Source organism: Lolium perenne, chromosome 7 (genome assembly GCF_019359855.2).
Source record: "Lolium perenne isolate Kyuss_39 chromosome 7, Kyuss_2.0, whole genome shotgun sequence".
NCBI classification, from domain to species: Eukaryota; Viridiplantae; Streptophyta; class Magnoliopsida; order Poales; family Poaceae; genus Lolium; species Lolium perenne.
The window spans coordinates 304,087,215-304,159,303 of record NC_067250.2 but is presented as its reverse complement, the minus strand read 5'-3'; the positions used below and the strand labels follow the sequence as shown (position 1 = coordinate 304,159,303).

Here is a 72,089-nt window from a genome sequence, read left to right as displayed (position 1 = left end):
CTACAGAACAATGCCCTTTGGTCTAAAAAATGCGGGAGCAACATATCAGAGGATGATGCAGAAGTGTTTGGCGACACAGATTGGGAAAAACGTGCAAGTATACATCGATGATGTCGTCATAACGTCAAAAAAGGGGGCGACGCTGATCGAGGATCTCAAGGAAACTTTTGACAACCTCGACAAATTCTGCCTCAAGCTGAACCCGACGAAGTGTTCTTTTGGCGTCCCAGCAGGAGAACTTCTGGGGTTCTTAGTTTCAGCAAGAGGGATTGAAGCAAATCCCGACAAAATACAAGCTATAGTAACAATGAGAAAGCCAACAAAGTTGAAAGAGATACAGCAGCTAACTGGGCGAGTCGCAGCTTTGAGCAGATTCGTCGCCAGGCTGGGAGAAAAAGCGTTACCATTTTACGCTCTGATAAAACAAGGAGATAAATTCCAGTGGAACGAAGAGGCCGACAGAGCTTTCGAGGATTTGAAGCGCACAATTTCGACACCACCAATTTTGGTGGCGCCGAAGGAAAAGGAACCTCTCCTGCTGTATATTACAGCCACCCCTCAAGTGGTTAGTACGGTGCTAGTCGTTGAAAGAGAAGAAGAAGGAAAAATCCATGGAGTACAGAGGCCAGTATATTTTGTTAGCGAAGTTTTATCACCCTCAAAACAAAGGTACCCTCAGTACCAAAAGCTAGCATATGGAGTGTTCACAACGGCACGAAAATTGCGCCATTATTTTTCGGCACACCCGATCATAGTGGTCAATGAAGCTCCCTTGTCAAATATACTAAACAATCCAGAAGCTACGGGTCGTGTCTCCCTTTGGGGAATCGAACTTTCCCCTCGGGACATCACGTATGAAAAAAGAAAAGCAATCAAGTCGCAAGTTCTGCCAGACTTCATCGCAGAGTGGATGGAGCTGCAAAACACAGGACCCCCAGACTTGTCGAGAACATGGACTATGAACTTTGATGGGTCCAAGAGACTTGAAGGAGCTGGCGCAGGAGTAGTACTTATATCACCTGAAGGCGACAAGTTAAAATACGTCCTTCGGATGACGTTCCCTAACGCATCCAATAACGAAGCAGAATATGAAGCTCTCATACATGGGATGAAGATGGCGAAAGCTTGCGGTGCAACTCGACTAAAAATTTTCGGCGATTCACAATTGGTGGCTCAGCAAGTTATGAACCAATGTGACGCAGTCAATGATAGCATGATGGCATACAAGGAAGTGTACAACGAGCTCGAGAAGTTGTTCGATGGATGCGAAGTAAATCATATTAGTAGATTGAGCAACGACGAAGCTGACGTTCTTGCAAACATCGGGTCGCAATGCCTTGCAGTTCCGCCGGGTGTATTTTGGGAAGAGATAACAGAGAGATCTACTAAATCGACAAAATCAAAAAAGAAGGAGAAGAAACCCTCGGGGGCTACCAAGGAAGAGCAAGAAGAAGAAGAAGATCAGGACCTGGTCATGATGATACAGATACTATGGATGCAGACGTACATATCATAGATCCTCAGGAAAGAAATACCCGACGATCTAGTTGAGGCAAGGCGAGTAATTCGACGCTCCAAAGCTTTCACGGTGGTCAAAGGAGAATTGTACAAACGAAGTATTTCAGGCGTCCTGCAAAGGTGTGTCACACCCGAAGAAGGAAGAATAATTCTGAAGGATGTACACGAAGGAATATGTGGCCACCACGCAAGTAGTCGAGCTATTGCAGCCAAGGTTTTTCGGGCAGGATTCTACTGGTTGATAGCAATCGAGGACGCCAAGGAAATAGTAAGAACGTGCGACGCGTGTCAAAGGTTCGCCGCAAAACCTCACTCTCCAGCAGCAGAACTAACACCAATACCATTGTCGTGGCCTTTTGCCCAATGGGGACTTGATATGGTGGGCAAGTTACACAAATCCTGGCCAGGAGGAAAGGAGTACATGCTAGTAGCTGTCGACAAATTTACAAAGTGGATAGAAGCAAAGCCGATAAATTCACCAGACGGAGCATCCGCAGTAAAATTCATAAAAGGCCTCGTTTTTAGATTTGGAGTGCCCCACAGCATCGTCACAGACAATGGCAGTAACTTCACATCCCACGAATTCAAAGATTATTGCAAAGAAGTGGGTATCAAATTGCACTTTGCGTCAGTTGCACATCCTCAAACCAATGGGCAAGTCGAGAAAGCCAATGGCATCATCTGCAATGGCATCAAGAAACGCCTGTTAGGACCACTGGAAAAAGCTCGACATACCTGGCCAGAAGAACTACCAAGTGTGTTGTGGAGCATCCGAACAACACCAAATACGGTGACACAGGAGACCCCGTTTTTCCTGGTCCATGGAGCAGAGGCAGTACTACCAATAGAAATAGAGCACGACTCCCCCAGAGTCACAGAGTATAATGAAGAAACTTCCAAGATAGCATTGGAAGACGATGTCGACGCACTCGATGAAGCTCGAGACGAAGTACTATCAAGGGTAACCAAATACCAACAGGACTTGAAGAATTACCACAGTCGACGTTTACGGCCAAGATCTTTTCAGGTGGGAGACCTAGTTCTTCGGCTCACGCAAAAAAGTCATGAAAAACTCGAGCCACCATGGCTTGGCCCTTACATTGTCACGGAAGTAATCGGAGGAGGAGCATACAGGATAAAGGACAAGAAGACAGGGGTGGAGGAGCAAAACCCTTGGAACGTGGCGCAACTCAGGCGGTTCTACGCCTAGAGTCGAAATATAGTCCTTGTAAAACTTCAATGTACTGAAACGCCCACGAGTTTTCAGACGCACTCTTTTCCTTTTTCGGGGCACCGAGTGGGGCCGGGAAAGGTTTTTAATGAGGCAGACTCGTGGTGCTGCAATATAATAAAGATAGCGTCAATATAACTTTTCTTCATCGACACGTTCAAAAGTCTCCGACCCGACGAATTTCAATATAGTTCCTCGAAAAAAGAAAAAACTTCGCCTTGGTATCAAAATACCTCGCGAGTCAATAAAGATACAAAATAGTACTCAACAAAAAGCCCGGAGGCTGAGTCTCGGCAAAACTACATATTAAATAAACGCCTTGGTTCAAAACCTCGCGACACACAAATACAGAAAACAGCCACCGAAACACTCGGGGGCTATACAAATATAGAAATCTGATGATTGCTTCACAATATAATCACAATCATGGGTTACAAAGAAGAGTTATTTACCAAAGGAAAATAATCAGTCATGATTCAATATGTTATCAAGGGTAATTCTGTTTTCTTCAGGAGCAGCGCCAAGAAAATCAGCATAATGACCATCTGCAAAAAAGTCGGCATCCATCCGAAGAAGGTCTTCAATCATTTCTTTGGCTATAGGCGAAACCTTTGTGTTAATTCGGTCAACACCAATTCTTCGGCGCCTTACTTTCTCATGAACTTTCGCAACAACTTGAGTCAAGTCAAGATTTGAGTGGCAGATCTGAAGCATGATAAGAGCAAATCTGGCGCCAGCCACCAGTTGAGCTCTGACAAAATCATGGATCTTGTGGGCATCCTTAAACTTCTCCATTAACTCGGGAAGGGTTTTTGGTTGAACGTTCCGAGGAAACATGGAGTTATAAACCATAGACAGAGTCCTGGTACAGAAGACAAGGAAGTCGCGGGTTTGAGAGGTGCGATCCTGAAATCTTACAACCTGGCGGGTCCTCTCGGGGGTAGCCCAAAACAGAGAACCATGGTCAAGGGAAAGGTTAACAAGGAGGTTCGTCCTAGTATTTACCCTCTCTTCTTCGGCAACAGCATCAGTAAAGGAACCTATTAAAACAACGGAGCAGAAAACTTTAAGAGACGCATCATGAAGACGGAAGATATCGGAGGATGAAACAAGCATACCCGACATATCCGCACTGGCTTCATTCATTAACTCGAGCATGAAATTTTCTCGAGTAGTCGCCTTTTCAGCCTCGGAAGCAGTGATTTCCCTAGCAGCCACGGCTTCATGAGCTTGTTGAAGTGCAATTTTTTCGACTTCAGATGACTTACGAGATTTTTCCATCAGCACAAGCGCTTGTTTCTTCATGGATTGAAGTTGCTGTCGCAGTTCTTGCAATTCTTCTGACGAATGTTTGTCTGAAGAACCTTCGAGAGGGTTATCAGCGATTGGCATTTTCTTCGAGAAGGAAGAAGCGGGAGAGGCATCGGCAGTGCAAGGATTGGTCGAATAGTTGTCAAATATTAACTGGAAAAGAAAGCGCCAGGATCAATGATAGAGCCAGAGGAAATTTCATTACTTTCTAGAAACATTTACATAGGCATTACAAAAGAAGTTTCTCCTATAGAACTACCATGGTGATTGTCGCCACAGCTAAATTTGGCGACAAGGGCAAAAGAAGCAGAGAATGAAAAAACAAAGAGGCATGCAACTAGACCTCCGGCCTCGATGAACTAGGAGTCGAAGCTGGTTTGATCCCAAGATAGGCCAGGATTTTCTTCGTGTTGGGCTTGGCTGCCTTAATCAACGACCTCCATCTTGACTGTTCTATCTGATTGGTGTCGCCAACTTTCATCCAATCAACAGATTGTTGGCTGTCAGCGACCAAGGCAACAGTACTCTCGACAGCAATTTTCATGTTTTCTTGGCGCATCTTCAGTCCAAGGTCCTCCGATGAATTGAAGCTCTTGGCAAGGGTAAGGAAAGTCGGGGGCTCCTCTTTCTTCGGGAAGAAGTAGGGGAACAGCGCCGACAGTCCCGCACTAGCATTCGCCACGCCTTCACGAATTTCGGCTCCATGAAGCTCCAGATAAGAAAGTGCGTCAAGAAGAGGATCATTGTCAGGATTTTCCAAGTCAAACTCTTGGTTTGTTTGGTCTGCCGCATGAAACAAAATGTTGGTCAAAAACAAGAAACAGCGAGTAGCACAAAAATAGAAGAAATCAATAATATTACTTTGAGTGCGTCGACTTTGTGATTTCAGACGCTTGAGGATCCCCTGCTCACGATCAGCCTGTGCAGCCTTGTGCTCGTTTAAAGCAGATTCAGCATCCTCAAGTCTTTTTCGAGATCCTCGACACGAGCAATCTTCGTTTTGGCTTCATCAGCCTCTGCTTTGGCCTCACTAGCAACAAGTTCGGCTTTCTTGCGTGCCGCTTCACTTTGCTTCAGTTGCTGAACAAGTGTGTCGGCACGTTTGTTGGCCTCTGCAAGTTTCTCTGTCGAAGTAAAAAAGAAAAAAGAAAGGTAAAAAAGGATGCGACAAAGGACAGGAGCAAGAAGTCAAAAACAAAGACAGCAAAAAAGGTATTACCTTCAGCTCTGTTGGCATACTCACGGTACCCAATAAATTGGGATCCGATGCGAATAAGCTCTTTGATCATGGGCTGTCAAAGAAGAACAAAGAAAGAGAAATATCGGTATGAAAAACGAGTGGAGGCGTGAAAAATCAAAACAAAGGAAATATAGATATCGACAAACTTACATCATCCAAGAGCAGGGTCGACGAGCTGCCCGGTTGAGGAGCAGGTTCAAGAATTGTTTCAATCCTTGTCCTTTTTGGTGAAGGAGCAAGGGGGCTTGCTGGCGGAGTTGCGGTGACGACGTTTAGTTGAGGAGGCGAGGTTTCTTCTCCTTCAACTAGCGTGTCTGAGGCAAGTACAGTATGTGACGTGCTTGTTCGAGGAGCCACGCCAACAGTCGGTACTTCTTCCTCGTCATCACTGATGGTTGAAAATCAACAGCATAAAAAGCAAGACAAGATACACATTTCGAGTACAGAAATAACGAGAAAAGTAACAAGGACTTACGAGCTGACGAGGGATCCAAGATAAGGATCGTAAGCTGCCTTCTGATGTGAAGGATCAACTTCTTCGGCTTTGGAAGTGCCGGAATCTTCGACATCATTCCTTTTCCTTTTGCTTTTCGGGGAGACAGCGGGAGGAGGCGATTGTGCCGACGAAGTACCTTCGGAATTACCCGCAGATCTTCGTGAATCCACGGGTTCGTTCACAAAGGATGGAGCTTCCTGATTGTCATCCACGACAATGGCCCTTTCTTCGACTTCTCCATCCTCAGGAAGAGGAGGAAGGGAAGCCATAGTAGGATGGTTCTACAGGAAAATAGCGACAAAAGAAAAATTAGAGAAATATCAATACAATGAGATGCAGGGAAAGTACGGAACAAGATAAAAATTCGAGAAGACAAAATACCTCGGGGAGAGGATTGGCGGAGCTGTATGGTTCCATGCGGCAAGAGGAGGGAATAGGATCCTTCTTGTTCAGCGAGGAAATTCTTCGAATCAGCTTCTCCAAGTCCTTTACAGAAAGATCATTGGAGAGCCTGTTGGCGTCATTTGCACCAGCATATGTCCAAAGGGGATTTTTGCGGGCCTGAAGAGGCTGCACTCTAATCCTAAGGAAGTAGGCGGTGATTTGAACACCAGACAGTTCTTTGCCTCGAGTATTTTGAAGCTGATGAATACGAGACATAAGTGCTTCTGTCGACGTTTTCTCTTCTTCGGAAGCTTCAGCATCCCAGGAGCGGCGGCGCTGAATTTTCGCACTTCCGTCAAAAGGGGCTATGTTGTGCTCAACAGAATTGGCACTTTCTTCGTGTATGTAGAGCCACCTTTTGCGCCACCCTTGGATAGAATCAGGAAATTTGACGTCGAAGTAATCAACGTTAGAACGAACACAGATAACAACGCCGCCTATGTTATAGGATGGCGTCCTCTTTCTTCATCAGGCCTAGCCTCTTCAGCAGGTTGACGTCTTGGTTGGAGATTTTAGATCTCTCCCACTCAAGGTCTTCAGCGGCCATCTTGGACTCTGGAGTACTGTGGCGAGTAAGTCGCGTGCGCGGTGGCATCAATGGCACTGGAAAAGCAACGTTCGTGCGTACGGAAGACCAAAGAGAGTTGGGCGCAGGGGAAGTTTTTGCAAAGAGGAACAGATGGGCGGCGCAAGCGATGGACTGAACGGAGGTTGAAGAAAGGTTTATATAGGGATCGGGCGAAGCAATGCACCGTTGGATAGAGAAATCGTGTGGTGCAAAAAAGATCTTCTAGATAAAAGGGCAAAAAGGTATTTTTATTGAGATGGAATAAAACAGGCGTTACCGTACGTGCGCCAGGAAAAGCGGAGGACGTGTGTCCCCCACTTGCACGACGTGTCAACGTGGTGGAAACAATGGACCCACAAGGCAGAAAAATCACGACTATTAACAGAGAGGAAGTAAATTTAACTAAGGGAAGCATGTCGACAAGAAAAATAAAAGAAGATTGGCGACAGGAGAAGTTATTAAATACTTCGGGAGCCTTTGATCAAATACAAGTTTTTGCCCAAATGCTCGGGGGCTACTTCGACAAAAGTAAAATTTCGCGTATGGCAATATAGAAATTGTGGGAGCCTACAACCAAGCACAAGTCCTTGGCTGTAGCCTCGGGGGCTACTCCCATCGGGAACGCTGTTCGCGTGCCCGAGAGATGAAAAGAAGATCATATCGAGAAATAATGACAATATAGCGACAAGGTGAACTGCAATGTTGAGCCTACAACCAAGTACAAATCCTTGGCTGTAGCCTCGGGGGCTACTCCCATCGGGAACGCTGTTCGCGTGCCCGATGAAATTAACAAAGAAAAATAGAAAAGCAAAAGAGTATATTTCGAGTTATAACTAACTCTACATATACTCCCATCGGGAGAACAATATAAGTCATCTTTGACTCGATAAAATATGCCATTCCAACAGCCGAAAAAGCACTCGACAATATATTCTCAGAACGCCAAAGTTGCGGTCAATTTCTGAATGCCGCAAATTTGCGAAGGTAAGACCCCAGATCCGTTCTGCTGGGCGTGGCATCGCCGAAGAATGCGCTCTGCTACTTTTATTCGTATCAGCAGATACGAAGAAAAATCCTAACGGACGCGTTAGGTACTCGATAAATTTTACTGGGACTCGACAGAATGGTAAGACCTTAAGCGGCGCCTGTCGAAGTTTACACCAGTATCCCAAGGTCATGTCCAGGGACGTGATCTTGAAGTAGGTTTTTGCGGATTGCCACGAGAGCAGTTAACTAGTACCTGATCCGTCAGATGAACTAGCCCCAACTACCATTATCCCTGTACAATATAGAATTTTATGTGAAGAAATATAGAAAAGTTAAAGCTGTCGATTAAAAATAAAACAGTGGAGATTTTCCCTGACTCTACGATTCAAGCAAAATCTCGGGGGCTACTGACATAGGCATCCCAAATGGGCCTGCCGAAGATAGTACCCGGGGTTTACTGAAGGCCCACTACCCGAAGAATAAGAAGATTCGGGAGCCCAAGATATATTAAGGAAAGCTAGAGTTGTAATAGGAAGTGTTATTTGTAATCTGGCGGGATGAGTTAGAAACCGTTCCGGACTCTGTAACTTGTACAGCACGAATCCCTCGGCTCCACCTCCTATATAAAGGGGGAGTCGAGGGACGAAAAGATCATCGAATCATTATTACAAACCCTAGTTTTCACAATCGTCGAGTACTTTTCGGCTGAAACCTTCGAGATCTACTTACCCTCTACTTCCAACTAAACCCTAGCCTATAATCCATAGGCATTGACAAGTTGATACCTTGTCACCTGTCCGCAAGGGCAAAACCCAATTCCCCAAAATGCCATTTGAACAGATCCAACCCACGGCCATACGAACCTCAGATGTCAATTGCGCAGGTTCGCAACTGCAATGAATCCATGGGCAGCACCATCCAAAGCCCACGCTATGGTTCCCAGCCTGAAGGTGATCCTTAACTGCCCCTTTACTGTCCGAACATAGCGCCTTGCTCTATCTTTTCGCAGCAACAGAGACGGTTCTGACTCTGTAAATGATGGCGGCTTCCTTTTCAGCAGCTCTAATAGTCTTCTACTGCAACAACTCACCGCTTTCGGAGAAGGCTATGATGCAAGGTCAGCCGATGTAACTCCAATCGGCTCCCAAAAATAGAGTGTCTACCAAATCAGCTGCCCCCCGAGCCTCAGTTAAAGCGAGAACAGTGGTGAGGATACACAGTTCAGTCCAAGGGCCCTGAACTCAGGCAAATTGAGACAGCCACCATGCAGAGGTCCTAATCATGCCTACGAGCGTAGCTGGGAAAGTGGCCAACTTAGCCAGGCCGACGGTAGACGCACCAGAGCCGATCACCCTTCTTCCTTTGAAAACCGATATTGCAGATGAAGTACCAACGGCTTAATGAGCAAAGGGCTGCCTTCTGCCAAAACTGACGTTTCTGCCAGTACTGCTGAACCGGCGCAAAGGGTTGGAAGTCCTCGAAGAGAAGGTTCAGGTACCAAAATTGGCTCATTGTTTACTCCCTCGAGGAAGCAGAAGGCATCACAGCTGAACTGAAAACCGACCTGGTCGAAATCTGTGTCTTGAACACGCAGCCGGTAGATCTTGTGTAAATGTACTAGAGTCGATGGCTGTGCATCGGCTTTGTTTCTTAGCTCTAAAGTCGATGTCTGTGCATCGGCTGTATACTATGAGAAATTTTTTTTTTTTACTGGCCGATTTTTTCTATCGGCCCCCAATATTTCACCGCACATGTATCGCACATGTTCCTCTGATTAGGTGCCCCCCGAGCCGAATCTGCCAGGTAACTGCGGATATCAGCTCTGTAGTCAGCCAAGGCACAGTATTTGAACGTCGGCCCCGTTAGGACTAATGTTGACTCTCATCAGCCGACGTAAAACCGCTGCCCATTAGATCGACGTTGAACACAGGCAGACTGTGTGGTGAGGATAATTTTGGCCGATTGCTGGAATCGGCCTCCACGAATCGCTCAATGAAGGTTTTGTAATGTTCCTTCACAGATCTTTGGGGCCGATCCCAAGGATCGGCGTCGCCACGTTTGCTCATCGGTTTGTTCTTACTGCACGGTCAGGTCGGTGGATAAGACCAGCCTAACCCCGTCCTTTGTCACGTCGATGCGCTCGCAGTCATCCAAATTTGGTACCTCGTCTAAACCTGGAGTACTAAACTCCGTCGGCAGGATGAGCACCATGTTTGTGCCAGCCGATGTTTCATCATCGGCTTTCCTTTGCTTGGGGCGCCACTCCATTTTTTGTGGTCGACCCTCTTCATCCAGGGTTCGTTGAATTTTCGCGGCCAGGTCGGGCCGCGCCTTCCCTAGCGTGTGCAGGTACAACCTTTCGGCTTCCTCCAAGCCACGCAGTCGCTGAACCCTACGCTTCTGGGAATGGCTGAGTCCATCAGGGCACCACCTTGGCCGGTGGTACCTGTCTTCTTCTTCTTCATCACCGTCTTCCAAATCCTCGGGATCTTCCACCCGAGGGGACTCAGCGTGCTTGTTCCGAGGTGGGAGAGGCCCTAGACGTTTGAATACGGACACGTTAGCTGCATCCTTCCTCTTCTGTCTACATTCTGGGCAGTTGCCGATTGTAGGCAATCGGCTCATTCCTGAATCCCAGCAGTGTCTGAAGAAGGGGCAGTCCCAGTGCCTATCCTCGTCGCCTTGCTCCCTTGACTTTTCCTTGGCGTGGCGCTCATATCTCTCCTCATCGCGATCATGCCGATGACGTCTCCTGGCGTCCCTAGCCAGACGATCTCTTTCATCATCGTCGTTGGGTCGTCGGCGTTGGTCATATTGACTCACATACTTGTTGAGGAGGTGATCAGAGAGAGGTCGCTGATATCTCACATTCCTTACTTCTCCCTCTGTGATGTAGCGCTTGCCATCGTGACGGAGCCGATCGCGTGGAGCGGCCTCCTCTGTGTCCTTGCTACGAGAGCAGCTGCCCTCGTCTCCGTCCTTGCCAGAGTGGTGTCCAGGTCCTACCATGTTGATGTTGAACGAGAATCCTGGCTGGCACCCTTCAGGGTAAGTGCACTCCACCATGTTAACGGCGGGGAAAGGGTGGGTGTCGACCTTCATGGCGTACTGGTTGAAAATTAGACGTCCTTGTTCTATCGCCATTTGGATCTGCTGACGCCACACCCTGCAGTCGTTGGTGGTATGGAAGAACGAGTTATGCCATTTGCAGTATGGTTTTCCGTTCAGCTCCTGTACCGTGGGGATTTTGAGGCCTTCGGGTAACTTCAACTGCTTCTCCTTGAGTAAGAGGTCGAAGATTTGCTCAGTTTTAGTCACGTCAAAATCAAACCCTCTGGGCGGACCTGGTGGCTTAACCCATTTGCAGGACACGGGGGTTGCCCCCCGAGTCCATTCAGCCACTGCTACCTCCTGATCTCCCGCAGAGCCTTCGTCTTCATCTGCCTCAACCAGGACTACCGCACGCTTGAATTTGTCCTGGTACAAGTCCGGGTGGCGCTGTTCATATAACGACAGTTTCTGAACCATGTGCGCCAGTGAAGGGTAGTCTGCTTGGGAGGCCATATCCTTGATTTGTGATGCAAGGCCCACCACTGCCAACTCGACTGCTTCTTTTTCAGTCACACGAGCCGAATAACATCGGTTCCTAAGATTTCTGAAGCGCTGGACGTATTCTGCCACAGTTTCCCCGCGCTTCTGACGTACTTGAGCTAGATCGGCAATGCCGGCCTCGGAAGCCTCTGAGTGATACTGCATGTGGAACTTCTCTTCCAACTGCTTCCACGTCCGGATTGAGTCTGGTGGCAGCGATGTGTACCACCCGAAAGCCGATCCTGTGAGGGACTGTGCGAAGAACCTCACACGTAGCTCATCTGCTGCTGAGATCGTGCCCAGCTGTGCCAAATATCGGCTCACATGCTCGATGGAGCTGGAACCATCTGATCCATTAAATTTGGAGAAATCAGGGAGCCGATATTTGGGTGGTAGCGGGATCAACTCGTACTCGTTGAGGTACGGCTTGGAATAGCCGATTGTCCTCCTTTTCGGCACCATGCCGAACTGGTCTCTCAGTATAGTACTGATTTGATCCGCGGTGCTGGCTGCAGGAGTCGAACTCTGAAGATTCGCCGGAGTGGCATACTTAGCCAGCCATGCTTGCTTTTCCAGCTCTGAGCCAACTGCAGGAGCTGAGCTCTGGAGGTTTGTCGGAGTGGCATACTTAGCTAGCCACGTCTGCTTCTCAAGATCTGTTGCTGAAGTTCCTCCTGCTTTTCCAGAAGTCCCTGCTGCTGCAGTCTGGTTTGTGAGTGCCCAGTTACTGCATTCTGGCACGTATGTGCACGTGTAACCGTGAGGGATCTCCTTAGGCGCCTCATACAAGAACTGGTAGTCGCTAGGGTCACCACCGATCTTGTAGACGACGTATGCCGGTGAATTCGGCACTTCTGGTGCTGCCAACGCGAATGGCAACGGTGGACGGGACTGGAGTGGCATCTCTCCTTGGAAAGTCCCGAGAGCTGGTCCTGATGGAGAGTACTGACGACTCATGATTTCCTGGATTACCCGAAGAGCGACACGCTCCAAAGTGTTCACCAGGTTCTCAGAGTGGCGGTGTAGTGAATGAGCTACCATGAAGTTAATCTCCTGACGCAGGGACCTGGTGCGTTCTTCTGACGGGGCGGACAGGTCCATCCACCTGATGCCATGTGAGCGGGTTCTGTGAAAAGAGCCGATGAGGTCGGCTTCGAGGATCGCTTTGACCTCGTCATACTTCTTCTTGAGCTCCTCGGTCAGATCCTCGTACGTGACTGGGGTGCCGTCCGCCATCTCAGATGTAGATGGCGATGTGGTTGATGTCGAAGATGGTCCCACCGGGCGTGCCAGAATGTGTTGCGGTCAGAAACCCACCGGCGAGCAGCGACGGGCAACACAGGAGAGCCGGGAGCAACTTAGGGCTGCGGCTGGCCCTGGTCCCTCCGAGCGACGGCCCGCAAAGACTCCGGCACGCACGTCCGATGCTGGTGCAAGGGCGTGCCACCTGACCTATACCTGGTCAGGAAGGTGATGGAGATGCCTCGCTTAGTTTCCTGCATGGCATACACGTAAACATTAAATACGAGCCTCGATCGGCTCTCAGGTTGTCCTGTGAATCGGCTCAAGGAGCCGATCCACCCATGATTCGCACGAGGTGTACGAATATATGGTGGTCCTGCTTGATCAAGATAAAGCTAAAACGATCTACGACGATTTAGGGTTTTCACCGCATAATCGGAACGTCCTACTCGTGATTGAGCCTCGCGGCCGCTCACGGTGATCGTAAGCCGATCCTAGACAGGGCCTAAAAACCAACACGAGGTTGATCCCCGGAACATCCTGTCTAGGGCTAGCAAACTACACCCTACGCGCCGCTGGATCCTTCAACCCTTTGTAAGGCCTAACTATGCAGATATTAAACTAATCCTTGAAGAACAAGGAGCAACCATAACGGATCGGATCTACTAAATAATGGTCAAGCGGGGTGCCGCCCCTACGCCTAAGATAGGCGTAAGGGCGGCTAGATGTCTAAGGGTTGCACAAAGATAGCATATGATACGAAGAACAATGCTAACCCTAACACATCTAAGATAACTACGTTGCTCGCCATCAAAAAGGCTTCAGTACGAGCAACGCATGAACAACGAATAAACTTGTACTGCCTAGATCGCAAGATGCGATATAGGCAGCATGATGCTTACCCGGAAGAAACCCTCGAGACAAGGGAGTTGGCGATGCGCCTAGATTGGTTTGTGGTGAACGCGATTGTTGTTTATTTCATAAACCCTAGATACATATTTATAGTCCGTAGACTTTCTAACGTGGGAATAATCCCAACCGTGCACGAGCCAAACTCTAACTAACCGACACGTATCCTACTATATTACAGATACAAGGGAAAACTAGCCCAAACTTTGCATATAAGGCCGATTCACGTATATTCTTCCATGTATATTCTTCAAGCCCATCTTGATTGCGGCCCACCTTTGACTCGGTCAAATTCTGGTGATAACAACCCTGGACCGCCGCCGCCGTAGACGGGGAAGAAGATCCCGTGAACGCCGCCGCTCGACATGGAAACAATGCGAGCTATTCCGACGTCGCCCGACCTCGCTGTTGCCACCATTCGCTTCGCCTGGACAAGGAGAACGTTGCCACGTCCTCGCCTAGCTCGACCGCTCGCCGGAAACGCCGCGCCATGGTCGACCACCTCACTGCCCCGCAACCCTTGCTCAATCCTATAAATAGAGAGTTCCCTGGAAGCAACTGAGCACACCACCTCACTCCCCACCCTTCACCACTTCGCCTCGCACCGTTAGCCACCTCGATCGTCGCCGTAGCAAGGCCAATCGCAAGCTCGGAGCCGCGGAAGCTCTGTAGCAATCGCCAGCGATCCAGGCCACCTCGAGCTCCGCCACTGCTACCAGCCGCTTCACCGTCGGCCACATCTACCTCGAGCACATTGCCAACCCTAGCTGGAGCCGCCGTAAGCTCTCCGACCCCCTACCCTCGCCGCCATACCCTCTGCTTCTCGTCGGAGAAGACGACGACTGTGCGCCGTTGGATCGTCTTCTAATCCAACGCGCCACGTCGCTCGTACCGCTTCGGCGTTTAAAACACACTGACGGGTGGCCCCCTGTTGTCAGGCAGCCCGCGCGTCTCTGGACCGTGGCTAGGCTGGCTTGGGCCGTTTTTAAACCTTTAGGCCCTGTTAGTTTTCCCGCCGGCCTGTGTAATTCAAATTCGATTTAAACAATTCCAAACATATTCAATACTGCCCAAACTTTGAAATTCAATAGATTCAAATTGGCCTAACCAAATTTAATGAACTTTATATTGTTGGAAAGCTAATGAAAATATCTACACAATGCCACTGGTCCCATGCCAAGTTTTGTTGTAGAATTAATGTGATAAAAAGATGAAGGCATGGACTTTTCCACATTCAATTAATTATTAAAAATCAACCAAAATAGATATTATGTTGATTCCAACTCTAATAGCTCACATTTGACTTACACTAATTGATTATGCAATAAAATGGTGTGGTCATTTTGCATGATCATGCCCTAGTTTAAGTAATGGATAATATGGCTAGTTTAACTAGTTGATATTGTCCAAAACTATTAAGTAATTCATATGAAGTCTTATACTTCATTTAAATCTTGTCTCACATGAATTCATGGGATGTTTGGACCCCTGGACCAAACTCTCTTATATGAATTACTTAGAGATTTAAATCATATGTAGTATTATTAAATGATATGAGGTGATCTACCTCATTTAAATCATTTTCTCAAATGATGATGATGAACATTTGACTTAGGTCAATATAAGTTCATATATGATTGTTTGAGAAATTAAATCTTAAGAAGATTTCAATGAGAGGAAATTATTTCTCAAGAACCCTATGGAAACTATCATTTACATATTAAATGCAAAGAAGTAAATTCTCCTCAAACAACACAACCCATGCACTCTAATTAGATTATTTGTGTGCATAGAATAGTTTGTGTGTTTATATGTGATACATGGAATAGCCATTAAATTAGTGAGTAATTATACTCGTATTCAAATTTAGACGCTAGCACCGGAGAGTACACCGAAGAAGAAGGTTGCTACCAAGAGGAGGAGGAGGAGAATTTTGAGAACTACCAAGGCAAGCTAATATTCTTGCAAAGTGCAAAGCCCCTTGGGGCAAGGCACCATGAATCTTACCTTTTCTTACATAAGCCTATCCCAAGTTTGTACATTACAAGTTTTTACTTGTTTTCTCAAAGAGTTACTTTTATAGTTAAATTTGGTCAAAGTAAAGAAGTTTACTAGAGTAGTAAAGTTAGTCTCCATCAAGCAAAGCAAGATAGCACCCCTCATGATGTAGAGCTAGTGCTAATGAAATAAAACTTGACTACTCTAGATGGGAACAATGTGAATTGAAATGAATTTGAAACCTTGGAATGATGAAGCATTCCATTGAATGAATTTTGAAGGTGAATATGACAAAGAGAAGATGGTGATTTTTGATAAACATGATGTTGGTTTGAATGCGATACCTTTCCAATTAGTAAGTACCCCCACAATACCTGATTATGGGTAGGGCTTAACTGGAAGTTTATGCATCTTAGTATGGGTTCCCTCTGAACACACGTCATAGGGGTTACGCTTGAGGCTGCCTCCGTTGTTGAGAAATGATGTGAAATTGAGGTGAATTGTACGGCCAAGCCACTGTGCGATTCCCGGGTTGTGATTGGTCTTCACTTTGGGAGGCCAAGCTCATGGGGAGAGGTGCTCATACTAGGATTTATAAGTGAAAGGTTATGGTTGATGATCCGCGTACTGTGTTACGATGATTCGGGGTAATCCCGACGGATGAAATCAAATGTTGTGGCACAAGTGTGCAACCTCTGCAGAGTGTAAATCTATTCGAATAGCCGCGTCCACGGTTACGGACGGTTGGAAAGGCCATACAGTTTCCGATGTCACATCTTTGAAAATGATGTTGAAAGAAGATGGTGAATTGAATTGAAATCAACACTTGAATGGTGGGAATGACACTAATGTTCCCACTTGAGTAGTTAGCACTTGAATAAGCTTTTCTCAAATACTTGTGAACTAAAATTGGCTTTATGCAAATAAACTAGAGCTTAGCAAAACATACTAGAAATGTCTAGCACTTACATTAGTATTAGTTTGCGAGTACTTGAAGTACTCACGGCTTTGTCCCTGGCTATTCAAATGGCCAGAGTATGAAGATGAACAAGGAGATGACCAGCAGGACGCCTACGACAACTAGGAGTCTTCCGACGTCAAGCGTTGGCCTGTGGACTAGAGAGTCCTTGTATCTTACGCTTCCGCTATGAACTTGCGTTATTTCGTTGATCAATAGATCAACTATTCGTGTAATATGGATCATGTGATTCCAATTTGTAAGACATTATGGTTGTAATGAATGATGATTGTGATACTTAACTATTATGCCTCGCAACAACAATATTCCTGGGATTGCGATGTATGACATAATAGGCATCCGGACTTAAAAATCCGGGTGTTGACAAGTTGGTATCAGAGCCATTGTTTGACCTTAGGAGACCTTAGTTAGAATGGGCGTTCTGAAAAACTTAACTTTGAAATCAAATGAAAGAAAGTATTTGTGAAAATTTACTTACACTCTTATCTTTGAGACTTTGCCAAAATTTGATGAATCATGTTCTATCTTATTTGAATCAACTTAAAATCTTGACATACTTTGCACTCTCTAACTTACTCATCCAATTCTCTTTCAGATGGAGCCGAATGAACCCATCAACACCAAGTTTTACCAGCTTGGGAACGGAGGGAGCTTGATCTTCGAGCACGACCTCAACGCCCTTTCGGACTTCCTCGAGCGCCCGCACCCTGAGTTCCACGGGGTTCAGCTGGACGACACGCCCGGAGGAGAGTTGCAGTGGGTGATCACTGCCGACTTGAGGGGCAAGATGGAGCCTCCCACCTCGGAGAGGATCCTCTTCTCCTTCCGCGAGAGCAACTGGCTCGACGGACTCGCACGTGGCCTTCAGGAGGCACCTGCGCGCCTCTGTGGACAGAACGTGGTGCGCATCCTCGCTTTGCGCTTCGCGCATCTTGTGAGGCGTGATGCCATGGGAGTGCCCATGGAGCTGCAGCCGCACCCGCAGCTGAGGCACCACGCTGAGCACCTGGACTTCATGCTCTACCAAACTCAGAAGGACCTCGACGCCACTCGCGCTTACGCGAACCAGACCCATGCTCACATCATCGAGCAGGGTGAGGCGATCAAGCTACTTAACAACGACCGCAAGAGCCTTCGCCAGCAGCGTGCCAAGAAGGACGCTACGATTAAGCGTCTTTGCGCGAAGATCGCGTCACTTGAGGCCACTGTCAAGGCCCAGGAGGATCAGATTCGTGAGCTGGAGGATGACGACGGAGGCATAGAGGAGATATGGGAACTTGACTATGGACACTCTTTTAAGGTCCCTTTGTTTCTGTGTAAATGGGTCAAGCTGACAAGAGGCGGGGTTCAGGCAGACAACTGTACAGAATGACAACACTGGATCTCAACAATCTTGGGTACACATAAGAATCATTCGTTCTAGCCAAAGATGTGGCTCAGGTTTTATATGTGAAAGACAAGTCTACCAAACCGAGGAAACGAAAAAAATAAGAAAATTGATAAATCAAATCATGAGCCAAAGCGCCACATAGTTCTTTCAGAAAAAAGAAACATCGTGGGAGTGCAGGATAAAACAGACATGTCTGAAGATTATAATAAGTTTTATGAAATTCCGTAGAGAACACTGACCCAAGTATCCCATAAAATAAGGAAGACGCTCCATGGTTACAGTGTATAGGAAAACCCCAACACTAGTGGGGATGTTGGTGACGTGTAATTTATTCTATGTTTTATGTAACTGTATGCAATTTATTGAACCTTTATGTCAGGAGCATGCTTCCCGAACAACCCACCAACAAGCTCCAAAACCTATATGTAACTGTATGTAATGGGAGGAGAACCGGCACCCTAAACTCTGAACCCTAATCTCTAATCTTCACCACCAGCTCTATCTTCCCCTTTTAATCTGCACCAACTCTAACAATTAACCCACCAACACTATGAAGCCATGTTAATAATTTAAATAGTTAGAATAATTATTTTGCAAAAACAATTTTTTTGGATTAACTATGAAAAAGATATGAGTTAATGCATTTTTAATTGAAAATGGAAAATTATTTAATAGTTTTAATAGTTAGAATAATTATTTTAGAAAATAGAAAATGTTTTTGGGTTACGAATCCAAATTCAAACACTTTTCATGTTGAAAGTTTTGTCAGATTCAAAAGTATGCAATACTTCTTTAAATTCATATTCAAAACACTTCTTAAATATTTAAAAGGATGATAGATAAGAAAACAAAAAATTATCTTTTCTTCCAGTTGGTTCCACCAACCAGGACTAAAGGTATTTTGCGCGCGCGAAATGTAGCGGCGGCCAAAAAATGTCTTTAGTTCCAGTTGGTGGCTCCAACCGAGACTAAAGATGGGACCTTTAATCCCGGTTGGTGGACCAACCAGAAGAAAATACCCTTTAGTCCCGGTTAAATCCACCAACCGGGACTAACGGTCCTAGCGTATAAAAGGCTATCCTCCCCATCTTCCGGTTCAAGCCACGAACCGAGACAACAGTTATCTCCGTCATTGTCGAACCCTTGCGGGATCCCTGATGAGCTCGCCGTCCATCGCCGTTAGTCTCGTTATTGAGATGCCCACGAGCTCCGCCGCCTCATTATCTTCGTCCTCGCTCTCGAGACACCCACAAGCCCCGCTACGTCGAAATCGACAAATCGGGACCGTCGTCCCTGCCTCTGGTCATCACGGTCGTCGGTGATTCCAGTCTTCCCCCGCCATCCTGTTGAGCCCTTGGTCCTCCTGGAACCTTCCTCCTTCCCTCTCTTGCCCTGGACCGCCCCCGCGCCGTGGACCGCCGCCGTCGGACGTCGTGGTCATCGTCACTCCAGTGGCCACTAAATGGTGGCACCGCCACCAAGACGCTCGCCATTCTCGAGCGCGTTCGACGCAACCTTCTACGCAGTCGCGGGAGTGCACCGCCGCTGTGAGGTCGCCGGTGTGTACCTCCGGCTTTGACCACCGGTGTTTTTTTTGTATTTCCTGTAAATAATAAAATAGAAATAGGATTATTTCTTAGAAAATTGGATTTTGTTACAAAATATAAATAGAATAGAAATATTATGTTAGGATTATTGTGAGGATTATAAATAGAATAAAAATATTTTATTAGCAATATTTTAGGATAAATAGAATAGAAATAATATGTTAGGATTACTGTTAGGATAAATAGAATAGAAATATTATGCCAGGATAAATAGAATAGAAATATTATTTTAGGATTATTGTTACAATAAATAGAATAGAGATATTATGTTAGGATTATTGTTAGGACAAATATAATAGAAATATTATGTTACGATTTTGTTAGGATAAATAGAATAGAAATATTATTTTAGGATTATTGTTAGGATAAATAGAATAGAAATATTATGTTAGGATTTTGTTAGTATAAATGGAATATAAATATTATGTTAGGATTATTGTTAGAAATAATATGTTAGCATTTTGTTAGAAATACAAATATTATGTTAGGATTTTTTATGGTAGGATTTTCTTTGAAAATAGAAAGTAGAAGTACTATTATTGTTATGCCATGATTTTGTTATAAATAGAGAATGATAAGTTAGGATTTTGATATAAATAAAAATAGAAATAGAAAACATTGTGTTAGGAGAATGATATGTTAGGGTTTTGTTCTTTGGACATTGAAATAGAAAATGCTATGTTATTATTGCTCCTTGTGTATAATAAGTTTTGCAACTAAATTATTTTATATTTATTTTGTATTAATTGAGCTATGGACAGTGGCATAGACTGTGGAGCGGAACTATTTGATATCATACACGCAGTGGAGGAGACAAAATTGGAATAGACGACTGTGGAGGAGACGACATTGGAGCAGAAAACAGCTCATAATTTTTTAAATGTTGTCGGTGAGGGAATGGAGATAGAAGCAAGAGACGACTCACATAATGTTGTACCCTCAACAAAGTACGGTGAGGTATATGAAGCCTCTGGTGATCCAGCTCAATCTAGGTGCATTTCTTGATTTCTATGTATTAACGAATGTTTCTTCTTTTAGACCTCCACATCGAGCCTATCTTCTAGAAAGAAACGAGGTGCAGCCAAAGGGATAGCCGATAATGTGCATCTTCGAATTGAATTAGTCTCTCTACTTGTTGAACCGTTGCTTACCACCGCGACCGCAAATGCATTTGTAAGTCAATGTGGAGTTATTGTTAGGGACAAGATCCTGATCACTATTCGAGAATGGAATAAGCCAGCAAAGGAAGATGTATTTAGTTTTGTACACGACAGATCCAAAGAAGACCTTTGGGAATCGCTAACATCACATTTCACCCTATCAGTCTTCAAGACTGAAGCGCTCACATAAGCCATGAGGTTGAAAGTCAAGGAGTGGGCTCTTATGAAGATGGCCACCCAATTCCAGACCTTCAAGAAAAGATTATATAAGATTATGTCAAAGAAAAAAGTTCAGAATTCGCTGGACCACTAGAGAAGCAACGGGGTCACTGGGAAGTATTTTTGAAGTACAAGGAATCATAAGAAACTAAGGATAGGTCGGCACAGAATAAGAAAAATGTTGCGAAAAAGATACTTCACCATAAGCTAGGGACATGTGGCTACAAGACTGACATTCCTAATTGGGATGGAGTTGAGGCTACCATGCGCGTTGAAGGGCAATCCAGCTATAGATGGTTGGTTCGAGAGGTTAAGAAATTTTCTACTTGCGCATGGGCCATTGTATGACCCGAAAACAGGGCATCTTATACATAATAATGAAACAATTGTTTTATCCTAAAAAAACCTTGTTGAAGCAATCAAAGAGGTTTAGGAGGGGTCGTTCCATCCCTAAAGAGAGAATGACGAGTTGACAAAGGCCCTAAAGAATAAGGAATACCCAGGACGAACACGAGGCTTTGGACCTTCTGTTCCATGGAAGACTGGGTTTTCCGGGTAAGATGACACCTATAGAATCCATTCGAGATTAAAGAAGCAATAGGCAGACCGGTTGCACAAGTTAGAAAGGGATAATTGGGAAATGTATGACATGGTAAAGGAGTTACAACATCACGTGTGTCAGCAAGGGAAAATTATTCAGCTGCAGGGAGATCCTGCGTTCGATAGTGCCGACGACCCATCTCAGCTAAAAAGCAGTGTGGCTTCCATGGGAGCTCAGCCTGATGATGCATTGATGATGTACCGATGGATCGCTACCACATGGATGATATCAGGGAGAAGACAAATTATGAGCTACATCAGCCAATGAAGAACATATCAATGAGGGTGCTGGCCGACTTTGCTTTAGCTTGTGAACATGGAGCATGCTGGGATGGCAGTGAGATTCAAGCTGGCTATGATCATGTCGGGTGGGTGAAGTTGTAAGGGTATGTGAGTCACTATAGCTTCACATCCATGGAGTTGAAGGGGAGTTGACATTAGGAGAAGTCGCGGTTGGTATCATTCTATGGCCAAAGAAACACATCGTTTTTCCATGTTGGGTTCCAAGGCCACCGTCTCCTCTGGCACCTCCAAGTCCATCGAGTCACCATCCAACGCCTCCAAGTCCACCTCTCCAGCAGCAAGATCCTGGGTTCACGAGGGACCCCAGCACGAGTCCATCTCGATCATAATACTGATGAGGAAAACACAGTGATCGTGGCTGCCCAAGTGAAAACCCATTTTGCACCGAAAAAGCCACCACCAAAGGAGGTACTAGATCCGGAAGTCATAAATAAGTGTCTGGACAACCTTGTGAGACCGCTAGGAAGTCCAACACCAGACTATGTCCGCTCTCTTATGAAGTTTGAGGCAAGGAAGCATGCGAAAAAAGTTGCCCAGCTCGGAGAACAGAATAAACAAAGTTGCCCCCGCTCAATGTGTTTTCCAATGAAGAACTAGCAATACCAATCGTTCCCCCCCCCCCCCCGCTAAACGAGGCCTCAACAGAAGATTACGAGGGATTAGCTACTAAACTTGCTATGACTATTGATGAAATGCTAAACGAGGCAGATTTTCCTAAGGCTAAACTAGCATATAAATATGCCACTGGGAAGTCTCTCGTCAGACCTGAGCAAGTCGACCATCTACCTGAAGGAGATATGCCCTAGAGGCAATAATAAAGTGGTTATTATTTATATCTTTATGTTTATGATAAATGTTTATATATCATGCTATAATTGTATTAACTGAAACATTAGTACATGTGTGATATGTAGACAAACAAAGAGTCCCTAGTATGCCTCTTAACTAGCTTGTTGATTAATGGATGATTAGTTTCATAATCATGAACATTGGATGTTATTAATAACAAGGTTATATCATTGTATGAATGATGTAATGGACACACCCAATTAAGCGTAGCATAAGATCTCGTCATTAAGTTATTTGCTATAAGCTTTCGATACATAGTTACCTAGTCCTTATGACCATGAGATCATGTAAATCACTTATACCGGAAAGGTACTTTGATTACACCAAACGCCACTGCGTAAATGGGTGGTTATAAAGGTGGGATTAAGTATCCGGAAAGTATGAGTTGAGGCATATGGATCAACAGTGGGATTTGTCCATCCCGATGACGGATAGATATACTCTGGGCCCTCTCGGTGGAATGTTGTCTAATGTCTTGCAAGCATATGAATAAGTTCATAAGAGACCACATACCACGGTACGAGTAAAGAGTACTTGTCAGGAGACGAGGTTGAACAAGGTATAGAGTGATACCAAAGATCAAACCTCGGACAAGTAAAATATCGCGTGACAAAGGGAATTGGTATCGTATGTGAATGGTTCATTCGATCACTAAAGACATCGTTGAATATGTGGGAGCCATTATGGATCTCCAGATCCCGCTATTGGTTATTGGTCGGAGTGAGTACTCAACCATGTCCGCATAGTTCACGAACCGTAGGGTGACACACTTAAAGTTGGATGTTGAAATGGTAGAACTTGAATATGGAATGGAATTCGAATATTTGTTCGGAGTCCCGGATGAGATCCCGGACATCACGAGGAGTTCCGGAATGGTCCGGAGAATAAGATTCATATATAGGATGTCATTTTATGTGAATTAAAATGATGCGGAAGGTTCTATGGAAGGTTCTAGAAGGTTCTAGAAAAGTCCGGAAGAAACCACCAAGGAAGGAGGAGTCCCGGAGGGACTCCACCTCCATGGCCGGCCAACCCTAGAGGGGGAGGAGTCCCAAGTGGACTCCCCCAAGGGGGGCCGGCCACCCCCTCCATGGAAGGTGGAACTCCCACCTCTAGTGGGAGTCCTAGCTTGGGTAGGTTTCCCTATCATATGGAAGGTTTTGGGTTCGGGTATTATTCGGAGACTTGTAGTCCAACCCTTGGGGCTTCCACCTATATAATGAGGGACAAGGGGAGGGGGCCGGCCACCCCCAAGACCACAGCCTGGCCGCACCCCCTAAGTGGCCGGCCACCCCCTCCCAAACCCTAGCCGCCCCCTTCTCCTCCATAGCTCCCGCACGCTTAGCGAAGCTCCGCCGGAGTTCTCCACCGCCACCGACACCACGCCGTCGTGCTGTCGGATTCAAGAGGAGCTACTACTTCCGCTGCCCGCTGGAACGGGAGGTGGACGTCGTCTTCATCAACAACCGAACGTGTGACCGAGTACGGAGGTGCTGCCCGTTCGTGGCGCAGGTGATCAAGATCTTCTACGCTCTTTTGCAAGCGGCAAGTGAACATCTACCGCAGCAACAAGAGCCTCATCTTGTAGGCTTTGGAATCTCTTCAAGGGTGAGACTCGATAATCCCCTCGTTGCTACCGTCTTCTAGATTGCATCTTGGCTTGGATTGCGTGTTCGCGGTAGGAACATTTTTGTTTTCTATGCAACGTTATCCTACAGTGGTATCAGAGCCGTGTCTATGCATAGATGGTTGCACGAGTAGAACACAATGGTTTTGTGGGCGTTGATGCTCTTGTTATCTTTAGTTTGAGTACTTTGCATCTTTGTGGCATAGTGGGATGAAGCGGCTCGGACTAACTTTACATGACCGCGTTCATGAGACTTGTTCCTCGTTCGACAAGCAACTTGTATTGCATAAGAGGCTTTGCGGGTGTCTGTCTCTCCTACTATAGTGAAGATTCAATTTACTCTTCTATTGAAAACATTAGTATCAACGTTGTGGTTCATGTTCGTAGGTAGATTAGATCTCTCTCGAAAACCTTAAACCACGTAAAATATGCAAACCAAATTAGAGACGTCTAACTTGTTTTTGCAGGGTTTGGTGATGTGATATGGCCATAATGTGATGATGAATATGTATGAGATGATCATTATTGTATTGTGGCAACCGGCAGGAGCCTTATGGTTGTCTTTAAATTTCATGTTGAGTAGTATTTCAAAATAGTTGTAATAGTTGCTACATGGAGGACAATCATGAAGACGGCGCCATTGACCTTGACGCTACGCCGACGATGATGGAGATCATGCCCGAAGATGATGGAGATCATGTCCGTGCTTTGGAGATGAAGATCAAAGGCGCAAAGACAAAAGGGCCATATCATATCACATATGAACTGCATGTGATGTTAATCCTTTTATGCATCTTATTTTGCTTAGATCGCGACGGTAGCATTATAAGATGATCCCTCACTAAAATCTCAAGATAATAAAGTGTTCATCCTTAGTATCACCGTTACCAAGACTTGTCGGTTCGAAGCATCTCGTGATGATCGGGTGTGATAGAATCAACAAGTACTACAACGGGTGCAAGACAGTTTTGCACATGCAGATACTAAGGTGGCCTTGACGAGCCTAGCATGTACAGTAATGGTCTCGGAACACGTGATACCGAAAGGTAGAGCATGAATCATATGGTTGATATGATGAATATTTTGAGTGTTCGCCATTGAAATCACACCTTGTCTCGTGATGATCGGACTTAGGTGCGGTGGATTTGGTTCGTGTGATCACTAAGACAATGCGAGGGATATTGTTTTGAGTGGGAGTTCACCTAGATTTTTAATTATGTTGAATTAAAATTTGAACTCAATTTGTCATAAACTTAGTCTAAACTTTTGCAAATATATGTTGTAGAGATGGCGTCCCCAATCAATTTTAACCAGTTCCTAGAGAAAGAAAAACTTAAGAGCAACGTTAGCAACTTCACCGACTGGTTCCGTCATGTGAGGATCTTCCTCTCTGGCGGAAATCTGCAATATGTGCTTGATGCACCGCTAGGTGACCCTCCTGCAGAAACTGAAACCGATGAAGTAAAAGCTATTTACGAGACTCGGAAAACTCGGTACTCTCAAGTTCAGTGTGCCATCCTGTGCAGTCTGGAATCCGATCTTCAAAAACGTTTTGAGCACCACGATCCTCATGAGTTGATGAATGAGCTGAAAGCTATTTTTGAGACTCATGCGGCCGTGGAATGCTATGAAGCATCGAAACATTTCTTCAGCTGTATGATGGAAGAAGGCAGCTCCGTTAGTGAGCACATGCTCGCCATGACCGGGCATGCGAAGAAACTCAGTGACTTGGGAATAGTGATTCCTAACAGACTGGGGATTAATCATGTCCTTCAATCACTGCCACCAAGTTACAAGAACTTTGTGATGAACTACAATATGCAGAACATGAACAAGGAGTTACCTGAACTCTTTGGCATGCTAAAAGCTGCTGAGATTGAGATCAAGAAAGAGCACCAAGTGTTGATGGTCAACAAGACCACCAGTTTCAAGAAACAGGGCAAGTCTAAGGGAAAATTCAAGAAGGGTGGCAAGAGAGCTGCCACGCCTCCTGTGAAACCTAAGAACGGCCCTAAGCCTGATGCTGAGTGCTATTACTGCAAGGAGAAGGGACACTGGAAGCGTAATTTCTCCAAGTATCTGGCTGATCTGAAGAGCGGCCTTGTCAAGAAGAAGAAAGAAGGTATATCTGATATACATGTTATAGATGTTTATCTTACTGGTTCTCGTTCTAGTACCTGGGTATTTGATACTGGTTCGGTTGCTCATATATGTAACTCGAAACAGAAACTAAAGAATAAACGAAGACTACTGAAAGATGAAGTGACGATGCGCGTTGGAAACAGATCCAAGGTCAATGTGATCGCTGTCGGCACACTTCCTCTACATCTACCTTCGGGATTAGTTTTAAGCCTAAATAATTTTTATTTTGTACCCGCGTTGAGCATGAACATTATATCTGGATCTTTTTTTAATGCAAGACGGTTATTCATTCAAGTCTGAGAATAATGGTTGTTCTATTTTTATGAATAATATCTTTTATGGTCGAGCACCACAAAAGAATGGCTTATTTCTGTTAGATCTCGATAGTAGTGATACGCATATACATAACGTTGATGCTAAGCGAATTAAATTGAATGATAATTCTACTTATATGTGGCACTGTCGTCTTGGTCATATTGGAGTGAAACGCATGAAGAAACTCCATACTGATGGATTACTTGAATCACTTGACTTTGAGTCACTTGATAGATGCGAAGCATGTCTAATGGGAAAAATGACTAAGACTCCATTTTCTGGTATGATGGAGCGAGCTACTGACTTATTGGAAATCATACATACCTATGTGTGCGGACCAATGAGCGTAGCATCGCGCGGTGGTTATCGTTATGTTCTAACCTTCACAGATGATCTGAGTAGATATGGGTATATCTATTTCATGAAACATAAATCCGAAACTTTCGAGAAGTTTAAGGAATTCCAAAGTGAAGTAGAAAATCAACGTAACAAGAAGATCAAATTTCTACGATCTGATCGTGGAGGTGAATATCTGAGTTATGAGTTTGGCATGCATTTAAAGAAATGCGGAATAATTTCACAATTGACACCGCCGGGAACACCTCAACGAAACGGTGTGTCCGAACGTCGTAATCGAACTCTCTTAGATATGGTTCGTTCTATGATGTCTCTTACTGATTTGCCGTTATCATTTTGGAGTTATGCATTAGAGACAGCCGCATTCACTTTAAATAGAGCACCATCAAAATCCGTAGAAACGACACCGTATGAATTATGGTTTAGTAAGAAACCTAAGCTATCGTTCCTGAAAGTTTGGGGTTGCGAAGCCTATGTAAAGAAGTTACAACCGGACAAGCTAGAACCCAAAGCGGAGAAATGCGTCTTCATGGGATACCCTAAGGAAACTATAGGGTACACTTTCTATCACAGATCCGAAGGCAAAATCTTTGTTGCTAACGGAACCTTTCTCGAGAAAGAATTTCTCTCTAAAGAAGTGACTGGAAGAAAAGTAGAACTCGATGAGATTGATGAATCTATACTCGTTGATCAGAGTAGCGCAGTACTGGAAGTTGTACCTATACCGCCTACACCGGCAACAGAGGAAGCTAATGATAATGATCATGAAACTTCGAACGAGGAAACTACTGAACCTCGCAGATCGACAAGGGAACGTGCCACTCCTGATTGGCATGATCCTTGTCTAAATGTCATGATTGTGGATAACAATGATGAGGACCCTGCGACGTATGAAGAAGCGATGATGAGCCCAGATTCCAACAAATGGCAAGAAGCCATGAAATCCGAAATGGGATCCATGTATGATAACAAAGTATGGACTTTGGAAGACTTACCTGATAGCCGAAAGGCTGTCGAGAATAAATGGATCTTCAAGAGAAAAACAGATGCTGATGGTAATATTACTGTCTATAAAGCTCGACTTGTCGCAAAGGGTTTCCGACAAATTCAAGGAGTTGACTACGATGAGACTTTCTCACCTGTAGCGAAGCTAAAATCTGTGAGGATTTTGTTAGCAATAGCTGCATTTTTCGATTATGAGATTTGGCAGATGGATGTCAAAACGGCGTTCCTTAATGGAGACATTGAGGAAGAGTTGTATATGGTACAACCCAAAGGTTTTGTCGATCCTAAAAATGCTGACAAAGTATGCAAACTTCAGCGTTCAATCTATGGACTGAAGCAAGTATCGAGAAGTTGGAACCGACGCTTTGATAAGGTGATCAAAGACTTCGGATTTATACAGTGTCATGGGAGAGCCTGTATTTACAAGAAAGTGAGTGGGAGCTCTGTAGCATTCCTGATATTATATGTAGATGACATATTATTGATCGGGAATGATATAGAACTATTAAGCAGTGTAAAAGGTTATTTGAATAATAGTTTTTCAATGAAAGACCTTGGTGAAGTATCGTATATATTAGGCATCAAGATTTATAGAGATAGATCAAGACGCCTAATAGGGCTATCACAGAGTACATATCTGGACAAGATTCTAAAGAAGTTTAGAATAGACGAAAGTAAGAAAGGGTTCTTACCTATGTTACCAGGCAAGGTCTTGAGTAAGACTCAAGGACCGGCTACGGCAGAAGAAAGAGAAAGGATGAGTAATATCCCCTATGCCTCGGCAGTAGGATCTATCATGTATGCCATGCTATGTACTAGACCGGATATAGCACATGCTGTTAGTTTGACTAGCAGATATCAAAGTGATCCAGGAATGGAACACTGGACAGCAGTCAAGAATATCCTGAAGTACTTGAAAAGAACTAAGGATATGTTTCTTTGTTATGGAGGTGACCAAGAGCTCGTTGTAAGTGGTTACACCGATGCAAGTTGGAACACTGATCCTGATGACTCTAAGTCACAGTCTGGGTACGTGTTTATATTGAATGGTGTTGCGATGGCTGGGCAAGCTCGAAGCAGTGCACGGTGGCGAAGTCTTCAACAGAATCATAGTACATAGCGGCTTTAGAGGCTTCATCAGAAGCGGTATGGATGAAGAGGTTCATTGTAGAGCTCGGTGTGGTTCCTAGTGCATTGGACCCATTAATCATTTACTGTGATAACATGGGTGCCATCGCCAATGCACAAGAGCCAAGGTCACACAAGAGGCTGAAGCATATCAAGCTACGTTACCACTCGATTCGCGAGTACATCGAAGATGGAGAAGTAAAGATTTGCAAAGTACACACTAATCTGAATGTAGCAGATCCGTTGACTAAAGCTCTCCCTAGGGCAAAGCATGACCAATACCAGAATGCCATGGGTGTTAGGTATATTACAATGTAATCTAGATTATTGACTCTAGTGCAAGTGGGAGACTGAAGGAGATATGCCCTAGAGGCAATAATAAAGTGGTTATTATTTATATCTTTATGTTTATGATAAATGTTTATATATCATGCTATAATTGTATTAACCGAAACATTAGTACATGTGTGATATGTAGACAAACAAAGAGTCCCTAGTATGCCTCTTAACTAGCTTGTTGATTAATGGATGATTAGTTTCATAATCATGAACATTGGATGTTATTAATAACAAGGTTATATCATTGTATGAATGATGTAATGGACACACCCAATTAAGCGTAGCATAAGATCTCGTCATTAAGTTATTTGCTATAAGCTTTCGATACATAGTTACCTAGTCCTTATGACCATGAGATTATGTAAATCACTTATACCAGAAAGGTATTTTGATTACACCAAACGCCACTGCGTAAAGGGTGGTTATAAAGGTGGGATTAAATATCCGGAAAGTATGAGTTGAGGCATATGGATCAACAGTGGGATTTGTCCATCCCGATGACGGATAGATATACTCTGGGCCCTCTCGATGGAATGTCGTCTAATGTCTTGCAAGCATATGAATAAGTTCATAAGAGACCACATACCACGGTACGAGTAAAGAGTACTTGTCAGGAGACGAGGTTGAACAAGGTATAGAGTGATACCAAAGATCAAACCTCGGACAAGTAAAATATCGCGTGACAAAGGGAATTCGTATCGTATGTGAATGGTTCATTCGATCACTAAATACATCGTTGAATATGTGGGAGCCATTATGGATCTCCAGATCCCGCTATTGGTTATTGGTCGGAGTGAGTACTCAACCATGTCCGCATAGTTCACGAACCGTAGGGTGACACACTTAAAGTTGGATGTTGAAATGGTAGAACTTAAATATGGAATGGAGTTCGAATATTTGTTCGGAGTCCCGGATGAGATCCCGGACATCACGAGGAGTTCCGGAATGGTCCGGAGAATAAGATTCATATATAGGATGTCATTTTATGTGAATTAAAATGATGCGGAAGGTTCTATGGAAGGTTCTAGAAGGTTCTAGAAAAGTCCGGAAGAAACCACCAAGGAAGGAGGAGTCCCGGAGGGACTCCACCTCCATGGTCGGCCAACCCTAGAGGGGGAGGAGTCCCAAGTGGACTCCTCCAAGGGGGGCCGGCCACCCCCTCCATGGAAGGTGGAACTCCCACCTCTAGTGGGAGTCCTAGCTTGGGTAGGTTTCCCTATCATATGGAAGGTTTTGGGTTCGGATCTTATTCGGAGACTTGTAGTCCAACCCTTGGGGCTTCCACCTATATAATGAGGGACAAGGGGAGGGGGCCGGCCACCCCCAAGACCACAGCCTGGCCGCACCCCCTAAGTGGCCGGCCACCCCCTCCCAAACCCTAGCCGCCCCCTTCTCCTCCATAGCTCCCGCACGCTTAGCGAAGCTCCGCCGGAGTTCTCCACCGCCACCGACACCACGCCGTCGTGCTGTCGGATTCAAGAGGAGCTACTACTTCCGCTGCCCGCTGGAACGGGAGGTGGACGTCGTCTTCATCAACAACCGAACGTGTGACCGAGTACGGAGGTGCTGCCCGTTCGTGGCGCCGGTGATCAAGATCTTCTACGCGCTTTTGCAAGCGGTAAGTGAACATCTACCGCAGCAACAAGAGCCTCATCTTGTAGGCTTTGGAATCTCTTCAAGGGTGAGACTCGATAATCCCCTCGTTGCTACCATCTTCTAGATTGCATCTTGGCTTGGATTGCGTGTTCGCGGTAGGAAATTTTTTGTTTTCTATGCAACGTTATCCTACACTACGAACACAAATGTGAATATTACATGACTAGTATATGGAAATCATAAAGGAAGGAAGAACCATGCTCACGGTGAAAGTTACATAATAGCATTACATTCGTGACAACGATATGTGTATTGATCTTTAAGAACTTTTTTCAGTTATACAATCAAGACGCCGTTGACAAATCTATCGCCAATTGCTATTGTCTGTAAGTGATTTATTTCTGTAACTACATCCCTAGCTCAGCTCATTCATTGCGTGAAATTATCCTCACTATATATTTTGTAGGCTATTTATGTAAAATGAAGATTCAAGAATGCAGAAGACGGAGAATCTATATCATTTGGTTCATTGACTCATATAATAATCATTGGCTTCCGGTAGAAATCCACCCGAACGACACAAAGATTAGCTTGCTAAGGTTTTTAGTCAAACAAAATGAATGTTTGGAAATAATATTTCCTTACAACTTCTCATGAGTGTTAATGTTTTGCACACATTCTATTTTGCTTAATTACTCGATTTTTAGTATTGTAGTTGACGAGTTATGCATGCATGTGTATGTAAACGTGCGCATCTTTCACTGGATTCTGCTAAGCATTCAAGTTGATGATGGACAATTTGATATCATGGACCCATTAGACAAAGATACTGAGTTGTACAAGAACTTACAGGATATGCTCCTGAGGTAATTTCAATCATTATCGCACCATATTGGCCTCTTTCACTCATTTTCTCAATTTTCTCGGTATTATCGCAGGGTTTGGAAAAGCTCCATCAAAAAGGTTCACGGTGAATGAAAACCAAAGCTGCATTTTATAAATAAGAATGTAAGTAGTACTAGATCTGCGCATCTATTTAATTCTAGTTTCAATACTATTATCATGCTTTCCTAATATTTGATTGAATCCTATTCTCGTAAAGTGGTTGAAGCAGGCTGGGGGGTCTAATTTATGTGCATTCTACGTTTGTGAGTACATCCGCATGAGTACCAGTGACTGACGCGGGCATAACTTCCTTCTTGTACGTTAACAATATTCACACATTTTTTTACCGTCAATTGTGTTGAGTTTCGATTTATAACCCAATTGGGATTAGAGGGGATTTAGTCCCGTTTTGGCAGTTCTGGTTTAGCAACTGGGAGTAAAGCCTCTCCAGAACTGAGATAATAGGCATGTTTTCTACTAGTGATAAAATTTTAAAACGGGTCACAAGTTTTTATGGCGGTGACACTTTGTTGACGAAACCTAAAAACCGATGCTTGTTTTACGGGATCGGCTAGAGCAGCTTTAAGAAGTGAGGATGCTAGTTCACCCCTTATCTTCTTCTTTTGCGATTAACTATAAATCCATAAATGGTAATACGCATGATGGACAATTGCAACGGTGAAGTGTCTTCCAACTGTTAAAGTCGAACATAATTTCCACAAAACTGATGCCAGCGACGTGCTTGCGCTGGTAATCATGGATGCATGGGCACACAATCTGTCACTACAAAGTAAAAAAAAAAAAGTGAGACACGATCGATGTCCCGTCACATCCATACCAGGTCCAACTAATTGACCGGCACAACAGAATGGACATAAAAGTCTCTATCCGGCTGTTACGATTCAGTATCCTGAATAGAAAGTCAGTGCATCCATGGACTTTTCAGGCAGTCTTCAGCAGACAGCTCTCGTATTAGTGCACGCACGTACACAGTACTCGTGCTGTCATGACAAGTATTACTAGTCCTGCTTGGCTGCTTGCTTCCACAATAGGCGGCCCGTGACTTCGTTTGATGTCAGTGTCATCAGCGTTTTGTCAACAAGCAAGATCGATTAGTTTCCAGTTTCCGCTTGGTTTCTGTCAGCGTCAGGTAAGCTTCTTCCTCGTCGTAAGCACAACAAATGGTTTGCCCGATTGACTAGCCTCGTGCGACGCTTTCTTCTTCGTTGACGCGAATGTTTTGGTCAACCACGGCACCGCCACCACAGTGGCCGCACACCTGGCCAGTGGAGCTCCATCGGTCTCTACTTAGTCCGTGTGTTCATCCATGAAAACATGCATGATCCACGACGCACACGTAACATAGCAGTAGGACAGCCTTTGAGTGACGCGCACACGGCCATGGCTACGCCAGTGGTCGCGAAAGTGTTCTTGCTCTCGCTGTTGTGGCTAGCGGCGGCGGAGGGCACGGACCGGGACGCGCTGCTGGCGTTCAAGGCCGCCGTGACGTCGGACCCGACGGGCGCGCTGCGGTCGTGGACGAACGACACGGCGGGCACAGCGGCGAGCGTGTGCCGGTGGGCCGGCGTGAACTGCAGCTCCGCTGGCCGTGTCAGGTCCCTCGACGTCTCATCCCGCGGCATCGAGGGGACGCTCTCCCCGGCCGTCGGCGACCTTGAGTACCTCGACTTCCTCAACCTCACCGACAACGCCCTCTCCGGCCCCATCCCCGCCAGGCTCGGGAAACTCAAGCTACTATCGTTCCTCAGCCTCTGTGACAACGCTTTCTCCGGCGAGATCCCCGACGCGCTCCGCGGCCTCGACAACCTCACCGTCGCCTACCTCAACAACAACCGCCTCACCGGCGGCGTGCCCTCGTGGCTGGGCGCCATGCCGGCGCTCGTCTATCTGACGCTCAACCAGAATGAGCTCACAGGCACCATACCGTCGGAGCTTGCCAACCTCACCACGATCCAGATGCTCCGGCTCGACGAGAACTTCCTCGAAGGGGCCATCCCCGACGTCCTAACCCGCCTCCCACAGCTCCAGCAATTTAACGTCTACGGAAACCGTCTCAGCGGCGAGATCCCGCGGGGGTTCTTCAACATGTCGTCGCTGCGGGGCTTCTCTCTCGCCAAGAACGCGTTCCACGGCGAGCTCCCGCGCGACGCCGGCGCGCACTCGCCGAACCTCATGTACCTCTACCTCGGCGGCAACCAACTCTCGGGGCCCATCCCGGCTTCGCTCGCCAACGCCACCCAGCTGCAGTTCCTCAGCCTCGCCAACAACAACTTCTCCGGCCAGGTGCCGCAGGAGATCGGCAGGCTCTGCCTCTACTCGCTGCAGCTGTCCGGCAACAAGCTCACGGCGAGCGACGCAGCCGGCTGGGAGTTCCTGGACAACCTCACAAACTGCAACGCCCTATACGAGATAATCCTTGACGACAACAATCTCTCCGGCGCCCTGCCAAGCTCCATCGCGCGCCTCTCGCCGCAGTTCCGGACGCTAAGTCTCGCGGGCAATCGCATCTCCGGCGTGATACCGCCGGGCATCGACAACGTCGTCGGGCTTCAGACACTCGACATTCAGTATAACCTCCTCACCGGCGTGATCCCGGACGGGATCGGGAAGCTCAAGGGCCTCCAAGAGTTGGAGTTGCAGGGGAACAAGCTCACCGGGCCTGTGCCGTACAGCATGGGCAACCTCACCAGCCTCCTTAGACTCGACCTCAGCGGCAACTCGTTGAACGGATCGATTCCTCCCAGCCTCGGCAACCTGCAGCGACTGACGCTGCTCAACCTCTCCGGCAACGGGCTCGCTGGTCACGTTCCCACACAACTGTTCAGCGGCCTCTCGGCACTTTCTTCGGCAATTGACCTGTCCGGTAACCAGCTGGACGGTGTTCTGCCGCGAGAGGTAGGCCAGCTCGTGAAGCTTGCGCGCATGGCGCTCTCCGGGAACCGCTTCTTTGGCGACGTACCAGCAGAGCTCGGGAGCTGCCAGAGCTTGGAGTTCCTCGAGTTGGACGGCAACCTCTTCACCGGAAGTATCCCGCCGTCTTTTAGCAGGTTGAAGGGGCTCAGGAGTCTCAACCTGTCGAGCAACAGGTTGACCGGTACCATCCCGCCGGAGCTCGGCCAGATGTCGGGGCTGCAGGAGCTGGACCTCTCGCGGAACGACTTGTCCGGCGCCGTACCGGCGGGCTTGGAGAACATGACCTCCCTGATCGAGCTCGATGTGTCCGACAACAACCTCGACGGGCAGGTACCGCTGCACGGCGTGTTCACGAACAAAACAAGGTTCAACATGGCCGGCAACAGCGCACTCTGCGGCGGCGCTCCGCAGCTCAGGCTTCCGCCGTGCCGGTCACCAGCGGATTCCGGTTCCAACCGCGGCACCAAACTGTTACTCAAGATCGCGCTACCCATCATCGCTGCCGCTCTAGGTTTGGCGATACTGCTCACCGTCCTATGGCGGCGGCAAAAGGGAACAAAGTCCAGTACAGAGACCACATCGGCATGCATCCGCAGCGTGGTCGACGGCAACTTCTACCCGAGGGTCTCCTACGCCGAGCTGGCCAAAGCCACCGACGGCTTCGCGGAGGCCAACCTCGTCGGCGCCGGGAAGTTCGGCTCCGTGTACCGCGGCACGCTCTTCCTCAACAAGGCGAAAAAGAAGCCGGCGGCGGCACACGAGGCCGTGGCGGTGGCGGTGAAGGTGTTCGACCTCCGGCAGGTGGGCGCATCCAAGACGTTCCTTTCGGAGTGCGAGATGCTGCGGAGTGCGCGGCACCGGAACCTGATCAGCATCGTCACCTGCTGCTCCAGCGTAGATGTGGCCGGCGGCGAGTTCAGGGCCCTCGTCTTCGACTTCATGCCCAACTCCAGCCTCGACCGGTGGCTGCACCCGGGGCCTGCGGACCTGCGCAAGCGTGGCGGCCTGAGCTTGGCCCAGAGGCTCGGCATCGCCGTGGACATCGCCGATGGGCTGAGCTACCTCCACGACAGCTGCGACCCGCCGATCGTGCACTGCGACCTCAAGCCTGGCAACGTCCTCCTCGACGACGACATGACGGCCCGCATCGGCGACTTCGGCCTCGCGAAGCTGCTGCTCCTCGACGCCGCTGCCGGAAACACGGAGAGCACTATCGGCATCAGGGGCACCATCGGCTACGTCGCACCAGGTTTGTTTAATTGCCAACTGCTTTTTTTCTTCGCCATATGGACATGGCATGCCACCATCGGAAACTTGTCGATCGTGTCTGAAACTCTGTGTTGTGATGTGCAGAGTATGGCACGACAGGGAACGTGTCCGCCGCCGGCGACGCGTACAGCTTTGGGATCACTCTCCTCGAGATCCTCGTTGGCAAGGCGCCGACAGACGGCGGGCTCGGAGAAGGCCGGACGCTGCCGGAGTTCGTCACGGCGGCGTTCCCGGAGAGAATCGAGCAGGTCCTTGACCCGGCGCTGCTGCCGATCGAGGAGCCTGACGACGTTGCAATTTCAATCTCGACCGTGTCGACTGTGTCGTCGTTGTCCGAGGACAGCGAGGTGCGTGTCACGGCGCGGGACTGCATGGTCTCCGCCGTCAGGGTTGGGCTCAACTGCTGCCGGCGAGCGCCGTACGAGCGGATGAGCATGAAGGAGGCCGCTGCCGAGATGCACCTCATCAGAGACGCCTACCTTCGTGCTTGCGGTGCAAAACCTTCGGTGTTGGAAGCATAAATCAAAAAGAGCAAAGTATGGAACAAACCTTAAATTCATAGAGGATGTCGAAATCGAATATGACACTTGTTTCAGGCTTATATTGTACAGAATATGACAATGGTGTTGGGAATGAAAGAGTACTCACCAGTGTACATATGCAGATACAACATCGATCAAGCATCTCATCATAGAACTGCAGCTACTGCATCGACGGACAAGCCAAAACCACTTCGCCTGGACACAGGCACAAGTAACGAAGAATTGCTGACACAGTGAATTGCCTCCACTGACAGGAAGAAAATGGGAACATTGAACTAGAATTACACAGGATACAAGGTCGCATGAAGTCGTACAGGAACTATTAGTAACATAGAGGTCAAAACTCAAAATGGCATTGCTGGTTACAAATCACAATTTGCAGAAACTCAAAGCCATGATTTTCTAGGCATAATACAGGTTGTAATCAAACTGAAAGTGATAGCACCGGAGGTTACCACTATTCCTCCACCAGCATAAATGGTTAGCGAAGATATTTGAAATTATGAATGCAAAGCTTATCATCTCAAATATGCAAATGATTTTGTTGCCAACGTGTGCAAAAGACATTTTTGAAAATGACCAGAACAGCTATAGAATGTGGTGCTCCTCAAAATATATTTTGTGAGCCATTGGTGTCAAGAAACTATAACCTTTTCGTTTTGAAATATGCAGATAAGTTAATTACCTTCATCCAAAAAAATTGACTTCTAATACCATAAATAATATATCTAATTAATGTCCACAAGGAGGTTAAAAGATCATGTAATCTGATACAGATCTTCATGTGACAATTTCTGATAGGTCCAAAATTCCTAACAGCTCTGAAGCGTTGATGTCATCAAACTGAAATTCTGAGAAGAACCCATGACCATTCATTGAGGGCAAAACAAAAACAGTATTCTGTTTAGTGCTGATAGATAATACCAACCCGAACTAAATGGTCTCCTTTAGTCCCGGTTGGTAAGGTTACAAACGAACCGGGATTAGAGGGTTATCATGGCCTGTGCTATACGAACTGAGACTAATGCGACCCATTAGTCTTGGTTTGTAATTTGGCCGGAACTAAAGCTTTCTTTGAGCCCTGTTTTCTACTAGTGCCCCTAGATACAAGCGGTTAGGGCTCTCTTAGTTCCCCTTCCCCTTACTTAATCAACCTCCATACCTAAACCATACAATGGTTAATTTCCTAACCCATTAACTCCCATTCCGTACTCTTAGTTACCTCCAACCAAACAATATGTTATGGTAATAAAGCTTTTACCAGCCAGATACATGGACAATGTGTATTCATTGCAACCCCTAGATGTGTCGTAGTTGGAGATAATCGGAAGAACAATTAATAGTCCAAGTTTGTATCACTTGTTTTGCGCTTGCAGAAAGCTGGAGTTTGATGAACAATTTCTCAATAGTGACATAGAAATAATTATTATTGATTAACATTATCATTTGGATAAATGCCCCTCTACCATTTTTTTGCATCAGTCTAGGTCCCCCTGCCCAACGTACCATAGATGAATTGCTATTATGGTGCACCAGCTCCGACAGACGCACATAAGCCTTCTGAGGGTGCATTCCGGCAAGAGCCGTAGCACCAAGTATAAGGCTTGTGTAGAAAGGGAGGAGGTCAAAACTATGTCTCTTGGTTGTTGTCTTCCAGGACTAGCAATATTTTCCTCGTACACCGCAATCTCTAATAGCCGATTCCTCCGGTGAACCACGTTGTTCAAGTCGATGAAAGGCTGCCACATAGATATCTAAGAGAATAATGAAAACCTCAAATGAATTTAGGTATGGAATTACCTTTAGATACTTGATCTCAATGGCAGTCAACATGGATTTGAATATGAAACTTATGGATGTTGTATTCCTTCAGAGGACCTCGGATACAACCTGGGCCTCACTCTTTTGTCCTCCATCTGCCGTAGGTTCAGAGAGCTGATTTTCCATTTCAGCCTTGGTTTGCAATAAAGAAAATCAAAGGTTATCAAAAGCAGCAGGATACAACATTCAACTTACATGGAGGCAAAAGCTTACTTACAATTGCATCTTGTACTGTGGTGGAGAAGCCATTTTCCGGCTGAAGTGGCACTCCTTGAATATTTCCAAAGGAGTGGGCTCTTTATTATTGTCCGTGTCTCCCTGAAATAAATTTTCTATCATGTTCAGAAGCTTGCGACAATAGAATTTTCTATCACCAGGTATCATTGTTCTGTAAACTCAGTCATGGTTGTTCTCTCTTCTTCTACCGATACTCAGATCACGTCGACTGAGCCAACGAAGTTGCTACCTCCAAGAAAACAGATAAAAATAAAAAAGAGGAGTGGTGCGATACAGAGCTGGACGGGCCCTTTTTTTGCAAATGAGAGCTGGACGGACCTTGAACTTGCTTCGCTCGCTGGGTGCATGATTGGATCACTTGCGCGCATCCTTCTTTCTTCCGTGTACTGTCTGCGCCGGGATATATAGATACATCCCTCGATTAACTTCCTTTTTTCTTTCCATATAAAAAGAAAACAAGAAAGACACCCGGCAGATTTCATTCGTCTGCCTCCGCTGGGAAACGAACACAACGAAAACGAAAACAAAAACCCAGCTTTGACTGCAGAAACCAGGCAAGAGAAAGAAACAGATAGAGCTCCTTACCATCCTGCACCGAAGAAGGATCGACCGGAGACGCAGGGATATCTCAATGAAACAGAAGATCGAATCGACGGCGAGTGACCGGCTCGCGGCAGCCAACACCATCTCCACCTCCACCTCCTCCTCCGCCAAAGTCACTTCACGCGCAATACCGCACGCGGCCTCTGGCGATAGGCTTCTATTTATAGAGCTGCCAGTGTGATAGTTATCAGTACGTTTGATTTTTTGGAGGACAAGCAGAAAGTGCACGGGCGGGAAGACGACTGTGGGGGCAGCAATGGATGCGCACCAGTAGGTAGGATCGGTGAGCTTCTCAATAAGCCATGCATGCATCACCTAGTAAATCGTGAGGCAGGTGGCAAGCCGAAAGTTTATTTGCATTTAATGGTGCCAGTGGAGCAAACAGATTGGCTTCATCCCTGTAGTACATGGGAACAGTCAAATCCACCAAACAGATCTTCGGTGTTCATGAAAATAGCCATACAGGTTGCTCCATAATACATCGGTTTGCGGCTGGATTTTTACAACGGAATATGGAATGATTTGCCTGCAATTGTATTTTTAATGGATTTTCGGTACTCCTACCAAATCCGCATGCAGATTGGTTCTTAACAAATGAAACGCGGCTGGCATTGCTAAGCTGAATGCGAGCGGCCGAAGAAATTAATCGCATGCGAGAGAGAGAGAAGGATGGGGGTACTTTCCATTCAAAAATTAACCACAAAAATTCCGCCAGTAGTCTCATAATTAGTGAAAATTTGGTTGCTTAACTGCATGATCGTAAGAACGTGTGTTATCAAGTTATACTAGGAAGGAATCTCCGGTCACGGCGTCTTTAAAATGAGCATATAGAACGATCAGCACATGCATGAGTACTTGTTGCTACTGTGTACTCGATTTAACAGCACGTGACACAATCAGTTGATTGCGCATCTCCATTCAATTCCCTAATACATCCTGGACGAAGTACAATATATCTATAGTTTCTTCAAATCTGGATATTCAGTACGTCCATTAGTAATAATCTGAAGTAGCTACATTGCGTCTCTTGCACCACTATTGAAAAGCTTGTATCGAACTTCGGAAATAGATTCATTCAAAATAGTGAAGCCAGGGAGCATATGTGTGCTCTCCAATTACAATATCAGCATATGTGGCAGTACACGAAAAAGCAAGTCATCTCACGCGCATACCCACGCGGCTTGTCACTCTGGCCTTTTATTTGTAGAGACGCGGGTTCTGAGAAGGTTTGAAATTTGGAGGAAAAATGAGAAAGGGCACGGGCGGGAACAAGATTGTGGGGCGCTCAGCCGTAGATAGGATCGGTAAGCTTCTCGATGATGCATGCTTCACCTAGTAAAACGTGGGCCAGTGCAGCGGTTAGCATGCCAGAAATCAATTTGCATTAAATCATGCCAATGGAGTAAACAAATTGGCTCCATTCCCGTAATTCATGGGAACAACCAAATCCACACAAAAAATAGATTTTCGGTATTCATAGGATGACAAGCGATGGAACACTGCTGGCTTTGTTAAACGCGGGCCACCGAAGAAATTAATCGCCAGCGACAATACGCATGACGAGCGATTGCAGACAGAGCGAGAAGGATGGGCGATCCTTTCCATTTAAAAATCAATCATAATATATGTCAGTAATACCGTAATTACTGTAAATTTGTACACGAAGCATTTCTGGTCACTGCGTCTTTAACTTGAGCATAGATCGCAACTGCATGACGCAAGAGCATGTGTTTATCAAGTTGTATATAAGTGACGCAAGAGCATGTGTTTATCAAGTTGTATATAAGATCGTGACACGAAGCATCTCTTGTCACGGGGACTTTAACTTAGCATACAGAGATCAGGACGTGAGTATTTGCTGCTATTGTACCTGCTATAGTTGATGTCGCCACCTGCAGGCCTCAGCCATGCATGATAATCAGTTTATTGGGTATCTCCATTAATTACTAGTGTGTCCTGGACAAAGAACTATATAGTTCCTTCAGATAATCAGATTTATTACCTCCATTAACAATCTGAAAAACCTACACAGTATATGTCCACCTTGCATCTCTTGCACCACTATTACCAATTTTGTATCGAATTCATACCTAAATTCATTCAAAGTATTGGAGCAAGGGAACACTAATTATCTCTGTGGCGGTACAAGAAAAGAAGAAGAAATAGAAGAACGAGTGTTCTGTGGTGCATATCCAATTACATGTACTTTATGGTACGTGCTCTAATTCAAAGCACATGCATCCATCTACTCAAAGAGAAGTTTCTTCACATTGAGAAATTCGACAATCCACCGATCATTAGGGCTGAGTAATGATCACCTCATGGATGCCAGCAACATAACCGATTTGACATCTCTAGAAACAACACACGGACTGCCAGCCAGCCATCACGGCCTGACTATTGTTCTCGCGCAGTGGACCGTCAATCCGCGAGCACGACACCGTTCATGGACGTAGCCCTCTTTTCTTTAAGGTTTTCTCATCATGTTCCAACAAGTAGCAAGATGTTGCAGAATCTGAAAGCACAAAGAGAAAACATAAAAGGTCAAAACACTTTCAGTGGAATGCTTACTTCAAACTATACATTGTCCCTGTTCGAAAAAAAGAAAACTATACATTCTCAAAAAAAAAGCACTGTAATCATCGATACATAATCATTTCAAGTCACCAATTCAGCAAACAAGTGGCTAAGAATCACAAGCATCAAAACCTATAGCAGACTCACAAAGATGTTTATACTCTCATCATGTTAAAAATTAAATAAAGAGTGTACACCAATTTGGGTAAAAAAAACATGAGAAGTAGAAGGCTAGAAAATTTCTCTCATTTGCTAAACATCACATATATCACATATACCAATCACAACTCAGTTGCAGCTTTCCCTACAACACGTGGAGATGTCAAATCGGTGTTGTTGCTGAACCATTAGGTGTTCTACAAAATTCTATTGCGTAAGTAATAGAAGCAATAAATAGTAGATAACACACAAAATAAGAACACAACAAAGATACTATGAAATTGTCTTTTCTATCCTAATTTGCATATACCATTACCATTAAGATCAAATGAATCGCAAGCTCACTAAACTCAGCTCATGCATAGAGCAGGAACACAAACAAAGTATGTATAGGAGAACTGATAGAACCAGAAACTTAATGGCAACTTCGATGACAATGGTATCACAAAGCATGCACAAGAGAAAGGTTAGGAACCAGAAACTGACCCAGGAGACAGAGAAGAATGCTACCGCTATCGCTGTTGCGTCGCGGTGAACTCGTTGTCATCAGACAGCAGCGAAGACAGAGGTGAAGGAGGCATGGCCAGCAAGGACTACAACAGCAACACTGGGACTTGTTAACTTCTAGAGAAAGAACTAATAAGATGTTGAACAATAAAAACATATATATCTAGTCCTACAGATAATGTGAGTACGAATGACCACGAGTGTAGGAAAGAACATGAAATAGATATCATGAATATCATGTAAGTAAGAAAGTGACCAAAGGAAAGTAATACATTGCAACACATCCGCAAGAGGATGAATTTGACCAAAGGAAAGTAATACGTGAGAGAAAATTACTACCAGTAGCAAATTCTAAACCTCACCACCAATATAGTGATATACCCACATAAGCAATTAAAGCATCAGCACACCAGGGAGCAATTAGATCAAACTCCTCCTAATCGTAAATATTACAGAGAAGAAACTAAAGCAGTACTTGCGTGTGTTACAGCCAAAGCCTAGAAACTATACCATCATTACCAAATAGAAAATCATTGGCTCGATTGCGGGGTATCACACAGGACATGTACATGAAAAAGAAAATGAAACCAATAATAATTTACCTAAACCACGGAGGCGCTATAGAAGGCCATCGCTGCCATGGTTGCGGCATGGTGAACTCGCTGCCGCCGCATGGCAGTGAGGACCAGATGTGAAGGACAAAGTAGTCGATGCCAAGGGCTGACTGGGCCTCAAACTGGTGCATGAGACGGGAGAGGCTGCACATACAGTTGTTCACAAGAAATAACTCAATCAGGTCATGATCCTTGTATCATGCATTTACACTGTCAATATTAAATAGCAGTATCTATAGGAAAGTCAAGACAGTCAATGCCACTTTAAGATGATCAAACTTGATAAAGTGATAACAAATAAATGACCGCCATTTGTTTCTTCTAAAAAGCTCTTGAATATGGAACGTGTAACTACCACAAACTGTAGATGAGCATCTGCAACAACCATACTGAAACAGCAAGGTTGCAGAGAGTGAGGTCACCTCGTCTCCGTACTTAATGGTGATGCATGTGAGCCTGCCCATCCCCGTGCTTGAGGAAATCGTTAGACAGATGCGACGGAGGGAGTACTTAGGTAATGCAAGCGATGTAGCAAATCTACTCATATGTAACACAAACAAGCACAACTTATATCAAAAATAGTAGAAGGCAAAGACTAAAGCGGTCATAAATAAATATTCTCAAAGACAAATTTGTTGATTGGTATAATAGAATGCATTACATCAGACTACTCATATGTCCATCGTCACGGAGAACTAGCAGTATCAACTATTTACCCAACACAAGAAGCACAGAGTACATCATAAATTTATGGCTTCTCTCATACAATGCCTAAATTATCCATATTTTTACATAGAATGGATTATATTAGAGTACCAGACTCACCATACGTGTTCATCATCATAGAGAACCATACAGTATCAACGATTAGAGTGACATGGGCGGTCAAGAAAATCTACTCCGTCAAACACACAACATTGTATCCACGTAGCACTAACATCATCACAGGGCAAAGGCAAATAAAACGACTGTTCTCTCACACAAATGCCCCGTGTTGTCCCATCAATGTTTAATAATCACGAGGAATCACAAACACAAATGAGCAGCAAAAACACAATAATTTGGCAAATACAAAGCACCACTAGTCGTAGATCACACTATATCCACATCAATGTTCTCAAACAGATTTAAAAAAACACATCATCAGCAAAAGAGAAATGGGCAGGTCCGGGAGGATGTCTCGGGTGTACTCACCGGCGTGTGGTAGCGGCAAGGGTCAATCAGCAGCTGCCCATGGCAAGGGTCAATCAGCAGCTGCCCATCCCTGGCATCGTCATATGTTGTTGGAGGAGACCTGCAGCATGTTAGCCCCCTTGTCGCGGCAGCAGAGCATGAGAAGACCTGCTTTTTCAATAATATGTGAGGGATTGGACAAAGCTAATGGTATGTACAATTTTTCATGTATGTTAAACTTCAACGCTAATAATAATGCTAGAATGAAACTTAAGATTGCGTGACCAGCTACTTTCTGAAAAGAATCCAGGAGGTATTATTCTTCTCCCTTGCATTGCATTTTTCAAGATACGGAACTAGCACTAATTAAGCAAAGCTTAGGCCGGACCACTATTCAGGACCATCATTTTTAATAATAAATATGCAATGAACTTGAACAAGCAATACCACATGTGGATGTTGTATTCCACTATGTTTTCATAAATAATTTTAAGAAGCACTTACCAGACAGTGCCATCCTCCAATACAAACAACCACTCATCACCGCCCTTTTATTAAGTCAGAGACAACATCCACAATGAGCACACATCGGTCCTCATCATCATGATGCTGCTTCGCTGGCATGATCCCTTCCTGGTGACACCAAAATTTAATTAATACAGTAATACACAACCAACACAATTCAAGGAATATGGCATGATTAACTGTTGGACAGCAGCAAAACATAAATGGGAGCCATAACCCAGTGCCAGATAAATTTTCCTAAAATCAGCATACTACTGCGGATTTATACTGGCAGAGCGCAAAAGCTATGAAACATGCATCTGATGATATCTGGAGGATTTGTCAACAGTTGATGTACAAAAATCTACGGAAACACCAAAATTTTAGGCCGGACACAAATATTTGATTTGCTGCTGCAACACAAGAATGCCACGGATCTCCATGACAACAGCTGCGCACACCTAATTAGCTAGTAAATCCCATCCTCCATGTCGAGTATAGACTGATGTCAAGAAAATAAACCCCATGGTTTTGTAGAGTTTGGCACACCCTGTTAATCATCCTAATGATAGCTAAAGAAGTTAGAACTTGAATAATTTGGTCATGTGCATGGGTTCTCAAATACACTTTAAGCTGAAAGTGAAAGGGTAAGTACATCTAGTCAAATTCATCTAAAGAAGAATTTTATGCAGACAGGGATATCATTCTCCAATTTCTCAGTAGATAGCTACATTATGAAAACAAGACAACTTGTGACATAATTCCTAATATAAGGGCTACTTGAGATTTCTTTAGCATCATTTCAATCTAATGTTTCAAAAGCAAGATGTAGAGATCACTGAGATCCCACATGTCGCAGAACAAAAGGAGGACAAAAAAAAGAGATGGCTTGAGATTCATATAGTTTTAGTAACCGATGGGTGATTGTTGTTCAAGGGAGATACACCATCAGCAGGAATCACAACATTATGGAAGCTCGTTGTTGCCCCAACTTCTTCTAGATTCTAGAGAGAAATTCTTCAAAAATTAAACATTTGACAACATATATAATTAACCAGATAGAGGAAACATCCTAATCACTAGGAATGAACTATATATAACTAAATATAGCGAGTGTATTAAAAACAAATAAATTTTTTGCACACTTCATCATGACAAGGAATGAACAAAAATTACAGCATGCTACTTATTTGATGAAATTACAGCATGCTACTTATTTGACAAATAACAAAATGGCAACGTCACAATTTGGTTACGTTGAATAAATATTTATTGATTAACATTATCATTTGGATAAATGCCCCTCTACCATCTTTTTGGATCAGTCTAGGTCCCCCTGCCCAACGTACCATAGATGAATTGCTATTATGGTGCACCAGCTCCGACAAACGCACATAAGCCTTCTGAGGGTGCATTCCGGCAAGAGCCGTAGCACCAAGGATAAGGCTTGTGTAGACAGGGAGGAGGTCAAAACTATGTCTCTTGGTTGTTGTCTTCCAGGACTAGCAATATTTTCCTCGTACACCGCAATCTCTAATAGCCGATTCCTCCAGTGAACCACGTTGTTCAAGTCGATGAGCTTCTCAATGTCACCCGTTAATGGGGTGTATGCCCATACATCCTCTGGCCAGTCATTTCGCACTAGGAGGATGCGATGGCCATTGTCGGTAATAGAGAGTGGAAGGGTGTTGATGTCGTAAATGTTGCGCCCCCTTCTCATGACCCTATTGACCTCCGGAGATGCCATGCCTGCCTCGATTCGGCAGTATAGATCCCAGGTGGTGCTATGCAGCAGCCAGACATCGTAACGATGCTCATGCCCGGGAGACCCCCCTGAGAAGAGGCACAGCTCCCCGCCAAGCTCTGTCAGACATCTCATCCGCAGAGCCTCGTCGTCCATGGCCGGCGGCGGCAACACGGTCCCGAAGGTCTCTTGGCTCATGGAGAACGAGACGATCATGATCTTCTCCTCACGTCTGCCGTAGCCTCTGCGGGGGTCGCGTTTCCGGTAACCTAGCCAGTATACCTGCCCTTGCGCAAACACGCTCGGTCTGCACGGTTCCACCCAACCCGCCGGCCTGGAAGTCACCGGTCGCCACGAACCGGCGGCGGAGTCGTCCTCATCGCGGGCGTTCACCACGTAGACCTCGCATCCCATGGAAGCGGGGCGCCCCTCGCTGTCGCTGCCGCGGTAGTAGACGCGCACGACCTTGTGTCTCCTGGTGGGTGCGTCGTAGCCGAGCCCTAGGCTCGCGTACTTATGCGAAAGCTCGCGGGGACTCCGGCAGCCCGTGGTCCGGCCCTCCGGGAGAGCTCTCTTCTGCCCCGTGGACGGGTTGCACACGAAATAGATCCCCGTGGGGATCAGCTCGAGGAGGACGAGGCCGCGACAGCGCGTCGCGGCGAGGCTCGGGTCCGTGGACCCGGGCGCCGGAGTCTTGTCCCAGAACGCCGTGACGCATCGCGGGAACCAGTCGGCCGTGACGGCGACGCCCATGGGTGGCGGCGCGCACGACTTCGCTTCTTCGTCGACGTCGCCGTGGGATTCGTCCTGGAGGCGGAAGATCTTGGGACGCCCGCCGTGGAGGGCGTGGTAGGAGTCGATGAAGTCGTCGGAGGAGAGCGTGTCGGCCCAGGCGCGGGAGAGGCGGCGGCACGCGATCACGGACATGGCCGGCAGGCGCGCCAAGATCTCGTCCCAGATGATCTCGTCGGGGAGGACCGGGCATCGGCTGCGTACGTCGTCCATGGGATTGATCTGGTCGGTTTCGTTAGGCTGCTGCTTGTATATGGACGAAGGGACCGATAGATACGGGCGCGCGGTTGCGTGATCAGGCGCGCGCATGTACGAGACTTAACTGATCCCGCAACGAACGCACGCGAGAATAGCGAGCGCGTGGAGATTTCCTTCCTGTCGTGCTGAGGTTTGTGCTTAACTGCAGATTATAGAAACAGTCGAGAAATAAGAATCGTTAGAGCGACTCTTGGTGTTTGAATCAAAGAATGTCCTCCGAAAGACCGAACATGAGTGAGGGCTCTGGCGTTCGCCCTGGCGACCGCGCCCTGCCGGCGCGCGACGCCTCGTCGGCCACCGCCCCTCCGCTCTGTAGTCTAGGTTCCATCCACCCAAGCCTCCTCCTCCCACCTAGCTCGCTCCCTCTGCCCCTGCTCCTGTCGGGGTTGCCGGACGTCGACGCCGTCCTCACGACAGCGGAGGCCATGGTGACCGGTGATCCTGATGCCGAAGCCGCCGCCCCTACGCTGGACAACACCGCGGCTGTCCCAGGCCGTGACGGCAGCATGCGCCCCCGCCTTGAACCTGCAGCTGTGCCCAAGAAGGACGGCGCGATGCACCGGACCCCAGGTGCGGCTTTCCTTGATTCTATACTCTCGTCGTTTCACTCGTTGGTCGCTTCGGCCATTGGTGGTACCTGTGAGTTCAGCCGGTTTTGGATCACGCCTGGTTCCCTATCCCCTCGTTTCAACTCCTTCTCTATCGCCAATGCCCTAAACTTCCACTTCACCTCCTTTCCCGACGCCTTCGCCGTCCGCTGTCATGGCGGCGCCGTGTTCTCGACGGTGGCTGCTTCCCCTTTCATCCGCAGCCTGATCGTTGGCCGTCGCTCCATCAGGTTAGGCCGCTCCATCTTCTTCCTCCACTTCTCCGCGCGCGAGGCCACGGCGGCGGTGAAGCTGCTGCCTGCATGGCCTCCTTGCTCCGCCATGGTCGTGTACTGTGCGCAGTCAATCCCCGCCCCTGGATCTGAGTCAAACTTGTCCGACGTGGAGGTCCTCGGGGCTACCCTGGACGAGGCGGGCCCCGCTTGCATGGACGTTTTGGGCTCCCTCTTGGACAAAGCGGATAAAGCCACGGCCTGCGCGCCTGTTGACCCGTCCTGTCCTGACGCTCCCCTCGAATCCTGCTGCAGCCCGTCCATGGCCCTCCACGCCCCTACTTCCCCAACCTAGGACCTCGACGCCTACCATGCCTCCGGCCGGCCCATCCCCTTGTGCTGGGCGCGTGCTTTTCCCCTGCGGGCAAAAGGAGGCCGGCGACGACTGTGAGGACGATGCCGCCTCTTTTTCCTCACCTCCCGCGAGATCCCTCGCCCCCTCCTTGTTTCCTGCTGCTCTCCACCCCGACGACGACTCCGGTGCGGGTATGGGATCTCTGCAGCGCGCCTCTGAGCACGGCCCCCGCTCCTATAAGGATGCCCTCCTCTCCAACATCTCCTCCCACCGCAGTCCCACTCAAACCAGGCTCGTTTTCTCTCCTGTTCGTGGGCGCCGCCTTTGTTACCGGTGCCTCTCGCCGGAGCACCGCGTTCTTGGGTGCAGAGACCCTCTTCGCTGTGCTGCCTGTGGGCGGGTCGGTCACCGTTGACGGACATGTGAGCTGCCCCCCTTAACTTACTGCCGCTCTGCCCCCTGCCTTTCCTCTCTTTCTGACCATCTTTTACCCTCGACGCCCAGGTTGCGTCTGTCCGGCCTCCGTTCGTCCTCGCCGCCGTCCCCTAGGAGCGTCGCAGCCACGGTCCCCCGCGCCGCTTTCCGCCCTCCCATGCCCTACCCTCGGGGTGCAGCGCCTGCGGACTCGCCGGCCTCCGACGCGCATCGCTTGACCCCTGCCGTTGGTGGCTCTGGGGATGGCGACGGTGCGCCCGTGGCAGCCCGCCCCAGCCCGCAGCTCCCTCTTGGTGGCCATGACGTCGCCGAGATCTTCATGCCGCCCGCCGCCAACGTCTCCATCAGCCGCCGCCTCGCCTATGCCTTGTTCGAGCCGGCTGCTGCGTCTCCTGGCTTCCTCCTGCGCCGCGCTTTTGAGGAGGTCGGCGGCAACCCGCACATCGGGCTTGCGGCCAGCGATTACGGCGCGCTTATGGTGCTCTTCGCGTCGGAGGAGGAGCGCGATACTGCCATGGCCCTGTTCCCCCTCCCCTTCGAAGGCCACGCCATCAGGCTGGAGCGCCCGGAGGATGGGGGCAACCGGTTCGTCTGGCGCTTCGAGCGCCTCGCGCTGGTCACGGCCACCGGCTTCCCCGTTGAGCATTGGGACGAGTGCGGCATCCGCAATGCTTTCCATTCTATCGGAAGCGTGTGCTGCATCGATCCGCTTTGCCTCGCGGAGATCGACTTCTCGGCTGTCAGACTCGTCCTCAAGCTGGCGGAGGGCGGTGCAGTGCCGAACACGCTGATCATGCGCGACTGCCACGGGCAGAGCTCGGCGGAGGTGCACCTCCGGGTCGTCCGCTCCTGGCCGTTCGAGGAGGACCTGTCCACCAGGCCTTTTAGCCACTTCGACGACCTGGCCGGGGGTGGCGGGCGCGGCGACGGTGCTCGGGTGACGCGCATGGACGACATCGATGAGGACACGGTTCACGGCTCCCCTCCGGCGGAGCCTGGGCACGGTCAGAACTCCTCGGTGGCCTCCCTTTGGCGGCGCATCGTCGAGCGTCGTCAGGTCGGCATCGCGCGTGCTGCTGCGCTCGAGGACATCGACGACGTGCCTCCGGCTTTTGAGTTGGAACACCTCTCCCCTGCGGCCCAGAGCACACCCATGGCGATCTGGGATCGCGTTCTGGCCCGTCGGCTTGCAGCCCAATTCCCCGAGACTGGGCTTGATGCCGAGCAGGTGATTTTTGTAGCTGCTAGCTCTTCTGATCTTGTCGCTAGAACTTGTAAACCCTTGCCTAACCCTCCCGTTCTTCTCATCCAGTGGTATAATACCCTTGCCATCCCGGCCACGCCTCTGATCGACTCCAACGCTGACGACGGGCAAGATGGCTCCATGTTCTCTGCTGCTCGCGCGCCGGCTGCTCCCTGCCGCTCGGAGCCTGCTTTCCCTGATGGCGACGAAGATCATGAGGATGCGGCGCGCAAACAGAGAGTCCGCTCCAAACGCGCGGTCGACTCGGCGTTCAAAGCCCGCCGTAGCTCTCGGTTGGCTGCCAAGGAGCCGCCGATGTTCGTCAACATGCTGTCCAAGGCCAAGGCCGTGAAGGCCTCCCGTTTCGACCTCACCGGCGGTTCCCCCCGTCTGCGCGCGGCGGCTGCGGCCGCGGGCTTCGCGGGTGACGGGATCCCTGATGCCATCCCTGCCCCGCGCCTCCGTGCCCTTGCTGCTGCTTGCGGCGTCGACCCCGACGCGCTCGACAGCGCTGCCCTGGTGTCCTCCGGTTCCGGATGATGCCACACCGTCGTCGTGACCCTCGGGAGCCCTCCTGCGTGAGGCGCGCCCGTGCTCCCCGATCCTTGATCACCTATCGTAGTTTGAGCAGCTGTCCTTGCTCCCGCCAGTTAGATGGCGCCACGCCCCCTTTTTTCTTTATTTTTTCCATCCAAAACCTGTAATGGTGTTTACCTTTAAATGGACTGAGCTGTCTCCTTATGATCTTATGTCCCCACCGGTGTCCTATGTTTCTCGATATGAGTACAACGCTCTGCTTTGCTGTTGAGACTTGGAACGTTCGCGGGCTGGGTGAGGACGACAAGTGTGTTGCGGTTTGTGCTGACCTTGCCGCCGCTAGGCCAGGCCTGGTTGCGCTCCAGGAAACCAAACTGAGTTCTCTTTCGGCCCAGAAATGTGCCTCCTTCCTTCCTCCCAATCTCCGCAACAACCGTGCCGTTGACGCCGTGGGGTCCTCTGGTGGTCTCCTTTCGGCCTAGGATCAAAACATTTTTGATCTGGTGGACTCTTTTTCCTCCCGTCACACTCTCTCGCTCGACCTTGCGTTTAATTGCGATGCCTCTAGATTCCGTTTTACCAACGTCTATGCCCCCTGCGATCGGGCCGAGAAAGAAAGCTTTCTGACCCACCTCGCTACACACGAGCCTAGTGATGATGTTCCGTGGATTATCGTTGGTGATTTCAACCTCACCAGGGATCCTTCAGACCGCAACAACGATAATTTTTCCCATTTGGAGGCGGCCATGTTTAACGACGCTATCCACGACCTCTGTCTGATTGAGCTTCCCCTGTCCGATCGTAACTACACTTGGTCCAACCGCCGTGCAACCGCAACCCTTATTCGCCTGGATCGGGTTTTCATCAATCACGCCTGGAATGACCGTTTCCCCTCCTCCTCTCTCTCCTCCCTTGCTAGAGACACTTCTGACCATGTTCCGATGATCGCCACGATCTCCACCTCTATCCCCAAGCGAGGTTTCTTCCGGTACGATGCTGCCTGGGGGCTTCACGCCAGTTTTCACAGCACTATTGCTTCCCACTGGTGGGGAACCTCCAGATCCGACCCCACCTCCCATCTTGTTGCCCGCCTACGCCAATGCAGATTCCGCTGTAAGGCTTGGGCAAAACGGCGTTCCTCTTCTCTCCTCCGAGAACAGGACTGCAGGCTTCTCATTAATCTCCTGGACATCCTGGAGGAATCTCGCCCCCTGTCCTTTCTCGAGAACCGTCTTCGCTCCCTAACCATGGACTCTCTCCACCTGGCTATTAAGGAGAGGTCCCTCTATTGGAGGACAAGGGCGAAGGTCCGCTATGCCCTCGAAGGTGATGAGAACACTAAGTTCTTTCACACCTCTGCCACATGTCGCCTCCGGCGTAACTCCATCACCTCTCTCGAGATGGATGGGGTTACGACCACATCCCACCCCGGTAAAGCTCTCATTCTTAAAGCCTACTACTCCGAGCTCTTAGGTGCCGTTAGCCCTACCTCCTGGCGTTTCGACCTCAGATCGCTCTATCCTGCGGGCCCCTCACTCCCTATGTCCCTCAGCGCTCCCTTCACCCGCGATGAGATTAAGCTTGCTTTCCTCTCCATGAACAGGCTGTCTAGTCCTGGCCCTGATGGTTTTGGTCCGGCCTTTTTTTCCTCCTTCTGGGACACGGTTGCCCCTGATGTTTTTGCGGTCTTTGACTCTTTCTACAAGGGCGACATCGACCTCACCCGCATTAACCGAGCCTTCCTCGTTCTCCTCCCAAAATCAGACGGTGCCAACAACCCTTCCCTTTTTCGGCCTATCTCCCTCCAGAACTGCATAATGAAAGCCATCACAAAAGTCCTGACCACACGGTTACAGGCGGCTATCCACTCCCTCGTTGACGCCGACCAGACTAGTTTCCTCTCTGGGCACCGTATCTCGGAAAACATTGTCTACGCTGCTGACATCATCAGATGCTGCCACTTGCGCAAAGCCCCCACCCTTGTGTTCAAAATCGACTTCAAAAAGGCCTTCGACTCGGTCAACTGGGATAGCCTCCTGGCCATCCTTAGGGCTTGGGGGTTTGACGACCTCTGGTGCGACTGGATGGACCGTATTCTCAAAACCGGCCATACTGCGGTGCTCCTCAACGGGGTTCCCGGTGATTGGATCCGCTGCAAAAATGGCCTCCGTCAGGGAGACCCGCTCTCCCCTACCTCTTCATCATTGTGGCATATGTTCTTCAACGCCTGATCCGCAACGCGTTTACCCTGGGCAAGTTGTCGCACCCCCTCTCGCCCACCACCCCTGCCCCGTCCTCCAATATGCGGACGACACGCTTATCATCTGCAAGGCGGACGCTGGGGCCGCGTCGCATCTCAAGCTTGTTCTCGATGATTTCGCCACAGCCACCGGGCTCGCGATAAACTTCCACAAATCCTGTTTTATCCCTATGAACGTCCTTCCGCGGGATGAGGCCCTCATGGCATCCTCCCTCGGATGTCCTGTCTCCTCCTTCCCCCAACCCTACCTCGGACTCCCGCTTTCTCCCACTAAACTTCCCATCTCGGCTTACGCCCCGCTCATTCTTTCCTTCGACCGTCGCCTCTCGGGGTGGCGTGCTCTACTCCTCTCTTCGGGGGGGGGGGGGCGCCTCGTGTTATGTAATGCTGTGCTGAACAACCTTGCTACCTACTATATGTGCTCGTATTTGCTTCTACAGGGTGTGCTCGAAAGTATAGATAAAAGGAGGCGCGCCTTCTTCTGGACCGGCAAGGATTCTTGCTCGGGTGCTCGTTGTCTAATTGCTTGGGATAAAGTTTTGTTGTCTAAGCAGGAGGGTGGCTTCGGCGTTAAGGATCTCCACCGGCAGAACAGGTGCCTGCTTTTAAACTTTGTCCATAGATTACACCAGACTGACTCGCTTCCTCGGAAAGATTGGTTTCGACAACATTCAGGGCGCGACCTCAGCGACATGACCTCTACCCCGTCCTTCCTCGACGGAATTATGCAGGAATGTCTCCCGCTCTACCGTGCTATTACACGGGCCGGTATAGTGAGTGGCACCACCACCTCCTTTTGGCTCGACAGGTGGCTCCCCGGCAGACCGCTCGCCGAGCGGTTTGCGGCGCTCTTCTCCCACGTCAGCAGGCCTCATGCGACTGTGGCCACGGTCGTCGCCTCGGGCTTCTCACTACAGCCGCGACTGAGTTCCGCCGCCACGCATGAGTTGGCCATTGTCCAGGGCTATGTGGACGCCGTCGATCTCGTCGACGGGCCGGATCTCCGCTTCATCGACTCTCCTTCGACCCCCCCGTTAAGCTCTCGTGAGGCCTACCGCATGCTCTCTCCGCGTCGCGTCCCTGACGCGTCTGCATGCAAGGCTTGGGAGCTGAAGCTCCCCGCGAAGATCAGCATCTTCGCATACCTCGCCGACATTGACAGGCTCAGTACGAGAGCCAACCTCTTCTTCAAGAACTGCGCGCCCTCCGACTCCTGCGCGGCATGTTCTGACACTGAGACCGGGAGACATCTCTTCTTCGACTGCCCCATCTCTGTGGAGGTTTGGGCCAGGCTTGGGGTGCCCATCCCCCGCGATGATTTCTCCATTTGGGACCTTGCCCCACCGACTGCCATGGACTCTTCTATTTGGCGCGCTGGCATTGCAGCGATTTTATGGTCGATTTGGAAGGCGAGGAACGATCTCGTTTTCAACGCCAAGCCCTCCACCGCACGCCTTGTGCTCCGCCGGGCAGGTGCCGACCTTGTGATTTGGCGTTGGCGATACAAGATCCATGACCGTGAGAGTATAGATAGTCTTCGGAATTCTATCCTCCTTGCTGCTATGTAGATGTTGTATGACACGCTCTAAATCCCCTTGTACCCCCTTCTCTCTTACTGTATGTTGTGACTGCCAAAGTCAACTCGAGTAATATAACAAGCGGTGGGGAATTTAATCCCCCGTAATTCTCGAAAAAAAAAGAATCGTTAGAGCATTTACAGCAGACGCGGCATAACGCGCGAGCGGCAAAAAAACCGCCAGTTTGGCACGCGCGGGCGTCTGCTGGAGATGGCCCCAGCAGACGCGGGAAAAAGGCGCGCACGGTAAAAACTTTGCCGCGTCCGCGGTTTCGCGCTATCCCGCGTGGGAAAATTGACGCGTCAGCTGCCTCGCGTGCTATAAAGGTGACACGCGCGAACGCGCCAACTAACTGAATACTCCACGCGCCAGTTCATCTCCGCGCCGCTCCGCTTCTCTCCCTGCCGCTTTCTCTCTCCCGCTCACGCTCCGCCTCCGCGCCTCCTCCTCCGCGCCGATGATACCTCCGCGCCGCCGCCCCTCCTCCGGCTACCATGGCGTTCGGGCGCGGCCGAGCGGCCGGTTCGACGCGGAAATCCGCTCCGACAACGAGCGGATCCGCCTCGGCACATTCGATACGGCGCACGAGGCGGCGAGGGTGTACGACGTTGTCGCCTGGCGACTCGGATGCTCCCGGCGGACGATGAACTTCCACGACGTCTTCAAGCGGGAGCAGGCGGAGATGCTCGCGCCGCCGCCGCCGGTCATCACGCGCGAGAAGCAGCGCCGACAACGGGAGTTGGAGCAGCGCCTCCTCATCGCTGAGCGCGACGAGGCGATGCGCCTCGAGTGGGCGCGACGCTTCCCCGAAGACGTCGCCGCCACGGAAGCCTTCTACGCGCAGAACGAGGAGGAGAAGGCGGCGGTCAAAGCGAAGAAGAAGGCGAGCCGCGAGAAGCGCCGCGCCGAGTCCGCCGCGAGGAAGGCTGCGACGGCCAAGAAGGCGGCGAGGAAGGAGGAGGAAAAGAAGAAGGGCGCAGGGCCATCCACCATCGTTCTGTCCTCCTCCTTCTCCTTCCAGTGGACAACGACGCCGGTGTCGGAGACGACTCCGAGCACCCACTCGTCGGACTTCGACTGGGAGTCGGACGAGTAGCTTTAGTTTAGATTTGTATTTCCGTCCTCTATGTCACGCTGTATCGTTGAACTTTTAAATATATTCGTATTTTCGATCAAATTTTCATTGTTCGTTTGATTAATTTAAAAAAGGGTCAAATTTAGCAATTTGCGCCGCGCTGCAAAATAGATGAGCCTCCGGCGGAGGTGTTTTTTTCCCGCACCAACGCGCGCTGCGAAATAGAGCCTCCAGCGGGGGAAAATCCGGTATCACGTGTGCCAGCGGTTTATAGTGCGCCGAAATGGAGGTTTAGCGCCGAATTTTTAGACGCCCGTTGGAGATGCTCTTACGTTGGCCCGTAGGAGGTTAGACCATGCCACCGCAAAACGGATCATCACATTTTAATCCGTCCATCCGTTTGCGGAAACCGGTGGACTAGAAAATGGCCAATGTTCATTTGCGCTTGGACGGAGCCGCAACAGCTGAAACCCAAAAAAAAATAGTGTAGAGAAACAAAATTACTGTACATATTGGCCACCGAAGGAGGAGGCAGGTATTCCAGCGCAAGTAGCGGCGGCGGTAGCGGCGACTGCTGCGACGCCTAGATGGCCGCCTCGAGGCCTATCCACCAGGAGCGCTCCTTGGCCTTGGAGATGGCCGTGGTGCACGCAACGACTTCTTCCTCCGTCAGCTCGGGCTCCCCCAATGGCTCGTAGTTGACGTCGTCGTCCACCGGCGGGTCCTCGAAGCCGACCTTCATTTAGGCCTCCGGTGGGAATGTCAACACCCACATGAGTGGCTCCACGTAGTTGCTGTCTGCCCTACGGTACTGCGGCCAGTCAGGGTGGCTAGGACGCGGGGTGGGGAAGGTCTACCCCAGCCACTCGTCCTCTGGTGGCCGGGGCCGTTCTTCTGGATGGACGAGACCGGCACCAGCTCCTGGTTTACGTGCTAGCCATGCAGGAGGGTGCGCGTCCGGCCAACGCCGAGAGATCGGTGTGGCATCACCTTACGCGAACCGCCAGACCTGGAGGCTTCGTGGTAATTGCGACCGGGCCGAAACCAGCTGCGGCCCTTCGTCATTTCCTTGAGGTTACCGAGCTAGGGTTTGGCGGTTTAGGGACAACAGGAACGGGGGCGAAGACTGGAGAGCAACCAGTGGTCTTCATTTAGGACCAACTAGCACGTCCGCATGGGCCCATGTCCCTTCGCCTTCCTCGATCACTGACGGGCGGTCCCGAGGTTATTCAAGAGACATGTGCGGATGTGCGTGACGTTCGTGGCCGGCGCAAACCAAGCCCAAATTTGGACTGGATATGCGGCTCTGGCAAACAAAGTACGGGGCGAAGTTTGTTTGCGCGAAGCCGTTGGGTATACGGGTTTTCGTTGGAGATGGCATTGCAACGATAACTCGTGTGTCGTCGGGATTATGCTCCGTATAGTACTAGTATCCTTCTCATACTCGAGTTCGAACACATGTACACCTATTCCTGTACACCAAAACAAGTTGAAGCATACGGAATCTACAAACCTATTAAACTCGGCAAATCTCTTCCCTACCGAAGCACACTAATCCAAGGCAAGTTCACAGCCATGGCAGCATCGTTCCCGAACACCCAACCAACCCAAGGGACGACAACGATGGAGACGCCGAGATCGGAGGAGCCATTCAACTTGAGCCAAGAGGTGGGCAAGGGCTTCCTTACCGGCAGCGTGCTCGGCCCCGCAATAATCCTCGCCAGGGGAGGCGGCATCCAGGCCCTCATCACGCACACGCCCTATGCAAGTGCGTATTGTGCCGTCTGGGGGGCCACCTACTCAGCCATTGTACACGCCCGTCGAAAAGAGGACACGATGGTGATGACCAATGCCCTCGCGTTCGCCGGCGCCTGCGGAATTACTTCCTTACCCAAGGGGATACCTGCCGCCGCCCGCTCTGCTCTCACCGCCGGCGCCGTTGGTGTGGCTCTGTTCGGCGGAATCAAGCTGTTGCAAGGAGATGCGCGGCCTGGAAATCTCTCGTCGCTACAGACGGATCGATGATTTTGTTTGACAATGTTGAGATACATATCTTGTATATCTGGATGTGTATCCTCTGTAGTTATTGTATAGCGATACATATCCTTGTATTTACTATTGGGCCCGCCTCCTTCCTTGTATAGTCGAGGACGTGGCCTATATATGTACCGCCATATGCATCCGATCAATACATCGAGCATTGCATCTCCTTCTACATGGTATCAGACACCTCCTAGATCCTAAACCCTAGCCGCGCGCCGACTCTCCTCCCCGTGCGCCGCACCCCCCCTCCCCCAACCCCTAAACCCTAGCAGCGCCGCCTCTCCTCCCTCTCCAGCCGCGCGCCGCCTCCCCTTCTTCATCATGTCAACCCCTAGCTCCAATCCCTTCGCCGACTCCTCCATCCCCGACCCCGGCCAACTCCGCGCCGTCGCCATCACCGACCATGTCCCCGTCAAGCTGTCCACCACCGCCGCCAACTACCTCGCCTGGAAGACGTACTTCTACCTCCTCTTCCGCGAGTACAACCTGCGCGATCACATCGACGGCACCGCCGACCTCCTCGCCTGCGACGCCGACTGGCTGGCCATCGACGCCACCATCATCCGCTGGCTCTTCCTCACCGTCTCGCCGGACATCTTCAAGACCGTCGTTCGGGAAGGCGATGATGCCCGCACAGTGTGGGGGAAGATCAACGGCCTCTTCACCAATAACAAGCTCCAACGTGTTGTCTTTTTGCAGCAGGAATTCTTCGGCACACCCCAGGGCGATCAAACCTTGGACGCCTACTGCCTGCGCCTCAAGGCAATCTCCGACGAGCTCCAGGACCTTGGGTTCCGGATTGGCGACGAGCTTCTCCTCTCCACCCTCACCGCCGGCCTCAGCGAGGACCTCGGCAACGCCGCCTCCAACCTCACCCTCATGACCAACCCTACGTTCGAGCGGGCAGTCGACTACCTCCGGCTGGAGGAACGCCGGCTGAAGGGTGTGCGCACCCGGGCGGTTCACACCGCTCTATGGGCAAGCGGCAACAGCGTTCTTCCTCATGGCGGAGGAGCTCCACCGGCGCCCACCCCGCCCTCCACACTCTGCGCCTCGGCCCGCAACAGCACCAAGGAGGAGGGGGCGGTGGCCGCGGCCGTCGCCGTGGCCGTGGTGGTGGCCGTGGCGGTGGCCACAACGGCGGCCCTGGCATCGTCGGTCCGCGCCCCGGGTACTCACACCCCACCCCGCCGTGGGCGGGCGGACACAACCCCTGGACGGGGGTCGTGCACGCCTACACCATGCCCGTTCCGCGCCCCCCCGTCCCCGGCACCGTCGGCCCCCGTCCGCCGACGCACCAGGCCTTCATCGCCGCGCCACCGCAGGCTCCCGCCGGCCTGCCCTACGCTCCCGTCTACGGCGGCATGATGCCGCAGGCCCCGGCGGCCCACTGGGACCCCGCGCTGTACACCGCCCTTCAGCATGCCCCCTCGCCGGGCGCTTACTCTGGCGGTGGAGACTGGTTCATGAACACATTCTAGTACGGCGTGTGCTCCTGTGCTTTCCGGAAGTTTTTTTGCACGACTTCTAAAGCAAAGTGCAAAGGCTGTGATTAGAAGAACTAATGCACCTGCTTTCGTTAAGAATGGGCCATCCGGTCACTGCACATCCAGGATTGCAGTTACTGCTCGTAATTAATATCCTGTGAGAGCGAGACATGAACTGCACCGTGTGCAACTACCCAGGACGCATGATCCACGCACTCGTTCTTATGGTCTGCGGAACAAAGCTTCACGGCCGTTGCCGGCGGCCGGATGCGGTGCTGGTGGAGATGAAGTTTCACGGCTGTTGCCGACCACCGCCTCGGACCAACATTGACATGGCTTCTCCCGCACGACGTATTCCTGTTTGTATGAAGACTGCGAATGAATGCTGATCAGCCATCTGCCCATCTTCTCTATGTCCGGCCGCCGCGGGCAACAGCCTTGACTTAATACGGCAGCCATGAGAACAGAACGAGTACGTGGGTCGTGGGGTAGTTGCGCACGCTGCAGTTTCGGTCCCGCTGTTAACTAATAGTAGTAATTAAGCGCAGTGACTAAATTGCCCTTTTCCTTAATGAAAGCAGGTTGATTAGCTCTTCTAATCACAGCCTTTGGTTTGCTTTAGAAGTTGTGCAAAAAAAATTCTGGAAAGCACAGAAGCACACCTCAGTACTCCGTATTTTTTCCCCACTTTCTATGGTACGTACTCTTAGCTATGGCGATTGGAATACCGCTTCATATTCGAGGCATACCAAAGGCCATGATCAGCTGCGACGAACTTGTCTCATTACCTTGTTAAAGACGCTGTTGTTGTTGTTGTTCTACTGTTCGTTGGCTTGTCTATGCATATATCAGATGGGAATTCTTTTCCAGCCCGTCTATGGCAGGACATGGCAACGGAAACAACGAGGCCTTTCCTCCTTTGCAGCAGCCCTGTGCGTGTGTGTAATGCTTTGTGTCATCATGGGTATGGTTATATGGGGCGGCCTCAAGCTGCTCCTATCTATAGGAGATGCGCCCGGACTCTCTGGCCGTAACATGCGGATCGATGATCATGCGTCCAATGCTTGCTCAACAATTGCCTCAAGCGGCTAGTTTCGTTTGTCAATAAGTACACAGTTTCGTTCCGTTTCTATGGTTCTCTTAGCTATTCTCAGACTATGTATAACGTAGGCTCGTGTTAAATTATCGTGTTCTGTTTAAAGTTTTAGTAGCCACACTCTCATACAGTCAGATAGTTGCGCTGCCGCAAATTCCAAGCTTAAATAAGCCATCAATAAAACTCTCATCCAGAGCATATATATGCTTCAATTCTAACAAGACTACATAGCATGATGGTTGAGTTGGAGGTTTGGCTCCTCTTAGAACTACTTAAGATGTATCCTTCATAAAAAAATTAAAATATCCATTGCAAAAATTCATCACATAACTAAAATTAGATTGCATTAAAATTTAAATGTAAAATGGGATCTCGCCGTGCTCCTGCTTGATCAACGATCCCTAGGTGGTACGAAATCAATCCGAGATCGCTCATCTTTAAGAGAGTGCATCTCGGGCTTGAACAACATGATCTCGTCGATGTAGGTGCATGTGATGATCAAATCATCCATGTACACCCTCACCAACAGGTAGTTGTCCTCATCGTCTCGCCGGTACACTGCATGCTCCAGGGGACTGCGGAATAATTCTGTGCCCTCACGCTGGCCGGCGCATGCGGAATCTCTTCCTTGCTCAAGGGGATACCTGCTGCCGCTCGCTCCGCTCTCATCGCAGCCACGCCGGTGTGGCTCTGACGCTCTGTTCGGCGGGCTCAAGCTGTTGCAAGGAGATCCGTGGCCTGAGAATCTCTCATCGCTACAGGCGGATCAATAATTTCTTTGACAAAAACATATTGTATTTTTTTCACTTTCTATGATACTCTTGGCTATGGCGATTGGAACCGCTTCATATTCGGAATGAATACCTCTTATAGAACATGCTCAGCTGCGACAAACTTTTTTTCATTACTTTGTTAAAGGGTTGTCTAATTGTTGTTGTTCTAGTCTTCGTTTGTCAATCTAGCAATAGAAGATGGAAATTCTTTTCCAGCCCGTTTACGGCCGGACATGACGACGGAAACAGCGAACCCTCTCGTCGTTTGCAAAAGCCCTGATGTAATGCTTATGTCACCATAGTAATTCTTTGTTGGAATACGCTCACGGCATCAATACGTGAACGCAAAATTTATTGCCAAAGGTACATATCGCACCCTCTAGTTTTTCTCTCTTTATTAGTTTTCTGTTTTCTCTTACTAGGGTGGAAACTCTAGCAGCCGCTGCCATCCGCCTTGCCTAGCTCGTCTACGATTGGGAATCGACCGGTCCCCGTCTCCTCTGCTAGCCGCTCCCGCGGCGGGAGGGGGTAGGGACCTTGGATATGTGCTCGGCGCTGTAGAAGGGTCTCTAAAATTAGAGTTTGGTCAACCGGCATCATCATTATGATGGCTATGGAGGTGTTGTCCGGGACAAAAATATGTTATACCCGTCTCCTCGTCCACCTCGTCGACGGTGATCTCGCCGATCAGGTTGAGGAGGGCGGCGCATCGGTGGCTTACTCTAGCGGCAATAATGGTCTTTAGGTGGTCCAATTACCTCGAATTATTTTTAGGATGCTTTATACTTGTGAAATCATAGAATAAATTTAGATCTTTCCCGGAAAAATAAATGCCTGCCTGAGTTACATGTACGGCTTCTTGTTATCGTTTGTTCTTGACACGGATGAACAGTGACCAGCCTATCACGCATAACACATGTTACGTAATCTAAGTATCTAATTAAATCGTAGCCAAATAATTAATCTGAGCGTTAAATAATTTAAAGGGTGCCTGTCCTATCACGTCTAACATGTTATGTAATCTTAGACTTTAATTAAATCATAGCCAAATAATTAATCTGAGGGTTAAATAATATAAATGGTGTGTGGCCTATCAAGTCTAACATGTTACTTATTGTTTTAAAAAAAAGTCTAACATGTTACTTCATCTAAAACTCTGATTTAATCTTAATAATTTAAATTATGTGATTAACGTGGTATCTCTATTAAATACATATATATATATATATATATTGCTTTTAGGATTTACTAATAATAATAATAATAATAATAATACTAATAATAGGCTATACATGAACTTGTAATAAGAATCTAAATTCTAAAAATATCGCTTCCCTAATTAATGTGCTCAATTGAATGGCTAGATATCAATCTGGACAAGATCTCTACTTTATAGTAAAAAATATATATTCATATAATAAATTTCATGTTATTTAGCAAACAATATTAATAGGCCATTATGTTGTGTGATATCTTTGATCTTCAAATTAATGAAAATGTTGACAATCTATGGTCTCAGATGGCTATAAAGATCGTTTGCACGAACTAAAAGAAAAACACAAAACAAAGAGAGCGCAGAAAAAGAATTTAGTGTTTGTGCTCTCAAACGATGGAGAAAACTGTACTTTGTTTCCTCACGGTGCTTGTGTTAATAGGAAATTTCACATCTGCAGGTACACTCGCACCTCCTCCATCCCTGCTCATGTTAACTTTCTGTTTTCGCAACAAACATAATACTACGTAGTAGCTAACTGGCCACATGTTAGAAGAAAAGCAATATAGTTGTTTTTTATTCAAGGCTTGAATTTATTTATTTTCTTAGAGTATAACTGAGTATTTAGCAAGTTGTGTTCCTTCTTGTGGTTTTATTTTATTCTTACACTTGGTTCTTCTACCTATATTTTCCTACTTGCAGAGAATTGTGAATCACACCGTTTTTGGCTGTTCGGTTGCTCTGCGGGTGCATGTGAGGGAGGCTGCATAATTACATACCCAGGAAAGAACATCAAGCAAGCTTCATGTACTGGCAACTATTGCGTATGTGTAGTTTGTACCTAGAACTATGCTCTAGTCATGGATATGTATGACATCATCTGATAAAAGTCAAATACATGAATAATAAAGTTGAGCTGATTTTCATGCGGAGGCATCACACCAAGTTTATATCTAGCGTTGCTTATATTTTCGGATAATGGCTTCGAATTCCTCCTTCGTTATATATGTTAGAGTATACCACAATTAGGTATTAGAGTAGGACACGATTTGCTATATTTGGTAGTTTAGGATTCTATCTCTAGTAGGCTTCTTAGTCCCCAAGTCTTCTACTACTATATAATCAGTCCAAGGGGCTCTCAATGTAATCAAGCAGTATCAATCTAGAATCAATACAACTATTATTGCTTTCATGGTATCAGAGCGGTTCTTTCTGCGACCTAGGGTTTAGCCACCCACCGCTTCCGCCGCCCCCGGGGAGATCGATCTCCATGATCTCCCCCGGGTATCCAATCTCGTTGCTAAGTTTTTCTTTAGATTAGTTTCGTAGTTTAGCAAATTTTGTTTCAGATCTATTTCTTTCTCTATTTTTTTTAGCCACCAAATAGTCTGCTCGCCATGTTGTCATCACGCGCCTCTACTCCAACCTTAGCGTTGACTCATCTCCGGAAAATCCCCGGCAATGACCGTGCCAAGGAGGCTCCACGCGGCGCCCTAAGGGACGCCTTCATGCGCCGTCGCCGACTTCTCCGACCGCACGCCGCCACCATGTCGGATCATCTTCGCCAACACCAACCGGGACACCCATCCCAATTATGCGCCTCGCCGTCAACAAAGGGACGCATCATCCTCGTTGGTCATCATCGCCGCCACCATCTACACCAACAACTCTGCCGCACTTATTGCATCATCGTCGTCATCACCAATCAAGGTCTTCGTCAACACCAACGGGTTCTGTGTCGCCGCGCTCCTGCATGTAGATGAATAAAACGGGTTCGATCCCCGACATCTACTACCGCTACAGTTCAATCGCCATCGACAACCACCTCGTCATCTTCGTCCACAATGACCATACCGCCAGAGTTGCAGTCTAATTTTTTGTTTGCACCGCATGTGCTCAATTTTCTTCCTGGCAACCACTTTGTCTACTCCGGCGCATACGGCGCGCAACCGACCGTACACGAAGGCCTTCTCTGCTACTCCATCCAACTCTGGCGCGCATGGCTCGTGGTGGTCCCTATCTTCGCATGTCCAGTACCGGCAACACCGGCGCGTGCCTTCGTTCCCGGCGCGCTCCCGAGCCCGGCAAGTTCGGCGCGGCGTGTCGCCTACCTCAACCACAAATCCAGCTACGTCTACCTCGAGTTGACTAACGCTGCAACCGCCTTTTATTTTATCACTATGGCGACTTCCCCCGGGCTCAAGATGACACCGAACACAACAACATCAACATCAACAACTTCATCAACGGTGATTAAATCACACACGGCTCCATTGACCGCGACTACAACGCCCTGGCTACCGGCTACATCGACATCGGCATCAAGGGCTATCATCCACCGGCCCCCTCTCCAGTCGGCGCCTTCGACTTATACTCCAGTCGGACCGTCCGCGACGCTCTTGATGTACTCGCGTCACTACCGATCCGACTGGGTAGGGGTGTTAGAGTTACATCTGGGCATGGGCAGCCCGGCCCGGACGGCCCGGCCCGACCCGGCCCGAAAATCCCGGGCCGGGCCGGGTCGGGCTTGCACTTCGGGCCGGGCTCGGGCTTGAAATCGGAGCCCGAACGTCGGGCCGGGCCGGGCTCGGGCCTGCAGTTTCGCGCATTTTAGCCTGGTCGGGCCGGGCTTCTCGGGCCGGGCCGGGCTTTTTGGTCGTTCGGGCCGGGTTCGGGCTTAAATTACAGGCCCGACGGTCGGGCCGGGCCGGGCTCGGGCTTGACTTTTTACCCGCGGGCTTTTTTAAGCCCGGCCCGAAGCCCGGCCCGGCCCGAGCTTTGCCCAGGTGTAGTTAGAGTATACCACAATTAGGTATTAGAGTAGGACACGGTTTGCTATATTTGGTAGTTTAGTATTCTGTCTCTAGTAGGCTTCTTAGTCCCCAAGTCTTCAACTACTATATAATCAGTCCAAGGGGCCCTCAATGTAATCACGCAGTATCAATCTAGAACCAATACAACTATTATTGCCTTCAATATGGTCATGTCAACAACTTCATTAATAAACACGTACGTACCGAAGGACTACTTCTGTAATGAAAGAATACCTGAACATGAAAACCAGTTTATAGTATAAAGCGGACTTGTGGCTCTCGGGTGCAACACACCCCAATAGACAAAAAAATTTATAGTATTTGAAAAAAGTCAAAAAAAAAGTTGAATCTTCATGGAAACCAAGGATGATCAAGTTTGTACTCGTAAAAAAATGTTTGGACACGAAATGATTCCCCTGGACTCTAGTGCAAAAAAGACAAAATTATGACGAATATAAAGTGCATAGTACCTAGTCATGGGGCGTTTCGAGTTTGTTTTTTTACGCAGGATACAATAAAAGTAATTTCCGAGGAAAATATTTTGTTTCAAGTACAATACATGATCATCTTTGATTCCCAAAAAAGTTTATTTTTTTAACTTTTTAATATTTATTTTTATTTTTCCAAGTATAGGGGTGTGTTGCACCCGAGAGCTCCTTTGTATTTCCCATGTATAGTCCCCTTTTTTTCGCTCGCAGCGAAAACACGGGGCGCTCTCACGACCATGGCTGCGATGGACTGTGCGCCCACGCCGCTGTCGTGATCTCCCTTCTCCGTCCACGCTTTCCAGCTCCGACACCAGATCCGGAATCTCCTCCGTGCTCTCGCTCCGTCCAGCCTGTAGCCCGCATGCGTTGTCGGGGTTGCGGTGGTTGTGCTCTCCGCTCCGTTGCGGTGTGGCGTCTCCCAGGGATGGACGATGGCCCGTTGCGACCTCCTGAGGTTGGAAGCTGCGGTGTGGCGTCCTCTCCGGCTCCTCCTCCCGCCGCTCGTGCCCCCGCTGACAAGCTTGGAGCGGCTGCTCTCACCCACCGGAGGTCTGACTCATCCAATAGGGGTCGCATGGATCGGGTTCCAGCTCGCTCCTGCCCTGGGGCGTCGATGGTGACCCCAAGCTCGTTGCCTGCGGCCGAGCTGGCCCCGACTGCTAGCTCCCGCTCTACTGCAGGGTCATCGCTTCTCCTGCCAGCTCCAACATCGGCCCCTGCAGCTCAGGATCCAATGTCGTAGTCGTGCCATTGCGCCTCTATTCCCACGTCGGTGGAGCTCATCCCAGTGTCACCCTGTCCGCGCTGTGTGAGTCTACTTCCAAGCTAGCCTCAAGGTCGACAACACCGACTGCTGCTTCCCGTTGCCTTGAAGAAGAGACCGGCTTGACGAGTTGTGCCAGGCATGATGCGTCCTCTGTTGTTGATGGGTGCAAAGTCAACCTGGGGCGTGCCTCCTATTCTAAAGGTGTGGATTCGTCCCCTCCCCCAGCCGCTGGTGGGCAGATGTGCCATGCTCATCGCTCCTGCAAGGCGGCATTGGGCGTGTGGCTTCTTCTGGACCTTCATGCGGAGAGCTACGTGACCCTGTTGCGTTGGTTGAGGGACTCGGGTCCTTATTGCTGCCGCTTGAGGAGATTCCCCAATCTGCCCCATTGTCGTTTCCCGTCATGGATGGCGATGTCTCCGGTGATACCAATGCTTCGACGATGTGCACGATGGGGAGAAGACAACAGAGAAGATGGCAGGTACCGATAATCTGCGAGTCAAGGAGATTTTTTTAGATAAAGGAAATATATTAATATCAAAAATGACACTTCATAAGATGGAAACATGACTGCTTGGTCCTTCAGCGCCAGATTGCGGAGGCCTCTCTGCTACTGCTGCCTTGATTGAAGGAGATGGGAGCATTTGGGTCGGGGGTGCCGCTTCAGCGAGGGAGCTTCCCCTGAGTCGTTGAGGGAAGGTGTCGAGCGTAGCCTCGCCTTCAAGCATTGGGCTTGTAGAAGGTGGTTTCGCTGCCTCGAGCGTGGCCACCAGATCAACGCATGTCGTGACTATTTAAGATGCATTCCTTGCCGTCACCCTGGGCATCGAGAAAGGTTTTATCGTGCTCTCTCTCCGGTCGCTCGCTCTCCGATCACCCGCTCTCCTTGCAAGAGGAGCTGCTCCCCGTATGTCCAACCTTATCAACCTGCGCCGACCCGTAGTTGGGCTGAAGTTATGGGTCACTCGTCGCCACTTGTGGTGGAGCCGCCTAGCTCCCTCTCCGGGTATTGCAAAGCTTCCAATGCATGCACCAGTTTGAACTCTGCTTTGCAGTCGCAGTTTGCCCTGTTGCGTACAAAGCTCCTTCTTGTCGCTGACCGCATTGAACAAGTAGCCCGTCCCCTGCATAGGGAGATGGAAAATTTTAAGCTTTTGTTGGCACGTGTTACTGAGTCTGGGGAGCGTGCGGTGTTGACTGTTTCTTGTCAGTCCCCTGTGTTTGTTGATGATGAGACAATCGCTATGATGGCGTCCAAAGCTAGTGATGAAGCCGTTGTTGACAAGGCCCCTAGGGAGTTGGATGTGGTTGCGGAGGAAAGTTTCTTTGGTTGTTTCTCCCCTCATGCGTACCCTTAGCCGCAACACGTTGTGCCCGTTGCCTCTGAGTACGAGGGCATCGATGGGATCATGTCGGTGTTCCAGATCATGCCCGATCTGCATGACTTGTGTGAGGACCCCTATCCTCCTTTATCGATGGTTCATCTGCGGGCAGACTCGCTTGTGACATCGGTGGTTGCTTCCGCACCACCGCCGGTGGAGCCAAGCCATGGTGGCGACAAGGTCATCGAGCCAGGTGCTTTGGCGCCTAATTTTGATGTGCTTTTTGCTAGAGAGCTTTCTGACCTTCTTGTCAGATTGGAGGCAACTAGTCCTGGAACTAGCAAGGAGGTTCCTCGCCTCCTAGCGGAGAAGACATTGACGTGCAAAATCCAGAAGGTGAAAGAGTATCTCAGGAGTAGAAGCAAGAAAATGGTGGCACTAGAAAGAGGCCCGAAGCTGATTGATGGATGATTCTCATCTCTTTGTCTGAAAGTTTGTTGTTGTAGGTGTTGCTTTCTTTGGTAGTAGTCCGCTTGTTTTGTAGGTATGGTCTTTGTGTGAGCTTGACAATGTTGTTGTTGTAGGTTTTTGCACGGTTTTCTCCTAAAAACCGGGCACTCTCTTCTTAATTAATAGATGAGGCAAAACTTTTGCCTCCATTTCAAAAAAAAACCAATGTATACGTTTTCCTAGTATTCATGAAGACACGGAGTCACAGACACTAAGCACAGCAGACAGCCATGCAGCATCGCTGTTAGCACTATCAAAACCAGATGATACCCCGCGCGCTGGGGTGGAATTCCTACCTTCGCCGATTCGATTTGGGTTTTTTCTCCCCCTTTGGCGGCCGCCTCCAATGCTTGTGCCTCTTCTTCCCAGAATCCGAAAGCTCGTTCCAGGTCTCAGAGCATTCCTCCACCGACGGGAGCGCCCGCTTTCTCCACGTTAAATCTCTAATCTCTCCTAGATTTTATTAGCGGTTAGCGTTTGGTATTGGCAGTAGCCACCATTGATTGAGCTTTCTCCAACGAGCGGCCGAAGTTCGTTAGGGCTGAAATGCATGTGCATATAGGTTAGATTCTCGAGCTGGTACATTAGGATTCTAGATTTCCCAATTTGAGTCGTGCAAATGTCGACCTATCAAATCATTGCACTTCCCAAATTGGAAAATTGACCTTGAAGCACGTGTGTGTTATGGACAAGGGTAATATGTATTCGAAATGTGTATAGAATTTGGTAATGCAATGCAATGAAGTAGCAAGATAGGGGCATGGTCAAGATTGGTTTAAGAGCATGCCATTGTCAACACACTAGCATGGTCTTGCCACTGTGTTGCGTATGGCAATTCATTAATCTTGCCACTATATATGTTGCCATCATGTCTATGTCTTCATCATAGCATGACACCCAATTTCTTATCTGATTAGGTTGTAAAGTTGGAGTCTAACACGATGGACAAGGGGTTCTTCCCTCCAGCTAGCTACTAGGACCACATCGTCCTGAACCGCGGAACGAGGGCACTGAAGTCGGAGGTGATTGGCAGGGTGGAGGCTGTGCTTATGCCACCTCCAACCGTGGGCTGCTAGCCTAAGCTGGGGCACCTCGCTAGGGCGATGATGTCGTGGTGGTTCCAAGTGCAACTAAGAACGGACAACCTCCACATGCTCGTCGTGCCACCATATTTTCGAGCATGCACCGCTGGAGTGGATCACGATCCCAATGCCCCACAGTGTGGCCTTGTCTGTCTACCGCTTGTGCAACGAGTGGACACAAGTGATGTCAACAACTCAATGTGTACCAACTCACTGGAACTCCAAGTGCAGAGTGTTGTAGTAAGCGTCTTTTCCCCACAAGGGTGACACGATAGTTTATATTGAACTCTCGGGGAATTGGCTTAGAAGTTGAATTCTTCCTCTCATCTTCTAGCAACTTGCAAAGTAATTTTTTTTACCTTGCGTCCCCAACTCCACCATGTGGTTGTGTTGCCTGCCAAAACCCACCGGCGAGCAGCGACGAGCAACACGAATAGTCGGGAGGCTCCCAGAACTGCTGGTGGGCCCTGGTCCCTCGGGCAACGGCCCGCAAAACTCCGGCACACGTCCTGGCTATTGCGAGGGCGTGCCACCTGACCTATACCTGGTCAGGAAGGTGATGGATTGCTTCAATTAGTTTCCTGCATGGCAGACACGTAAACATTAAATCCGAGCCTCGATCGGCTCTCAGGTTACCCTGTGAATCGGCTCAAAGAGCCGATTGACCCATGATACGTATTGGATCTACGATAACATGGGGATCCTGCTTGATCAATACCAAGCTAAATCAATCTACGACAGTCTAGGGTTTTCACCGCATAACTGGAACATCCTACGCGTAGTTGAGCCTGGCAGATACGAAAGATAACAGAAAACTAGTCCTAGAAGAGGCCTAAAAGCCAACACAGAGTCGATTCCCGGAACAACCCCTCTTGGATCAGCAAACCGTACCTTACGCACTACTGGATCATTGAACCTGTTTTTAAGGCCTAACCATGCGGATATCAAACTAATCCTTGGAGAACAAGGAACAACCATAATAGATCAGATCTACTAAATAAAGACTAAGCAAGATGCTGCCCTTACACCTAAGATAGGTGCAAAAGCAGCTAGATATGTAGGGGTAGCATAACTAAGCAAACATGTCAAACAAGTATCGATGTTAGCCCCAACACATCTATGATAACGGTGTTACTCGCCATCAACAAGGCTTCAGTATGAGCAACACAAAACAACGAATAAACTGATACTGCTCAGATCGCAAGATGCGATCTGGGCAGCATGACGCTTACCCGGAAGAAACCCACGAAACAAGGGGTGGCGATGCGCCTAGATTGTGTTTGTTGTGAACGTGATCGTCCTCCTTTCCCAATAACCCTAGGTACATATTTATAGTCCGTAGACTTCCTATCTTTGGAATAAACCTAACTGTGTATGAACTAAACTCTATCTCTTAATTCTAAACTGAAACGTAATCTACCATAATGTACAGATACACGGGCAATCTAGCCCAAACTCTCGCACGAGGCCGATTCAGAAACACTTTATGTGCATATCCTCTGAGCCCATCTCAATCACGGCCCATCTCCTTATTTGGCTAAAATCCGGCGATAACACATGCCCCCCTGGTTTTGGCAATAATAATTCCAAAACCACTCTGTTTTCCCTCATCGGTTTACGCGTTACAGAGCAGAACCGCTATAGTGCCCTTCCATCATGATGCCTTGCCTTCTCAACTTCCCCGTACTGCACGATTTGACAGTTTTGGCACCGCATCCTCGAAAACTGCCACAGCATTGAATCATTTTCCACTATATCCCCTTTATTTAACCTCATCCGAGCAATTCGCCTCCTCATCCTCTTGCTCTGCATTAGCAATCAAAACCCCCTCCTCTGCAACCATGGACTCCTCCTCTGCCTCTTCGGGTCTCTCCTTCCAATCCTCCTCCTCCCGTGAGCCGACGCCGGAGTACGACCCGATAGCGGCGTACGAGGCTCTCACCCCACTGCATTGGGACGAGGCGGATTGGGACTTCGCCGTCGAGTCAGAGGATGACGAATCCTTGACCGACGGGGAGGATAACCTCCAGTTCCTCGCTGACGGGGAGTTGGAGGAAGAGAGCGACGACGACGCCTTCTCCTGGGGCGAGGACCTCTCCTCCGACGAAGAGGATGAAGCGGAGGACGACACCTCCTCCGACGAGTACCCGCCGGCGAAGCGCTTCCGCGCCGGGTCGGAGCATGACGACGACGACGAGGAGGAAGAAGAAGCCCCTGCCGACGGCTTCAGCAGCAGCGACGAGGACCTCGCCGGCAACAGCGCCAATGGCAGCGAGGACGGCGACGACGAGGGCAGCGACGGCGCCGGCCCCTAGATTAGGGACTGCTAGAATAGGGCTAGTAGTAGTACATTAGGTAGCAGATTTCCCTTTTGTGAGCAATCGGCTCTTCTTGTAAAAAACCCTCTTCATCAATGAAGAATGC

At 48.6% G+C, this 72,089-nt stretch overlaps 2 protein-coding genes and 1 long non-coding RNA gene across 4 annotated transcripts; 2 read left to right on the top strand and 1 right to left on the bottom strand.

The window, feature by feature from the left end:
• Nucleotides 1-33,391: 33,391 nt before the first annotated feature.
• On the top strand, nucleotides 33,392-37,309 carry LOC127311934 (uncharacterized). Of its 2 annotated transcripts, XM_051342426.2 has the most exons (3): nucleotides 33,392-36,219; nucleotides 36,324-36,775; nucleotides 36,904-37,309. In XM_051342426.2, the coding sequence occupies exons 1-2, from the start codon at nucleotides 33,438-33,440 to the stop codon at nucleotides 36,758-36,760; spliced, it is 3,219 nt and encodes a 1,072-aa protein (XP_051198386.1). In that variant the 5' UTR covers nucleotides 33,392-33,437; the 3' UTR covers nucleotides 36,761-36,775; nucleotides 36,904-37,309. The 2 variants fall into 2 exon arrangements, with proteins under 2 accessions (XP_051198386.1, XP_051198385.1); XM_051342425.2 differs by having other exon boundaries at nucleotides 36,324-37,309.
• A 4,197-nt stretch (nucleotides 37,310-41,506) lies between these two features.
• Nucleotides 41,507-46,173, bottom strand: LOC127311935 (uncharacterized). Its single transcript, XR_007858034.2, has 5 exons — nucleotides 44,977-46,173; nucleotides 44,494-44,640; nucleotides 43,288-43,443; nucleotides 42,665-42,771; nucleotides 41,507-41,957 (listed from the first exon to the last, which is right to left on the bottom strand). It is a non-coding gene; the product is annotated as an uncharacterized lncRNA (long non-coding RNA).
• Nucleotides 46,174-57,647: 11,474 nt separating this feature from the next.
• Nucleotides 57,648-58,097, top strand: LOC127315090 (mitochondrial import inner membrane translocase subunit TIM17-1-like). Its single transcript, XM_051345619.1, has one exon. It carries the CDS (start codon nucleotides 57,648-57,650, stop codon nucleotides 58,095-58,097), a length of 450 nt encoding a protein of 149 aa, XP_051201579.1.
• Nucleotides 58,098-72,089: the final 13,992 nt, after the last annotated feature.

What these genes read in the sequence shown, in the direction of transcription:
- LOC127315090 (XM_051345619.1), top strand. Translation starts at nt 57,648, where the DNA reads ATGGCAGCATCGTTCCCGAACACCCAACCAACCCAAGGGACGACAACG.
- LOC127311934 (XM_051342426.2), top strand. Translation starts at nt 33,438, where the DNA reads ATGGCTACGCCAGTGGTCGCGAAAGTGTTCTTGCTCTCGCTGTTGTGG. An exon ending in CATCGGCTACGTCGCACCAG is followed by an intron (nt 36,220 to 36,323) that starts GTTTGTTTAATT and finishes TGTGATGTGCAG; the next exon opens with AGTATGGCACGACAGGGAAC.